General features: G+C 35.4%; 3 protein-coding genes across 7 annotated transcripts; 1 reads left to right on the top strand and 2 right to left on the bottom strand.

Annotated features, from left to right (window-relative positions):
- Nucleotides 1-5,534: 5,534 nt before the first annotated feature.
- ZPR3 (binding protein) lies at nt 5,535-5,769 on the top strand. The gene has a single exon (XM_090007570.1). The coding sequence runs from the start codon at nt 5,535-5,537 to the stop codon at nt 5,754-5,756; it is 222 nt and encodes a 73-aa protein (XP_089863696.1). The 3' UTR covers nt 5,757-5,769.
- Nucleotides 5,770-7,468: 1,699 nt separating this feature from the next.
- LOC149838035 (uncharacterized) lies at nt 7,469-24,558 on the bottom strand. 2 transcript variants are annotated; one of them, XM_090006328.1, is made up of 3 exons: nt 24,356-24,558; nt 23,352-23,436; nt 7,469-7,644 (listed from the first exon to the last, which is right to left on the bottom strand). In XM_090006328.1, the coding sequence occupies exons 1-3, from the start codon at nt 24,551-24,553 to the stop codon at nt 7,568-7,570; spliced, it is 360 nt and encodes a 119-aa protein (XP_089862454.1). In that variant the 5' UTR covers nt 24,554-24,558; the 3' UTR covers nt 7,469-7,567. The 2 variants fall into 2 exon arrangements, with proteins under 2 accessions (XP_089862454.1, XP_089862455.1); XM_090006329.1 differs by lacking the exon at nt 7,469-7,644 and adding an exon at nt 9,511-10,052.
- Nucleotides 24,559-26,757: 2,199 nt separating this feature from the next.
- LOC149838034 (coiled coil protein) lies at nt 26,758-35,855 on the bottom strand. Of its 4 annotated transcripts, XR_016431931.1 has the most exons (9): nt 35,521-35,855; nt 35,279-35,405; nt 34,682-35,063; nt 34,494-34,549; nt 34,234-34,330; nt 33,696-34,135; nt 32,354-32,459; nt 28,339-28,372; nt 28,151-28,262 (listed from the first exon to the last, which is right to left on the bottom strand). XR_016431931.1 is itself a non-coding variant. In XM_090006326.1 (8 exons), the coding sequence occupies exons 1-7, from the start codon at nt 35,784-35,786 to the stop codon at nt 32,391-32,393; spliced, it is 1,437 nt and encodes a 478-aa protein (XP_089862452.1). In that variant the 5' UTR covers nt 35,787-35,855; the 3' UTR covers nt 28,303-28,372; nt 32,354-32,390. The 4 variants fall into 4 exon arrangements, 3 of the variants coding, with proteins under 3 accessions (XP_089862453.1, XP_089862452.1, XP_089862451.1); XM_090006326.1 differs by lacking the exon at nt 28,151-28,262 and having other exon boundaries at nt 28,303-28,372; XM_090006327.1 differs by lacking the exons at nt 28,151-28,262; nt 28,339-28,372; nt 32,354-32,459 and adding an exon at nt 26,758-26,900.
- Nucleotides 35,856-60,948: the final 25,093 nt, after the last annotated feature.

Genomic DNA, 60,948 nt, shown 5'->3' with positions numbered 1-60,948 from the left:
TTTAAAAAAAAATTAACTGGGTCGGGAGGCAGGACTGGGCCAGTTCTGCCCCCCCCCCCCCCCCCTCCCCCTAGCTTCGCATATGCCCACAGCTGAATAGATGTATTCTTATATATATATAGTTGAATCGTAGGATGAATACGTGTACCACATGATCCTAGGCATACACATAAGGATAGCATTTACCTCTATTGACGAATCGAACTCCGAATAAAAACCGATAAGACTGGTCTTAAGGTATCATCTATCCTGGTGCTTCCTTCAATCCTGGTTGGAGCCTCTCCCAACGTGAGAGAGAAAAAAATGAAGAAAATGGAGGGTTTGAGAAGGATGAGTGAGATGACCCCAGTCGTGGCCTACCTTACCAATGGGGCAGTGTGTGAGCATCACCGTGAGTGGGGATGCTACACACTGGACCCAAGGGGTCTGCCTAACACCAACTAGTGTGTGTGTGTGTGTGTGTGTGTGTGTGTGTGTGTGATAAAATATTTTGAGGGACAAAAAGTTTGGTAGTGTCTTTTGCACGATGGATGCTTGAATTCACAAAAGCTCAATTGTATACATATTCTTGTTCTATTCAACCGTCCAAATAAAAATAGAAATTTGATGGTTTGACCATTATTTCATGAAAAATAGTGTACCTTTGCAAAAGTTGCACATTTTATTAGTCATCCCTGAAATGAATGTTTATCTCTTTCCTTAGTTTGTGAAATAAATGACAATGATACTTATTACTTTGCTTGCAGATGAAATATACTTTACATCGGGATGATATGACCATGTCTCGTTCTCATACCTCATTTCTACTAGATGCATGATTTTAATGTTTTGTACTACAATGAATATTCGCAGAGTCATGATAATTTCAAAGGCTAGAAAAAAAAAGATAGAGGAATGCATATTTTATTGTTTTGGCCACTGTGTAATTAGAATGAGTATGCATGTGTATGACTTCTCAAAAATGCAATTTCTATCACAAGCACATGAAAATAATTTTATGTTATTACCGAGCCTTGACAAAGAATGAGAAATGCATAATGCTAATTGGTTTACATGTAAATTGAATAGGTGGTTCGCATATGAATGTTATGATCATAGCCAATGTAGAGACTACTTACAGTTACAAGTATTGTCTTGATATTTGCACAATTATGAATATTTTAGGGTCATGAATTATGCGAAAGCTCAAAACTGAGCTTGTGGTTCTACCAAAGCTTTGTAGTGCCGTAGGAGCACTTAAAAAATGATGTACTTAAGACATGCCATGTGGTGGCATGATCAGTAGGGTATGATACGTACACCTTAATTCAATAATAAAATTTAAAATAAGATAAGTACAAGTACTCAGCTTGAAATTGAGCTGTAATTCTGAGAATTTTGTTGGTGCCTATTGTGCACTAGGTTGATTAGAAGTTACCAGGGTGCATCCTAGCTAGTCACACGGGATATTAATTAGAAAAGCATAACAGACCCCCATGTAGTCTCGGTCTGCTACAATGTCGAATGCATGTGTGTACCCATAGGATAATTAACAAGATAAAAATAAAGTCAATTTACTTGTAAATGTTTTTAAGTACATTCAATGCTTGAAATTGCAATTGTTATGATATAAATGTGATCCATTCATTTGATGCGTAGCTTCATTAATATTTTCCTTTATATTTCATTTGTCATAACGTAGTTGTGATTAGTTTATTGGATGCATAGCTTCACTAATGTTTTCCTTTACATAACAAATCATGAATTGCTTGGATTGGATGCATCTCATAAAACTTACGTAAATTTTATCATTTTAATATCATTATTTGAATGTGTGCACATATACATGTACACAAGACACTAAATACATTCATATGGATATAATGTTTTCTTACTCAGACGGAGAGTAGTCTGACCTCATCTGAATTATTATTTTTCAAGTAATGAATACAACTATTGGGATAATTGCAGATGTCATTACGAGTGGAGCCATGAGATTTAGCATTGTGATCCTCCACAAACTCTGATAGACCTTTTGGATAATTATTTATGAACTTATAATAAATTGTAGACATATTATTTATTAATGGTATTAATTGTTGAGAAAGGTATTATGATTCGTTATACCCTGTAATCTGCCCAACTGTTTGACTGGATAAGTTAATCGTTATTCCACTTTGAAGAAAAAAAAATCCAAAATTTTTGAGTCAAATTGTTAGGGCATTACAAAACCAGAGTTGGGATCAGAAGAAGGCTTGGATGAAAGATTCAGACTTGCGGTGAACAGGTATGTCAAACAAAGTTCGGCAAACTCAAGCAGATTGAATATGTTATTTTGGCATTGGGGCATGTGGGATGAGTGTCTTATGTTAGCACCTTGGTTGACACAGTGAGGTAGAGAGTGTAGGTTTCTCGTGATTGCGAAAAAGAAGATACATAAGAAAAATATGGTCAAACAACTAGCCGTTTGGGCTCGGTGAGTTGTTTGGATAGGGTTCAAGGCCAAGAACTTATATGACCTGGTCTAGGGGTTCTAAGAAGGTTTAAGTATGTGTGAAGAGGTCTGAGATAAGTGATAGACTGTAGGGAAGGTTGTTGTCAGTCTAGAGTTATCAAAATGGTTCAATTAGGTAGGTCGATCGGAACAGTGTGATGCAATTTTGGTTTTAGGGTTCTAAAAAATAAGTAAAGGCTTAGCTAAGGTTGAAATCAAAGGTTGGAGACCACTTACAAGTCTTTAGTAGGTTGGAAAAGTGTCTCACACATTTTGAGTCTCGAACACACAGTTTGCAATAAAGAAACATTGGTTGACTCATTGAAGAAGCAAGACCACACAGTCCGACCATTAAGAGCTTGGGCTCGAAAATTGCACAAATCATGATGGGGGACCATAAACCTCTATTTATAATATTTGGCATGAGTTTGGGTTTACTTTCAATCCAAAAATAAAAACTAACCCATTTAACCTATACACCCTCTAACGGTCAAAACAATGTTCTAACTGGTAGTCAAAACTACACTAAGAAGATAATCATTTAGATTGACAGGAGTCCCTCGTTAATCAAATCCTAGCTAGATCTTAATCTTACCAACAAATAATAATTATAAAAAGATAATAATACTTAGTTGGACCTTCTTTTCAATTTTCACAATTTGGAAAACTTGGAAAGTATAGGAAGTCTTTACCTTACTTTTATTTCTTCTTCCAAGTTGGCACCCCTTCTTCCAAGTTGGCACCCCAATGGACCCCACTTACTTTCTTTTTCCTTTTTTCGGTGTGGACATATGTCCACTAACTTTTCATCTTGAAAAGGAGCCCCATCAGCACTCACACTACTTTTTTAGGTTTCACTTTGACTTGAGAAGCTCTCTCAATTGGATGAGGTGACATCTGAATTTTGGAGCAATAGATTTAACGTTTTTGCTGGATTTGAGACCGCACCACAATCCTAGAAACCTTAACCCTAATATAAACTTAAAATAGAACAAATCTTAAACTATCACCCAAATATAACTCAAGAATCAATATGAATATAAAATAGATTCTATATGAAATAAGATCCAAAACGAAACTGAAAACTAAGATCCAAATTAAATAATTAAAAAAAACTAAATAATAAAAAAGAATACGAATGACTTTGTAGACCTGATAGTGAACCTTCTCATACTGCATTAAGCTAGGACAAGGTTATAAGAGGTACTCGACATGGGGCTTGCAGTTCCATACCAATGATGAATCAAAATGACAAGTCCATGGTCCCTAACACGACATCCTTAGCAAGTAAAGAAAAAAGTGCTAAAGAGGGCAGACTGAGTTAAGCGGAGAATAGCAAGAGGGATATCAAGGTGATTTGAGAGAGAAGTCATGGACATTATAGCCTTTAAAGGGTAAGAGAGAAAACACTGAGAAAAGATCCAAAAAGAGCATTGATGGGAGACGTTGAGGAAAGAAAATGAAGCAGATAGCGTCTTCGGGAAGCGCATGTGATGATGAAATTTTGTTTTCCCCTAGCCTCCCTCCCCCCATCATTGCGAATCTCTCTTTGTCATCATCACCATCTCTCTCACTCTCTCTAGAGAGAGAAGAAGAAGAGATACGTTAAGGGTCTCTCTCCAATTGTCCGTCTACAGGGCCCTCTCTGTCTCTCTCCATTGTGCGTATCTACAGGGAACTAGAGAGAGAATTGAGAGGGGATGATGATGACGAAGAAGATTTGAATTCAGAGGACAGGTAGGCATATATGATGATGGTTGATGAGCCAATGCTCGGCATCCCCCATCATCATCATCATCATCATACAACCGCCCAACACGCCGCCTATCGTGCTTTCCCTACCATGATTGTCGTTGCAGACCCATCCCTTTCCTGCTTTCTTCCCTATATATATCCCCTCTTCTCTTCATCCCTCTCATATGACTTTCTAAAAACTCCATCTCTAAGAAAATTCAGAGATTGGATTGGAGGAAGTAGGTGAAGTTCCCACTCTTCTTCTTGCTTTTTGGTTTTCTTTTGTCTGTTGTCCGCTGGCTCATCTTTAGTACTGCTCACTCTTGATACCTCATCGTCTTTCCACTTTGTTTTCTGAATGAGTTTGGGTGTCTCCATTTGAAGATAATGGTCTTGTATGTTTTTTTTTTTTAAATGAACTTTCTATAATTAAACGGCCAACATGGCGGTAGATTCATTTCATCTGCTGTGTGTTTTTTCATTCGTTTTATTCAAAAATTTGTGCCTTCATAAATTTTTCTCGTGACCCTTCTTTTTTATTTATTTATTTACTACAGTTCTGTAAGCAGCCAACTTGGCGATGAATTCATTTCATGTGCTGTGCGCTTTTTCATTTATTTTAATCAAAAACTTGTTCCTTCATAATTGTTTCTTGCGACTTTTTTTTGTATATTTATTTACTACAGTACCTTTGGTTGATAGTTAAGCGTTTTCTTAATCTTGTTAGTTTCGGACATGTGTCCAAGTGTAAAGGCATTTACAAACTCACAGCCACATCCTAGAATTAGTGGGGCCAATCTCGAGGGTTATTTGGTCACTTCAAATTAAGCACCTGTGAAGTGCCATGCTCCAAATAAGCAAGATCCTATTTGTTTCTTCTTTCTTTTATTGCATTTCTTTTTAGGCTGTATGGGAGACTGGGTCCCCCTCTGAATTTGGGAATACAAAAGGTAAGATTCATTAAATTCTATTGGCAGCAATGAGGGGTTTACATTAATGAAAGAACCGGCTAAGAAATCACATATAAAGGCGACCAAGATCATGAACTCTTTAGCTTTTGTTCATGAATTTGGATATCTTTTTCTGATAAGATAAAAAATAATTGGTCATCTTACATATATGATATCAAGAGTTTGAAGTTTTCTCCTAGTATAAGAATCGTTGTAGTTACTAAATTCGGACACATCTTGCAAACAGCCAATGTTTATCAAAACAAAATTCACTTGGTGTCCAAATGGTTCACTGTTCATTCAATACATATTATCTTCCTTTCACTTGGTGTTCTAGAAAAGTTTGATAAAAAGTGATAGCATATTGTTGTGCAGAGATGGAGAAGTTGAACGCTGAGCTCTTTCTGCAGAACTGCTACATACTACAAGAGAACGAGAGGCTAAAGTTGAAGGCTCAACTTCTCAACCAAGAGAACCAGGCCCTCTTGTCAGAGCTGAAGCAAAGGCTCTCCAAGGCAAACCCTAACCATAAGAATGGTGCAGGCAACACCAACAACGGCACCACCTCAGGCACCAAACATGACCCTCCAAAACACTAGAAGACTCCTTAGAATTGGTGGTGAAGATGCTTTGGTTTTCTGCAAGCGGTTTTTTGTGGTAACGCCTTACATGCAGTAGCCATAGGAAGATGTGATGTGTAGTGTACTGAAAACACTGTAGCAGAAGTTTCTTGTTGATATGAAGGAAAATGGTGTCTAACTTTTTGTTGCATTCTCTCTCTTTCTTCGTTTCTTTCCTGATGTTTCCTATGACACGAGGTCGTTCGACATCGTTCACAGCTTTACACAAAGGCTAGTATGTCCCTATATCTATTAGTTAACCTCCAATCCAGTAGGTCCCAAACAGTTGTACTAAGGTGATTTGATAAAGTTGATAACTCGTACTTTTATACTAAGGTTGCTGGTAAAAGTATAGCTTGTTAAAAGTTGTTTCTGGATTGATGCAAATATCCATCGGCTTAAACATATCTTACCTCATCATATGCACTTTGAAGTTTGAACTAGTTTAGACCGTACAGATGAGTTTAGCATTGTTTATTTGATACAAATTCATGTTTTTACGTAACAATTTGGATGTGTGAATCTTTCTTTCTCATTAATTATATTTTGATGCAAATTTGAACCCCCTTCATCTTTATCCTTACGATGGTTCAAATCTGTACGGTCAGAATTGCTTAATAATGCACGAGTAATGAGTTATTACTCGTTGGTACCAACTTTGTGGTGCAACTGCAAAAAGTTGAAGATCCATGTCCTAAGATCAATGATTTTTGTGGATCCTAAAAAGGAGTAAGCTAAATAGTAAAGAGGAGGGTTCATCTTTGTGGTGCACTGCAAAAAGTTAAGTACCAACTTTGTGGTGCAACTGCAAAAAGTTGAAGATCTATGTCCTAAGATCAATGATTTTTGGGGATTCTACTAAAGAGTAAGCGAATTAGTAAAGAGAAGGTCCATCTTTGTGGTGCACTGCAAAAAGTTTGAAGATCTAAAATCAATGATTTTTGTGGATCCTAAAAACGAGTAAAGCGAGTTGGTAAAGAGATGGTCCATTCTTTCTTCATTTTGTCAAAGTTGGTGTGTCCTGAATTGCTAACTAGCTCAAGCTGGTTTCTTGTGTCTAAGAGTAAGTCAATTCGTCTACAAGGCTTCGACTACTTTTTGTTTCCTCCCAAATACCACGTATTCCAGTTTTCAGGATGAATGTATCATTCCCTCCCAGCATCACAAAGTATAGCTTAAAACGGAGTAATTTGCACTAGATCCAGAGATACAGGTGAAATCCATGGACCCGTGTTCCACATTTGTCCCGTTAAACCACATTTTTAATGGACTAAATAAACAATTGAAATCACATAATTGGACCTAGATGATCTAGATCCAGTGTCATAAACAACTCATGTCCAAAGAAAATGCTAATCTGGTGCCAATAATATGGCCCAGATCCGATCCATTAGCACCTAGACAAGTTGACCCCCTGCCGCCAATATCAAAGACGAGAATGTCCTTTTAAATTCTCATATTCACGTTGCTATGGTTCAATGGTGTTTTCATACTAAAAGAAGCTGAGCCAAGTTGACGCGAACCAATGGAGTTTCTTTTACTGAAACAAGCTCAGAAAATTTGAAGTTTCGTTCACTAACCCTGGATATTCAACATCTCCAATGTGTTTCAAGCTGTGCAGATGTTGCAGTAATGAACACAAGAGCTTCATCAAATAAAATTACGATAACGACAGTAATTTTCAGAGCTTTGATATCGTAGAGCATTCAACAGGATCACATAAATATGTGTAATTACCGTTTACCAGTACCATTCATCATTAACCATCTACCTTCAGCTTCTTGTCAATGCTAGAGAACGTTTGGTAAAAATGCCTTGAAAATTTTGTAAGCGATGTCCACATCTTCCTTCCCACATCTCACGTATACTGCATGAGAGAAACAAGAACAATCAAGAAAAATGAATTACTTAAGCATTGTTAGTCGAGGACCTGAATGATAAAAACAGCGGAAGTCAGTAGGTTTGATCATACATTCCATGAAAGAACGAATTTCTAAAGAAGACCATCACGTTGCCTGTTGCCTTATGTTCCATCTGACTATCAACTGTAGATTTTTTTACTAAAGATAAGCCTTTAATATATATATTTGTACCTATATATAGGTATATAAACTGGAATACTCATCAAGGGTATTTCGATCATTTTACATTATAATAAGTGTCAGCCCCTAATGGACTGACTGTTTATTTTTAATTTTTATTTTCTGGTTTTTTTATAAATGTAAATGTTGTACTGAGATTGGGCAGCTCCAAGAGCTAGTTGGGCTGCTCCTCCCTATGTCCCTTGTGTATTATAAATAGGGCTTCAAGCCCTTGTATAATCTAATGCCTTCAGAGCATTCCATGTAATACAAGAACCTTTATTTTGACCCTTGTGTGGGTAGTGTGGCTTCAAGTGTTCTTGGTTGGTTGTGTTCTTGTAAGCCCCATAAATGACATTTATTTGCTTTTTTTTTATTTCATTACATTTTTTTCTTCTGCTTAAGAGGAGTCTCATCTTCCAGTTTTGTTGCTGAAAGAGGAACAAGATGAGCCTCAAGATTTGGTTTAAACCCCTCGGTATTGACTGTGCTGTGACAGTAAAAGAAAATATATTCAGCATTTCAATTTTTGACGTTCAAAATATAACTTCATACAGAACAAAATGACCACTACCCAACGTGATATTGGCAAAGTTCAGATTACAAAATATAAATCAGGAGAGAAAAAAAGCAGAAAAATGTTCAGTTAATCTTTTAGTGATTAGATACTGCAGGTGAGAGCAAAACTCAAGCACACATGGAACCACATCAATTGAATTCCACACACAGAGGCAACATCCACAGCCTAAAATGGCACTGAAAGGCCAAAATTTTTGGCATCTGACAAAAACTACTAGGATTTGATGGTCTCTTTCATTTAGTAAAGTTTGTTCATAAGGACAAGCAAGCAATATATATCATCTGATAAAAACAACACATCAATGTGCATGTAAGTGATGGGAAGTGAATATTCAAAATAAGCATGCCTGAATAGCAAAGAACATATTTCTTATTCATGCAGTAATGTTCAAAACAGGGGCGTAGCTAGGGGGGGGCAGGACTGGGCTGTAGCCCAGTCCTGCCTCCCCAAACAGTTAAATTTTTTTTTTTTTTTAAAAGCCCAGTCCTAGCCCTGCCCTGATTCCATATGAAATAGATTTTTATCCATTTTTTAGCCCAGCCCAGTCCTAGCCCAGCCCTGACTGCAGCAAATAGTTTGATTTGTCCATATGAAATAGATTTTTATTAATAATTGTAGCCATTTTTTATTTTATCTCAAAAAAAAAAAAATTCGGGGGCGCTGCCCCCAAACCCCCAACCATCACACAAATAATTTTTTTTTCTACAACCATGTTTGCCCCCTCCTCACATGAATCCTAGCTACGCCCCTGGTTCAAAATCAACATATATGGCCAAGCCATAGGCATCAAATAGCTTTTATATCATGCAGTACTATTCAAAGGTCTTTCATTCTTTTTTGATTAATAATTCTGCATAGCAGTCTTTTTTGATTAATAATTCTGCATAGCAGTCTTTTTTGATTAATAATTCTGCATAGCAGTCTTTTTTGATTAATAATTCTGCATAGCAGTAAGGGCATTTTAGTCATTTCATTACCTCATATACATACCCTTCATGGTGAACCAAAATTAGTCTTATTCAATTTCACTTCAGAAATTGAAGCATTCAACCACATCTCAACCATGAAAGCTATCAAGATACAAATCACATTTATATAGTTACTTGTATCATAGTTATCAGTTCAACAAAACAAAATTATGACTCTGCCTTCCAACCTAAACTCTGACCTTCAAATTTTCAGATTTATTCAAAATATTTTGCAGTTTATAATTATGGTATTGCCTTTAAATCTGGCACTACGTTATCTACAAAATAACATTCAGTGTTAGGAAATACATGTACAGCTAAGATAGAAATCCATCAAGTTTCAGCAAAAGAAAGACCGAACAAGTTAATCAGCAACCAGTCAAGATGGATTGCCAGCGTTGGCACACGCAGTATAGGCCTCTTCACTTTGACAAGCTTATGCACAAAAGACCCATCAGTTCTTAATATAGCTCTTCCTGCTACACTTAAGTCCCTGCCAAACCACATATGCCACAAACCACCTCCATATGTCTGTACATTCACCATCAGAAATCCAGACTTTGATGATGCAGATATTGGTTTCAGTTTAAGACAGGGACCATCTGTATGTGCAGCAATCACATGAAATCCACTACCCACATTGTACCTGCATAACAATAGAGAACCATTAGCAAAAAAGACTGCAACAATGGGCATCACTAAAAGAAAAAAAAACACATTAAGCAAACTCTCAGGATTCCACATGGGCAACATGATGGCAATGACTGAACCAAACTTTCAGCTTGTAAATGGACAAGCAGGGATAACTCATCTAGATGGCATAAGCATAAGCATAACCACAACACAAGGAATACAATGCACTAATTATGGATCCAAGTGGAACTAAAAGAACCATTTTAGAGCTTTATATTGAAGAACTACTGGCAAAAACAAAGGCAAATGATAACAGAGGAAGGACATTGCCTACCTTGGACCAGAAGGAAACAACATAAACTGTACATATTCAGCTGCAAAGATCAAATACCCAAAGAGATCTAATTTGAAATTCCACTAGAGGGGGGGTGAATAGTGAAATATGATTATGATCGATAAAATAAAATAACTAAGTAATAAGGCATAACACATAAAACACAGAAGTTATACTGGTTCGGTCAATATCCAGACCTACATCCAGTCCTCAAGCAAACCACTTGAGATTTCCACTATAACATCCGAGTCACCGGATAAATAGTACAACACCCTCTTCCCAAGAGGTCTTCTTCTCTCAACAGAGAAGGGGCACACCCTCTTCCCAAGAGGTCTTCTCTCAACAGAGAAGGGCAACACCCTCTTTCACAGAGGTCTACTTCTTTAAACAAAGAAGGAATACAGTGGATAAACAGAGTTACAATACTTCCTATAGAACCTTCAGAATGATATGAATGGACGAATGAAGGATTCTAAGAATGTTCTGTTTGTCACTCAGAGGATACTCTTTGTCAAAGAGCTGGACTTGACTTTTTCTCTTTTCTTTCTTTTTCTTTTTCTTTTTCTCTTTCTTTTTCAAGGCTCTCTTTTCAAATCACGAATAGAAAATTTTTCTCTTTGTAAGCTCACACGTCTATTTCATTCCTCTTCTTGGAATAGTTTATGTGTGTGTGTTTATATAGCTTATAAAAAGTAGTCGTTACATTTTGGAATTGTAACTTTTTGAAATGTCAAATGTTAGGTCATTTCAAAAACATATTTTAGAGAAGTTCGAGAATGCCTTTTTCCATAAAGGTGAAATAGAGGGTATACTAGTCGTTGTAATATTTTCAGGTAATACATATTTTATGTAAAAAGTCTATTTCTTACAATAGTACATTTGAACGTTGGGTTGTAGTTTTATCTTTATTCTAATTAATGATTTGAGGTACATTAGTACTTCTTTACTTTAAATGAGTGTAAGTACTAATGAGTGCTTTGAGATATTTATTTGTACATAGTCATGTCAAGTGTATTCTTTATGTAGTGTATTTCAAAGTCTCCAGAGAAAATGAGGACCAAAAGGAAGGTCGACATTCTTTGGGAAGGATATTTAGAAAGGATTTGTTACAGAAGGCATTTAATGCTTTGTAGAGAGAATGATGACTTCATGTAAGTCGACATTCTATGGTTATAAAAAAGGTAACTAGAGTCCTTTTAAAACCATATTTTATTTGTTTTTCTTATGTGTAGCCGATTTATGTTTTTGTCTTCTTCTTGTATTTAAGAAACATTTCATTAGAGAAGATAACTAAAGTCTTTTCAAAAACATATTTTATTTGTTTTTCTTATGTAGTCGATTTTATGTTTTTGTCTTCTTCTTATATTAAAAAAACATTTCATTAAAGAAGATAACTAAAGTCTTTTCAAAAATATATTTTATTTGTTTTTCATATGTAGCCGATTTTATGTTTTTGTCTTTTTCCTACATTCCTTTTTTCATATTGTCTTGTATATAGTGTAAGGTACAATGATAAAATGATTTTTTTATAAAAGGTTGTAAGAAGGTCCAATTATTATATGACAAAATGTCTTTTTCATAAAAGGTTGTAAGAAGGTACACCTATTGGTTTTCAAAAAAGAAGCTTTTTGAAACTATCGTATACTTTTATGATATAGTATGTATGAATGAGTATGTAATATGCAAAATGCAAGTTCCTGAAGGTTCTGTTACATATGACTCTAAAGAAAAAAAAAATCTTCATCTTGAGGTAGCCGATTTCTTCATTTGAGCTTTAGGAAAGCATGGCTCATCAAGCTTTTTTCTTCAAGGAGTATGATTGCACCATAGTTGTACTTGAACAGGAAGTCTCCATCCTTATTGGGTGAGATATCCTTGCATCAAATACTCGTTAGATTTAAGGCAAAACATATTCAGTCATAATATAACATTATTTCAAGAGAACATATTATCATATCATATAAAATCAAATAAGACAGTGTATCATATTATGTGACATCAAAACCGAGTTTCTCAACATTCTCCCCCTTTTTGATGATGACAAAATATGCTCCCCCTGTCAAAAAGACATTATGCATAGAAATAATAATATGATAAAAAAGTGAAATAATGTTTAAAGAGAGAATATTTCTCCAATAATGGAGACAGGTTTTCTCCCCCTTTGTCATGGAAAAAAAGGAAGGATCAGAGTAAGAAAGTTATTACAGACCAAATATAATAAAAAATGAGTCTATCTCGAAGGAGGAGAAGGTGAAGGTGTCCGGTTGGCACGATTCCGCTTGCGAGTTTGCTGCAACAGGGCTTGATTACGAAGGATTCGATCCTGAGTTTGCTCGATATCCATCATAGCAGAAAAGTAATTGAAGGAGGACATTGGATCTGCTTCATCAGAGCCGGGCATGTGCAGGGACCTTAGATTGAAGGTGGTACCATCGAGGACGTGAGAGGGACGGAGGATGACTTCGTTGTGAAGTGGTACTCGGAAGTATTTGAGAATGGGAGTTATAAAACACCCAAAAAGAAGAGGCTCAAATTTCTGATAACGAATAAAGAGGTCGAAAATAATGGATGACCAATTTATCGGAAGAGAAGAAAGGATTGCGTAGATAAGAAGAGAGATTTTTCGAGGAACTAATCCCTGGCGGGGATGCTTGGGATAGATGTTGTGGAGAATAATCTGGGCAAGTAGCTGAGCATGAGGTTGGAGATTCCTCATGTGCCACGGAAGTTGGTAGCAGTTGGTGCAGAGAAGTATTTTTCGAAGTACCGATCGGTCGATTGGTACTATGGTGTTAAGGTCGGTACCGGTGGAAGGTAGATTTAGAATTCTACCTAGGTCGGAAGCATCGAAAATCATCAGTTGTCCTCGGACTTTGCTGGTGATTGAGGTTTGTTCATGATCAGAAGAGAAGTTGGTGTAAAACAGTCGGACTAGTTCGGAATAGTAGGCAGCTGGAGATGAAGATCCTATGAGAGGTTTGAGTTCAGGGAGATAGGTGTCTAAGTCGAAGAACTTAAAGTCGTCAAAGTTGATCAATTTTCCTTCCTGAATGAGGCGAGAGCAGAGTGAGTTGTAGGTGTGAAACAAATCAGGATACCTTAGATCGGCGGAGGTGATCAGATTGGTAGAGGAGGAAGCCATTATCGAATGCCTTGAAAATAAATCACTAGGAGAGAAAGGAGCTAGAACCGAGAGAAAGTAATTGTATAAGGATAGAAAAGTTCGAATGGAATGGTAAGAGATGAACCAATTGATTAAATAGAAGGAAGAAAATAATTGTTGATATGAAATGAATGACATTGGAAGTGAGTAACTTTTAGATTTTAGTCACATAAGGACATCCGTGAGGAGTAAGTTAAGAGACTTGTGAATGACGAATCAAATCAATGTTTGAGGATAGTGTATTATATTAGATTGAGGAGGACATAGTTATTGAGATATATAGATTTTACTATGGATGAGTTTATCGACTAGTGAGGAAGCCATTAATAGAGTATGGGGTGTCATGTTTTTACAAAAATGATTGATCTTTTAAACATAATGGCCTAATAAGACAAACAACTTGTTACTTTATGTGAAGGGATTCTAAAATCGTGAATGGAGAGTTAAAGACATAAAAAAGATGATGTGGATATCTAGAGAGGAGAGAAAGAAAATAAAGGACAACATTTACTTGATTTAGATATGACATAAAGTAGAGATAGAATAAATAGAGGTTTGCTTGGAGGCAAGACTTTAAAGGTTCTCGATTTTAGAGAGATATACAATAAGAGAGAGACAAGGTCACGGAGGGAAAGAAAGGTCATAGGGTGATCATGTGATGTGTATTTTGAAAGATATGACATTTTAAAGAAAAGAGTACCCAAAAAAATTGTTTCATGATTAATATTTGTAATTTTTTAAGAGTATACGTGGATATGAGAAGGACATATTTTGACTTAGACTAGTGGTGAGAGAGATGATGAGACCAAAAGGAGAAAGAGTTAAAAATATATAAGAATTTAAATAAGAATAGACATGGAGGAGTCGGATTCAAAAATGTATAATAAAAAATGTATTCGAGAGATGAAATGAGGAGACAAAGAAATATTTATGAATGAAGAGTAATAAATGTGAGTTGTCATAGAGAGAAGTGAGATGACACAGAAGGATAAAGAAGTAATAAAAAAAAAGGTTGATGAAAGACATGAAGTTATGATTGATATGAATTATTATTTATATTCTTAAAGAAACTCGACAAGGTTAAGTTTTAAATAAGAGTAGACAAAAACGGAGGCTTAATTTGTATACAAAAGAGATGATAATAGATAGTTTGTTGGGCTATGATATAATAGATGATATAGTAAAAAAATTACGTGTGAATATATCAACTAGATCTTTTAAAGGAACTAAATAGTCATTCGATTTTAACTAATGAAGAGTATGAGTTCTCATAAACTAAGTAGGACCATTTATCGTAAGAAAAGTTTTTATAAAAGGACAAAAAATAATAAAGGAGTTGAGTGATGTGAACATTTTTATGATGGCTTTTAATATAATTAGTTTTTATGGATATGAGAGAAAGGAGATAGGACAAGGAGTTATAATGGATGTGTACTTGAAAGATGACAAGTTAAATGACATAAAGAATGAGTCTTATAAGAATACGTGAATATGGAAACTTAGTTTGACTAACTAAAATCGATAAGAAGGAAAGCAATTTAAAATAAGATTTAAACAAGACTTATAAGAAGTATTATAATAAGTGTGATTAATTTATAAGTCACTTAGTTTGCATATTCCTAGTTCTCTTCTAATTCGTGTGAAGTCTTCATGTTTTAATGGTTTAGTGAATATGTCTGCTAACTGTTGATTAGTGGGTATGAATTCTAATTTAATTATGTTGTTTAAGACTTGTTCTCTTAAGAAGTGGTGTCTTATTTGAATGTGCTTAGTTCGTGAGTGTAAAATAGGATTCTTAGATAGGTTTATAACACTCGTATTATCACAGAAAATAGTTGTATTTTCAAAATTTAAACCAAAATCTTTTAAAGTTTGTTTCATCCAGATGACTTGAGTACAAGCTAGGCTAGCAGCAATGTATTCGGCTTCAGTAGTTGATAATGATACACAGTTTTGTTTCTTACTGAACCATGATACTAGTGAGTGCCCTAGCATGTGACATGTTCCACTTGTGCTTTTTCTGTCAGATTTACTTCCAGCAAAGTCAGCATCGCTGTATGAGATTAGATCAAATGTAGAGGATTTTGAATAGAATAATCCAAAATCAACTGTGTCTTTTAAATATCTCATTATTCTTTTTACAGCTTTAAGATGTGATTCTTTTGGATTTGACTGAAATCTAGCACACAAGCAAACACTAAACATTATATCTGGACGGCTAGCAGTTAAATAAAGAAGTGATCCTATCATACCTCGGTGTACCTTTGTATCAACAGACTTACCATCTTCATCTTTGTCCAACACAGTAGTAGTGCTCATAGGAGTAGATTTTGAAGCAGTTGAGTTCATGTTGAACCTCTTCAGAAGTTCACGAGCATACTTAGATTGATTGATGAAAACTCCATCCTTGGTTTGCTTAATATGCAGTCCAAGAAAGTAGGTGAGTTCTCCCATCATACTCATTTCGAATTCATTCTGCATGGACTTAGAAAAATCTTCACGGAGAGTGCTGTTAGAAGATCCAAAGATGATGTCGTCGACATAAATTTGAACAATTAGGGTATGATTATTCACTACTTTGACAAATAGTGTAGAATCTGCTTTGCCAACAGAAAAACCAGTTTTTAATAAAAAGGTTTTAAGTCTTTCGTACCAAGCACGAGGTGCTTGTTTTAAACCATATAAAGCACGTTTGAGTTTAAAAACATGATCTGGGTATTGTTCATTTTCAAATCCTGGAGGTTGTTTTACATAGACTTCTTCATTTATAAAACCATTTAAGAAAGCACTTTTAACATCCATTTGAAATAATTTGAAATCCATATAGCTTGCATATGCTAAGAGCATTCTAATAGATTCAAGTCTAGCAACAGGAGCAAATGTTTCATCAAAGTCAATACCTTCCTCCTGGTTGTATCCTTGAGCTACTAGTCTGGCCTTGTTTCTTATAACATTACCTGTTTCGTCTAGCTTGTTTCTGAAGATCCATCTTGTCCCAATGATTGGATGATCCTTTGGTCTAGGTACAAGATCCCAAATGTCATTTCTTTGGAATTGATTCAGTTCTTCAGTCATAGCTAGCATCCAGAACTCATCAATGATGGCTTCATCAATCTTCTTTGGTTCAAGTTGATAAATGAATGTCATGTTTGCAATCCGTTCAAGCTGAGCTCTAGTTTGAACCCCCTTTGTTAGTTCTCCCAAAATCTGCTTTTGAGGATGATCTTTGATATCGACAAAGGTTCTTTGGTGATCATCTTCATTAGACTTAGCTGTGTTATCTAAAAATAAATCTGTACTTTCAACATCATCATCATTAGTTTGTATATGAACAGATTGATCAATAGATTCACAAAAACTAACATGTATAGATTCTTCAATAGTATTATGACTCTTATTGAAAACTCTGTATGCTTTACTATGACTTGAATATCCTAAGAATATGCCTTCAACAGATTTAGCATCAAACTTATTCAGGCTATCTTTTGTGTTTAGGATAAAGTATTTACATCCAAAGACTTTGAAATAGTCTATTCTTGGAGTTCTGTCATAGAATAGTTCATAGGGAGTTTTATTTAATAAGGGTCTAATGAGAACTCTATTTGTTATGTAGCATGCAGTATTAACAGCTTCTGCCCAAAAAGATTTTGCAAGATTATTGTGTTGGAGCATAGTCCTGGCAGATTCCTGAAGGGTTCTATTCTTTCTTTCTACTACACCATTTTGAGGTGCAGCTCTAGGAAAGGCAAAGTTATGAGAAATACCATGCAAGTTACAAAAATTTTCAAAGAGTTCATTTTCAAATTCTCCTCCATGGTCACTACGGATTTTAACAATAGAACATGATTTTTCGTTTTGTAATTTTTTACATAAGATTTCAAACTGACAAAACGTGTCACTTTTGTTTTTCAAAAATATTACCCAAGTAAATCTTGAGTAATCATCTACAATGACAAAAGCATATCTATTATGATTAAGGCTAGCTACCCTAGAAGGACCAAAAAGGTCCAGGTGGAGGAGCTCTAAAGGTCTTTTACTTGAAATGACATTCTTTGATTTGAAAGAAGATTTTGACAATTTTCCTAATTGACATGCATCACAAAAATAATCCTTTTTAAAAGATATGTTGGGTAACCCACGTACTAACTTATCTTTAGCTAGTTTAGACATGTATTTAGAATTGACATGGCCCATTCTCATGTGCCATAGATGTTGAGTGTCATTATTAGCTATGAGGCAATGTTCTGTGATGTTTTTTAGGTATAGTTCATATATATTATTCTTTCTTATACATTTTAAGATGATGTTTTCATTTGTGTCAGCTATGAGGCATGCATCATGATTAAAGCTAACATTATAACCTGTGTCACACATTTGACTGATACTTAGTAGGTTATGTTTTAAGCCTTTAACAAGGAGAACGTCTTTGATAAGAGGTTTGTCTATGTTACCAATATTTCCAATACCAATTATCAAACCTTTGTTGTTATCTCCAAAGGTGACGGTTCCTCCTTCTTTATGATGAAGAACAGCAAAAAAGTCTGGATGTCCTGTCATGTGCTTTGAACATCCACTATCTAATATCCATCTGCTCTTCTTCTTTGGAGCCTGTAAAACATTAAGTAAATCTCCTTTTTGGTACCCAATCGGGTCCTTTTTTGTTAGACTTTAGAACCCACATCCATTTGGATTTGGGTTTGTCTATCTCTTTAGAGGAGTTAAAAAGATTAACATTGTAATACTCCTTATTTAGTTCAGATGAACTTTTCACAAACGTGGTCTTTTGATTTATACAAGAAGGTTTTTTGAAATGAGAGTAGCCAATACCATTCTTGTAAAAAGAGACCTTCTGAGAGGATAAGAGTTTATCCAAGTTCTCTTTACCTTTAGTAAACTTGAAAACCGTTTTCGTGAGGTTCTCAGTTTTACTTTTTAGCTCTGAAATCTCTACTTGCATATTTTTAGTTTTGGAGCTAGTAGAAGAAATTTCAGACATAAGCAAAAGATTTTTCTTTTTCAACTCAGAATTTTCACTGCTGAGTTTTTCATTTTCTTGAGAAAGCTTTAAATTTTCAGATTTTAAAACTTTATTTTTGAAACTCAATTTTCTAGATTCTTCAAATAGATCTTGAAAAGCATCTAGAAGTTCTTCAAAGGAAAAATCAGAGATTTCACTTACCGAACTTTCGTTTGCCATGAAACACATATTTGCAGTTTCGGCTTCATCATCACTTGATTCTTCACTAGTGGATGGTTCTGAATCATCCCATTGAGCATGCAGAGCCTTTTTCTTGAAGAACCTCTTCTTTGGTTCCTCAGTTTTGGACTTTCTTTTGAGAAGTGGACAGTCACGTTTTAAGTGGCCTGGCTTATTACACTGAAAGCACATGGGATCTTCTTTAAGATCTTTTCTTTCCTTGTGCCTGTTTGGAAGCCGGTTTCTTCTCATGAAGCGCTGAAATTTTCTGGTAAGTAGCGCAATTTCTGATTCTTTATCTGAGTCTTCATTCTCAGATAGGGCTGGGAAAGCTAGAGTTTTCTTTACTGGTTGCTCTTCTTCCCTTCTTTCTTTCATGTGGACTTCATAGGCCATAAGATTGCCTATTAAGTCGTCCAATGTAAGTTTAGATAGATCTTGAGCTTCTTCAATAGCAGTAGTCTTTTTCTCCCAATCAGTTGTGAGAGATCTCAAGATTTTCTTCACCTTTTCAGTCTGAGAATATGTTACACCCAGAGATTTCAGATCATTGGTGATGTTGGTGAATCTGGTAAACATCTTTGTGATGGGTTCATCTTTGTTCATTTTGAACAACTCATATTTTCTAACAAGAGATGATATTTTGGCTTCTTTTACTTTGTTGGTTCCTTCATGAATAACCTCCAAAGAATGTCAAATGTCATATACAGATTCACATATAGATATTCTGTTGAATTCATTCTGATCAATGGCACAATATAAGGCATTCATAGCCTTTGCATTTAGGTTTGCCATTTTCTTTTCTTCATCAGACCATAAGTTATAGTCTGCGGATGGAGATGTGTATGGATGCTCAACAATTTTCCATACAGCAAAGTCTATGGATTTGAGAAAGATAGCCATTCTGCACTTCGAATATCCATAGTTGGAGCCATTGAAGAAGGGAGGACGAGATGCGTGTTGACCTTCAATATCACGAGCATAAGAGGTAGATGTCATTTGTGCTGGAAGACTTGTTATGTCGAAACCAGCAAACCTGCTCTGATACCAAATGAAATTCCACTAGAGGGTGGGTGAATAGTGAAATATGATTATGATCGATAAAATAAAATAACTAAGTAATAAGGCACAACACATAAAACACAGAAGTTATACTGGTTCGGTCAATATCCAGACCTACATCCAGTCCCCAAGCAAACCACTTGAGATTTCCACTATAACATCCGAGTCACCGGATAAATAGTACAACACCCTCTTCCCAAGAGGTCTTCTTCTCTCAACAGAGAAGGGCAACACCCTCTTTCACAGAGGTCTACTTCTTTAAACAAAGAAGGAATACAGTGGATAAACAGAGTTACAATACTTCCTATAGAACCTTCAGAATGATATGAATACACGAATGAAGGATTCTAAGAATGTTTTGTTTGTCACTCAGAGGATACTCTTTGTCAAAGAGCTGGACTTGACTTTTTCTCTTTTCTTTCTTTTTCTTTTTCTCTTTTTTTTTCAAGGCTCTCTTTTCAAATCACGAATAGAAAATTTTTCTCTTTGTAAGCTCACACGTCTATTTCATTCCTCTTCTTGGAATAGTTTATGTGTGTGTGTTTATATAGCTTATAAAAAGTAGTCGTTACATTTTGGAATTGTAACTTTTTGAAATGTGAAATGTTAGGTCATTTCAAAAACATCTTTTAGAGAAGTTCGAGAATGCCTTTTTCCATAAAGGTGAAATAGAGGGTATACTAGTCGTTGTAATATTTTCAGGTAATACATATTTTATGTAAAAAGTCTATTTCTTACAATAGTACATTTGAACGTTGGGTTGTAGTTTTGTCTTTATTCTAATTAATGATTTGAGGTACATTAGTACTTCTTTACTTTAAATGAGTGTAAGTACTATGAGTGCTTTGAGATATTTATTTGTACATAGTCATGTCAAGTGTATTCTTTATGTAGTGTATTTCAAAGTCTCCAGAGAGAATGAGGACCAAAAGGAAGGTCGACATTCTTTGGGAAGGATATTTAGAAAGGATTTGTTACAGAAGGCATTTAATGCTTTGTAGAGAGAATGATGACTTCAAGTAAGTCGACATTCTATGGTTATAAAAAAGGTAACTAGAGTCCTTTTAAAACCATATTTTATTTGTTTTTCTTATGTGTAGCCGATTTATGTTTTTGTCTTCTTCTTGTATTTAAGAAACATTTCATTAGAGAAGATAACTAAAGTCTTTTCAAAAACATATTTTATTTGTTTTTCTTATGTAGTCGATTTTATGTTTTTGTCTTCTTCTTATATTAAAAAAACATTTCATTAAAGAAGATAACTAAAGTCTTTTCAAAAACATATTTTATTTGTTTTTCATATGTAGCCGATTTTATGTTTTTGTCTTTTTCCTACATTCCTTTTTTCATGTTGTCTTGTATATAGTGTAAGGTACAATGATAAAATGTCTTTTTCATAAAAGGTTGTAAGAAGGTCCAATTATTATATGACAAAATGTCTTTTTCATAAAAGGTTGTAAGAAGGTACACCTATTGGTTTTCAAAAAAGAAGCTTTTTGAAACTATCGTATACTTTTATGATATAGTATGTATGAATGAGTATGTAATATGCAAAATGCAAGTTCCTGAAGGTTCTGTTACATATGACTCTAAAGAAGAAAAAAATATTCATCTTGAGGTAGCCGATTTCTTCATTTGAGCTTTAGAAAAGCATGGCTCATCAAGTTTTTTTCTTCAAGGAGTATGATTGCACCATAGTTGTACTTGAACAGGAAGTCTCCATCCTTATTGGGTGAGATATCCTTGCATCAAATACTCGTTAGATTTAAGGCAAAACATATTCAGTCATAATATAACATTATTTCAAGAGAACATATTATCATATCATATAAAATCAAATAAGACAGTGTATCATATTATGTGACATCAAAACCGAGTTTCTCAACATAATTCTAACCCCCAGAAAATGCTTCATAGGCCCAAGACTGATAGCAAAAAGATAAGTAGCTGATGCTGTAGTTCAGAACTCTGACCCTAAAAATCCAAGCCAAGAACAATATAGCAATGCGAAGATCCCACTTAACAAGTCATAACCAAGCAATTAGAAAATTTACATACTACATTTGACCATTTCTTTGTGTATGTCTGCCACTGTGTTTGTGTATGTTTGCTTTTTCTGTCTATTTTTTTTCCTTTTTTATGTTTAAGAGATGAATACAAGAATGTGGAAAGCAGTACCAAATGTCAACACAAGTACCCTGGCCATTTTGGAGTACCCATGATATACAAGCTATAGAACATGAAAAAATAAACTGCTTTCTGAACTACAACAGCTGTAATCATGTGGAGAGACACCGGGTAGAAAAGTTTAGGAGGGAGATGAGTTGTGATTTGAAGCTGTGGGAATATCATACTAAGTTTAGGACTTCATATTCTACCACCAAAGTTCAACTTACCTTTATGGAAAGGAAGGAAGCATCATCAAGGTATTAAAAGAAAGGCATCCTTATGTTATCAGGTGTAGCAATGCACAACATGAATTGCCCTCAAACACCTCAGAAGAGCAAAAGAATGATTTTGTAACTGATCTGGTTATATTCAAAATCTTCCTCGCAGAAAATATCATATACACACTGTTCTGAACCAACAGCAAAATAGATGCTCCTCATATTACAATTTGGATAACCTCTAGTCACCAACACTAGACAAACTCAAACCCATTTTTCAATGAGCAGCAAACCTTGAAGAGGAGAAAAAGAAAGGAAGACCATGGTTACCAATTTGAAAAAAATGCAGTCTTCTTTTTTGACAAAAATTCCTTTGATAGTCTTAAGAGGGTGTGGATACTCCATGCAACTGAATCAGTGAATGCTTGAAAATAAAGATAGAACTATCTTGGACCTAGTCTTCCCAATTGCTGTAGTAAGGCCACAGTATGGAAATGGCAGAAACAGAAAATTGACACGTGCAGCACTGAGTTGGAATAGACCTCTTGATGAATTAGCGACCCTTGCTTATCCCATGAATCGAGCATCACAAGGCAAAACATCCATGCACAACTCTATCCATGGAAGTTGAGAAAACTAACTGGAAACCAGTGACATCTACGGCCAACACCATTCGCTGATGCAAATTAAACATGGGAGATGAAATTGATTGGTAGTCCTTGAAGAAAGGTGAGCAATTCATCATATAATACAAATGGACTGGTAAATCTGAGCCTCAAAAACTAGAAGATTAGACCCACTTTTCTCCAACAGCAAAAGCAACCAAGCAGGACATGTTCCGCGTAAAAAAGTAGCGCCCACCAGGCTTTATGTCCCATTCATTATTCTCATTTAGCAAATGAAATCCAGCTGCTAGTAATTGCCTTTTTGCTTCAGTTGCAAACAGAGTGTACATAAGAGCCAATAGTGGAACCAAAGCAAGCAAAGTAAAGCATCAAAAGAGCGATAAGAACAAATTCAAGCAAATGAATTCGAAAAAATGAACAGGCAGAAATGATAAACAAAAACTAAAGTTGGATATCTTAATAAAAAACCACACAATTAGAACATTCTCTCCACAGATACTAAACTCAAATTTTCACCGACTGCTCATCTATACAAATTCTTACCAGTAGCATCAAACCGAGTCCAAGATTCGTTCAGAAAATCCAGCAGACCGCTTACTACCGATGGACTTTCTTCACTTGCAAAAGTCTATCATCAATACAAAGAGTAGGATATAACTAAAAGGATAGCGATCATACGAAGATTCCTATTTTACTGCAGAAGTTTCAGAACAATATAGCGTGAGGAAATTACAAGTAGGAGCTAAGTTTTAATTAAACAGGAAATATGTTCCCAAATGCCTTCCCAGAAAGAACATCTTGCCGTTTATCTTCCAACCCTAAAAGCAATCTCACAAATATCGTTCCCAGGAAAATCCTGTCGACGAAAATCTCGTGATAAATTAAATGTTTTGACTTTATGGGAAAATATCGTGCAAATATGGGTATACACAAAATATATATAAAAGGATGTCAAATCATAAAGAAATATAATTATCAAAAAATACTAAAAAACTGCTTTTATCATGTTGCCGTTGCAATAAAAACATGGTATTTTCAAAATAGGAAACATTTTGAAAGATCATGTTTTTTCAGCAATCACAATCAGAAATATACGTCATTATTTCCTGTTCTGAGAGAGAGAGAGAGACTACACGTTTCTACGACGTAATAAAAAAATCAAACTAAATCCTTCCCTTATCTTCATTAACAAGCTTTATCCCAATTACATGGGTCGGCTTTACGAGTCCTGTCTATCTAACTCCGCTATTTCTCCATTCCTGTCTAACTGCGCCATTAGGAGGGTTGCGACCCGACTAGTGCCAGTCCCAAGCCTGTACAAAGGTGAAGGGTTGGCGTCAGTGGCAAACGGCTTAGAAACTCCAGCCACATCCTATGAAAATGAGTCCTAAGAGAAATTAAATCCTTCTCTCTATCTAAAAAAAAAACGCAAAGCCCGCAACAATCACAATCTACGTCATTATTTCTTCCAGTAATCGAACCAAAGAAAGGAAGATATATTTCAAATCTAGAAATCAAGAATTCAACGAGAGAGAGAGAGAGCATACGTCTGAAGCAGGACTCTGAGAGAAACGTAGAGACGAGTGCAGAAACCGAGCAGACAGAGACGAAGAGATCGGTCGGAGAAGAAGAAATTTAGGGTTTCCGGATCCGAAGAAGGGAAAGGAACATCTCCGACGACGGGAATCCGACGACGACGCGAGGAAGAGAGAGGGCTTCAGCAGTTGCAGGCGACTCGTCGCCATCGTCCTTTTCCCGGGAAGCTCAAATCCGGACGTCGATCCGGTGAACGTTTAGGATTTTGTTGCGGGAAACTTTCATTTAGGCCCCAAGCTGTTCCCCGAATTTCAAGAAATTGACTTTTTTTTTCTGAATTTTCTGATACTAGACAGTTTTTTCTATAAAAATGCCAAATCGGGACTTCAGGTTAATCTTCAACGTTTTGGGAAATGTGACGCTTCAGTTTTCTATGTTGCCCATTGTAGTTGAGACTTGAGAAATATTTATAAAGGTAGGCATTTTAGTGATTTGAGGACCACCGAGGTGGTATTCCATGTAGTAAAAGGGGTCCTTTGTCAATCTGAAGGCCCAGGATCGAATCCCGCTGTCACATGAGGCTGCTGTTGCTTTTACATGGTTGGGGGGAAGTAAGGCTGAGTGGTCGTATCTCCAACCTGGAAGTTTTCCCTTGCAGGGAGGCGGGCCCGCTAGTGAGACGCGGTGAGGGCTCCTTCGTCATAAAAAAAATAGTGATTTGATGGTATTATTATCATTTGACTTATTTTTACTGAGATTTTAACTTGGAGTGGGATCGAATCCCACCTTTTCAGAACCCTTTACCAATAGGGGCTCCGCTTGTCTGGCAGGAGCAGTTAATACACGTCACCTTGTAGGGGGGATGTTGAGAGTTCGAATCCCAATGGTCTATGGTTGTATAACTGGTAGGGATTTGCCTAACCCCAGCATTTTCTGTGAAAAAAAAAGAGATTTAACTTGGAGTGAATGGTCAGTTACCCGATTGTAAGATTATGAAAGTTTCTAAAAAAATAGAAGCGCATATCAGGAAATTTAGAAAGGTGGGGCATTTCTCGAGATTAGGGTAAAATGTTGGCATACAAGTGAAATTTCCCTATTTGTTGTTTTCGTGTAACGGGTCGGATATGTATTAAATCAGGCTTAACCCAATACCGTATCATTTGAAGAGTGGGACCGATCTCATAGTGGTGGTTACAATGGATCAGTTTCAAACTGGATCGTATTAGATTTGAATCTGAATCCTACTGTCGTGCGAAAGGTATGAATCCGAGAATCTAAATAAGATCAGATGATGTACATATGAATCTGGATCTGAAATATGTATGGCAATACTGGATCCAATAAAACCAAGGCCACGAGTATTACATGTAAAAACTGCAAATGGATCCAATTAAATCCAAAACTAAAACTAAACATATCTCTGATTGAAAATATCGATCCGAATCCAACAATAATCCGAACATATATATCTGAATCCAGTCCAAATACATTTTAGATCTAATTTCAAGAATCCATATCCCGGAATCAAATGTCAGCTTCAGACATGATTGATTCTGACAGAACATATTTGTTCCCTGACGCGATTTGGACCTGACAATATGCATTGGATCCAGGGTTGGGCCTCAGTTGGAGATCCAGCCCCCTACTCTTTCAAGAGATTGCCTTACAATTCACTTGCTTGACCGTATTTCTGAAAAATACCATAAAACCATAATATTTTCATGAAAATTAAAAATGGAGGTTAGATTATGGTACACTGAAGTATCACGATTTTATCATTAAAAACTCACACAAAAGCAACATTTTCATTTTTATTAGCATTTTCTTAGGAAAGCATTTGGTTTCATTATTTGATGTACATTTAAGAAAAAGAAAGAAAATTTTATATAGAAGCAGCGAACTAAAGAAGATGAAAACAAAATATTCTTCTACATTTTTTTTCCAAAGGCAATATTCTTCTACATTATGACAGAAATATTTGAAATGTAAATTCAAGCAACAGAAACACATTAAAAATCAAACCTTTCAATGGTCATGCAATAAATTAACAATTTAGGCATGAAAATTCTTATTAACAAAGGGGGTCACCTCAAATACCTGAACATCCTCTTGTACAATCAATAGACAGAGGACAAGCTTAAGCATATCACTCACCATTTTTCACATTGGAATGAAACATCTTATACTTTGTTGCAAAAGATCCTCTTTCTTGGAGCATAAGGCTGCTGTCCTATGCCTTCAATGTACAAAATTTGACATCAAGAGAAACCAAACTTTAGTAGCATAATCTTCCTTTCCCAGCCAATGACATTGCCAGTCCCAATGTAATTTTTCAGGGGCCACCCTCTTGACAATATCCATAAAACTCCCCAGGTTACAACAGTACTTGGGCATGCCTAAACCAACCACCATTTTAAGAACTCTTGCTCCAACTGCAGTAGCCATGCCAACATCTGCAATGCTCCGTCTTGCTGTTATACAGATCTGGAGATGTTGCTGGAAACAATAGAATGAAAAAAGTTGTGCAGCCAAACGCAAAAGAAATCATGACCAGTGCTGCAGAAAATAATAGAAATAATAAATATCTGCAAATGACAGCTAATAAGGACATGTTTCTTGACGAAAAAAAAGGTAGAAGACAAGCTCAAATATAGAAATCTCAGTAATATGCAAAATGTATCAAAATCATGATCCTTCATCTAAACAACTTTCACAAGGATTCGGAACATTCAGAGACGAATGAGATGCTATCCGTGCTTCCCTTCTTTGCAGGCTAGGGCAGTCAACTAGGGTTTACTATCTAGGAGGGGTCCATAAGTGGACCCCATTCCTAAGCAGGTTCCTCGTCGTCAAAAAAAAAATGGCGTGATTCTCTTAAAGGCAGGTTGAATGTGACAGCCAGCAGTGTACATGAGCAAACCCAAGATTGGGTTCTTTGAGATTGGCTTCGTGTTGCATGTAGCAAGCTTGGCTGTTTGTGTGTGTGTGTGCATTGTGTGATGTTTGTTACTTTGTTTTCACAAGGAACAGGACTTGAACCTGTCACCCCCTGTATGTAAAGATGACATTGTATAATTGAAACAAAGCTTATCTTATAAAAAAATGTATAAATATTCTGCTTTTTAGCTTTTTAACTTTTTAATAAAATTACAAGCAAGCTCATCAAGCTTTTAGTGGGCCCAAGCCAGGCTTAAGGCGCTGCTTGTTTATTAAAGGATTAGGATGGAGCTGAGCTCAAGCCCCTCATGAGAGCAGATCTTAGTCTGGTCTAGATTTATCTGAATAACTTTTGCATTCAAACCATCCACATATGGTGGTATGTTTGTAACACACACAGAGTCGCTTCCAGGAATCAGAAATTTGTTGAAGTGGCTAAGGGGGCATAAGAAAACTTTATAGAAGGATGAGGACAGAGGACAAAATTAATGGGCTAACAAGACCATATTAAACTTAAACGAATATGTATCACAAGAATTATAGCTCCAAATCAATAATCCTTTTATAGATTTAAAACCAAAAAGAAAACAGTAACTCATAATGTTTCATAGTGAGAACTAATTTCATTAACTAAACTTTAACAGGACAAGACCAATTATGCAAGCACAAGATTGTCAAGATATCAACTTTCTAAAGTACATCACTAAAATGTATAAACATTGCCACAAGTAAAGTTGTGCGATGATTGGCTTCATAAGTAACAATTCAAGAGAGATCGGTTTGCTGCACCTTAAACACCAAACTTATGAACAAGGATACAAAATGTTTCTTGCTCCAGCAGATCAGCAATTCAGCATAAATGCTCCAGTTTTATAGTAACAAAGGGGTCCAGCAGATAACCACTAGATAACCCAATTTATCCACTTTTGAGATGCAAACCAAGAGATACTTAGCATCAGAATGTGCAACCATAGAACATTTCTGGAACACGTGAAGTTAATCATGACCAAGAGAAAGGGATCACAAACATGTTCGAAGAAATAAAAAAGATGCGTACCACTCAAACATCACTGTGCAACCAAGCTGCACACCTGCCATACACTAGAAATTAGTCTATTGATATTAATCGGATCAAATAAGATGCAAGCAGATAATTGATACATTTGCAAACACAGAAATAAAAAGCAGAATTTTACATTTTAATGACTTTAGTATTGATACCAAACTTAGTTGTCAAGATAAATGAAAATACTACCTAATGTTTCTAACAATAAGCGTATGGCAATATCACAAATTTCAAAAGCCCTAATTTATTAAGAACAAGAACTGACACTGCACTGGCACTTCAACTTTACCACCTAAACCTCCATAACATGACCACACCATCAGTCAGGTGCACATTTTCTAGGTCCCAATAGCTGGTTATATAAAAATTATATTTATACTAATCCCTGAAAGAACAACTCATTGATTACATGGAAGTGTAAGGAAACGGCTTTGAATATATTAGGTTCAATAATGAACCAATACACATGCACATGAAGTGCGAATATACCCACTAAAGGGGAAAACACAAGCACATAATGTGCTAACACATAAACCCACAAAGGGGCAAAAATGCCTATAAGGCATAAGTTGATATTATTGAAAAGAGGAAGGGTGTAACACCCATTACATGGAGCAAAAGCTCCTCCAAAGGAGTGAATAAATTACAAGGGGGAGACCCCTATTTATAACACAAGAGAGGAGCCACATAGGGGGCTCCCAAAGGAGTCGTTGGGAGCCCCCAACGGTCACAAAATGTGACCGTTGGGGGCTCCCCAACGACTCTTTGGGGAGCCTCCCTAGGTGGCGCAAACCACAAAAATGAAAAAATAAAAAAGAAAAAGAAAAAAATAAAATTACAAACATATTCCAAATGGAATATGCATAAAAAAGGGGAAATGACTAAACTACCCCTATGCCTAATAATAGAGAAATATATATTTTATATATATATATATATATATATATATATAATTAGGAAGATACATATGCATATATACCATATATGTATATGTATCATCCTTTATATATATAAGATTACAAAGATTGAATGATACATTTTAACAGGAAGCACCCTTTAGAAACTTGAATACTACGTTGGCCTTATTGTTCGATGATGGAAAACCCAGTTCACTAAGCATGCAATGAGACATTGAATACAGTTTGTACTTTCCTAAACCCCGTCCATGTCTTCAATAATCTCTAGCACTGTATCCATGTAGAATTTTCAACAGGGAAAATCAAAAGCAATTATAATACAAGCCAATTTGGACATTCTTAAACATGGGGGACAAGAGGAAAAGCATAGGAATAGACGTATCTGATACAGATGCTTTAACTTTTACTGTGTGTGTCTACTATAGTATTGTTTGTCCTTGTGTCTCTCTCCTACATGGGCATACAACATGGAGAAGAAAACTGTAGTTCTAGAAACAGTAACTAATATCGGTCCTGCTAACATCTTCACAAGCATCTTTTCCTATAAATCTCACAAAATATTGGGAAAAAGAAAATCTTAGAAATATGAAAATTCAAGAAAAGTTTTTTTTTTACAAAAATCATAAAAAGTGGAAAAGAATCGATATGATACCAAGAATAGAAATTTTCTTGAATATCTTTAAAAAAAATGAAATCTTTCAGGATGTTTTCAAATTCTCTGCCAAGTTTAAAAAACGGAGTTTTTTTTCTCAAAATCGCCGAAAATAGATATTTTACATAATCTTGCAAAAGTATCTGAAATTTTTCAAAACATCAGCAGTATTTGTAACTGAATCTAACAGATTATTAATTAGGGTAATCATCATGACATACAGAATGAAGGTATTGTGAATAAACCGATGATGCAGTGACTCCACAGGAAGCATCAAAAAATAGGAAGTGAGATAAATATGCCCTCAGCATTCTCATCCAGATTTGTCAAATTCAATGTGCATGTGTGACTGTGTGTGGCATGTCAGGATACATGCATGTGTAAATGAACATGCATGTGCTCCTAAGCAGTGGCCTCATCCAAACTTATAAAATTCAATGTACATGTGAGGGTAGGTGGGGGTGCACATATGTGCGAGTGTGAGCATGTGCCTGAGGAGTGGAAGAAGGTTTGGGCACAAACATTTGCATGCAAAAAGTAAATGAAATGTTTCTTAACCATTTAGGTGACAAATATGGATACAAGAATTGATTTCACTCTATGTCACAGGGATTCGGCTAGCAGGGTGCCGCACCCGCGTCGACGCGACTCGACGCGGGTGCGGGTGCGGTTGCGGCACCGGGTGCGGTCAACCCGATCCTGGGTGCGTTGACCGCACCCAGGATCATTTCGGTCCATTTTTTTTTTTGGATTTTTTTTTTAAAAAATTTGCCCTATGCTGCGAAATTTTTTTTTTAAAAAAAAATCTGTTGAGAAGCAGCTGTCAGCTGCTCGATTTTTTTTTTAAAAAGCAGCTCTGTCAGCTGGCTGACAGCAACAGCTGTCAGCTGCTCCATTTTTTTTTTAAAAAAGCAGCTCTGTCAGCTGGCTGACAGCAGCTGCTGATAGCAGCAGCTGTTAGCTGCTAGATTTTTTTTTTAAAAGCAGCTGTCTGTCAGCCAGCTGACAGAGCTGCTTTTTAAAAAAAAAATCGAGCCGCACCCTATATATATATATATATATATATATATATATATATATATATATATATATATATATATATATATATATATATATATATATTGACATTTTTGCCCCTGCTGCACCCCCGCACCCGGGTTTTTTGGAAGTCCCGAATCCCCGCGCCCGCACCCGCACCCATGTGACATAGTACAAATATCCATCATGTATTGAAAACTTTGAGTCATGAGAATATCTATTTATAATGCAATTCTTCTAGATGTTCTTAAAATTAGGATAAGACAGGTATAGCTCCTGACAATTCCCAAATCCTATAATCTGAACAGACATAGTAGTAAGGAGGCTATTCTTTCGATTAAGTGCATCAACTACCTTGTTAAGAGTTCTAGATTGATGCCTAATTGTGAAGGTAAACACTTGGAAGTAGCTAACTCACTTAGCATAACGAGTACTTAGCTTTCGTTGACTATTAGGGTATTTTAAAGCTTCATGGTAAATGTACAAGACAAATTTCTTGTAAATAAGGTAATGCCTCCAATAGCAAAGGGTTTGTACCACTATATAAAACTCTAAATCATATATGGGGTATTGGCATTTAACTTATGTCAGTTTTTTACTAGAGAAAGGTTAAGGGCAACGATTTTTTCTCAAAATCACACCAATTTTCACATGAGAGGCATCACACTCAACCTCAAATACTTTTGAAAAGTTTGAAAGAGCTAGGATGACAGCATGGGTCATCTTTTGTTGAATAAGCTGAATAAGCTAAAAAGCCTTATCAGTTGCAAGCGTCCATCGAAATACAGTACCCTTAAGACATTTCGTAATAGGAGCCATAATGATACTAAATTTTTAAATGAACCTACAATAGAAGGTTGTCCACCAATGAAAATTATGAAGATCCCCTAGGTGGGGGGTCTTAGGGGGGCAGCGCCCCCCAGAAGAAATTTTTTCTTGGGCTTATGTTTGAGACCCGGTTTCTTTTGGATCAGACCCGATTTGTTTAGGTTTAGGGTTGTCGCCCTTGCCTTTGTATAAATTATTTCTTTTCTTTCTCTCTTGTAACAGTCAAAAAAAGAGCAACAAAGTTTTTCTTTTGGGCGGTCGTGGTTTTAGACTCCCTCTCGGATTTGAGGGGGAGGTTTTTCCACGTAAATCTGTGTGTTCTTGTTGTGTTTTGTTTGATCGTTCTTGTTAATTGTTACCTTCGGTTGTTTCTTGCTCGCGGTTTTCCTAACACCTATATCCACTCTTTATCATCTTTTTGGATGGGATAGTTTGAATATCATGGTAATTTTACAAATTATTAGAATATTAGTGAAAAGACATCAACCCAAAAAAACTGCTACCATAATGATTGTAATAATCAACTTGAAGATCACATCCTTTCACATTACAAAGAGAAGGAAAAACATACACTTTGAGGAGCTCCAGAAGTTTCACCATAATGAACTTCATTGAATCCCCTTTAAATTTCCATCATTTCCATTTGATGCTCCATCACAACCCCCTGCATCTTGCCGCTGTAGGACAGAAGACCAAAACTTGCACTATGACAAACTGAAAATGGTGGACATGATCCACAGGTAATGCAGATATAACCCAAAATTGAAAGGAGAGAAAAAGGAAGCAGTTGATCAACAACACATTCCAGGACATTATGGGAGCTCAAAGAGAGAGCTTGTATTTGGCAGCAGTATTAGAATCTTCCATCTCAAAATTTCATGAGTTAATGAAATTTGCAGCCAATAATGTTAGCATGTTCATAGAGAATCATCTCTAGATACTGAATCTCCATATATTCAATGGATGCAAAATGGACTTTTACAAATTTGAGGTTGAATAATGTGAGACTATCTGAACTATAGTGTATGAGATACAAGAAAATCTTTGTTCAAGTCACAATCCACAATCATCAGCAATTTCAGCAACTGACACTGAAGGATGTATCATAGCAACAACCATATCAGGACATCCTTGTCTATGACTAAGCTATTATTGCAAACAGCTCTACTAAGGTCTTCCATACAAATAATTCACACATCTATTGATCAATTATGCAGATGAACCTGTTACATTGACTAATCATCCTCAGATTCTTCTCACATCAGGTCCAGAAGGCCCCAGAACCCTTCAGACAGGATTCTTTAAAATTAGTTAGCTACACAAACGACTCTTCTAGCAGGAGAGTGAAGAAAGTCAGCTACTCATGCCAATGTTACAAGACACATCTTCTAATTAAAGTCTGAGTTGACAAATGCTATTGACGACATGTTGATTTTCAATATTTACATCCTCGTTGCAATGATTATATAGCTAAAGAGAGAGACTCTAACTCAAATATATGACCATCTGCCAAACAAAGAAATGCATAACAAATTAACAAGAGTTTTGATATATATGTATATATCAAACCATCAAGAACTGAAGCAACTAATGAACTTCGAATACACACAATAAATGACAGCAATATGGCTCATCTTTTTGTTCTCTTCAAGATGTACTTGTTCTAACTTTGTTGTAGAACACCAATGAGTTCCCACTTGAATGAAACAGGTTTCATGCCATCAGAATTCTACTTATATATTGCATTCAAACAAATAATACATTAACATTGTCGTTGGGAACATTCTCTTGAGCTCTAGACATGAGAGAAATATCATCAACAGCAAACAGGCAATCAAAGCTAAGTATGATTATATCATACACTAAAAGTTTGAATTAGTGAACCCATAAGAAAACATGTTCATAGACTTTACCATTCTTTTGCTTATGTATGGTTGTAACTTAAAGCACGGCTCAGGAGCATCTGCCGAAGCATCTCCAGTCTTGAACTTTCTTCTTTCAACCTCAAACTCCCTTCGAGATTCCTTCCTTGAACCTGATTGCCAAACCCTTCCAAAGTTTGGGAGCCAGTCAGTATTCGAATGATTCACGGCCTCCCCTCTTCTTTCTTTGTCAAGTTCAGCCTTTCTCTTCTCTGCCCATGCTGCTCCAACCCGCTCAGGCTTCCTCCGCTTATGGGACCTTGATGACTTATGTGATTGAGAAGCGCTGCTACCTGTAGAATTTTCTGCTCTGACAATGTAAGTTGTTTCAAGATCTCCACTCACCTCTAGCCAAGGAGGAAGGACTCCTGAGTGCACGTTTGAAGTCTGATCTCCAGGGAGGGGATGAAGCCGGGTCAAATTCTCCAATGCTAAGTGCCCAAAAAGAAAATGAATGAGAAACAAGATACCTCCACTGTAAAGTAAATGTGTGAAAAGGATCTCATTTTAATATGCATTAACGAGTTACCCATGAAATCATTATTTCCACCAACAAGTCCTTGTGTTGTACCATAAGAGGAATACAATCCCAAAGCACCACCACTTCCACCGTTTATTTTATTAACCTGGATAAGCAACTTAGGTAAATAACAAGAAAAACGCATGCCCATAAGACGACGGGAAAAGAGAATGCAACTCAAATTTTACAGGCATGTTAGACATTACAACCAATCATGTTAAATCATATATATATATATATATATATATAATTGATCAAAGCAAGTTCACCATTTCTGGAGATGCAAAACCCAGGCCTCCTCGAGTATGCTGACCATTCATATAAGCTGCACATTCATCAAGCTGGTTAAACAAATAGAACAACCACTTCATGGAAAAGACTAAAAATCATAAACATGCAAGAAAGAACAACATCTTAGCCATATGAGAAAAAAGGAAAAAACAGGAAAGGCTCTAACCGATCATTTGTTGGTTGGTGCTGCCAAAACCGCTCGTAGCATCTCCACCCATTCGGTAAGGTACCTGATAGCTCTCATGCGTGAAGCATTGTAAAGGTAGAACACCATCACAAACATTACTAGTTTCGAAAGAGTGGGTCATAGTTTTTTGAAAATTAAGCATATCTAAACCATGAACGCCGTTGAGGATATTGTTTGGAGGACCAACATTGCCACTATTGGGCGACGACAAAACACCAATTTCAAAGCAACGCTTTGAATCCTTCTCAGAACTATTCCTATCAGAACTACTAATTCGATTGTGGATATTGTTAGAAGGCCCGACACTGCTGGCGTTTGATGACGATTTCCCGCTCTTCATCGACTGACACCGATCCGTCCACTGCATCAGCAAGCAAATTAACATCAACTACGTTTAGCATCCATCGAACCAACACCTCCCAAAGAAAAAGAAAAGCAAAAAGATATTAAATTTCATGAATTCAATACGCTACTGGTAAGTGGTAACCCATCAATGGCACCAAAAATGCTAAAAACAGAAGCAAACTTTTGTCAGAAGAATCAAATAAGCAAAACCCCAAAGGAGATCGCTCTCACCTTTGCAAGTTCCTCCTCCGAAATCCTAAACTTATCCGCCCGATCGAGTCCCGCCCCGTGTTTCCACAAGAAGGACTTCAACGCAACCAAATGCTCCGATCCAGCGAGATGATTGATTGCGCTGCTACTGAAAACCACCGTTGTTCCAAAAAACGCATCCGGAATTCAAATCAAACATAGAAGACGAGCAAACAGACGGGACAGTAGAACATAGAAACGGAGGGAAAGAGAGAAGGGAATACCAGGCGAACTCGCTGTCGAGCTCGTCGACATCGGCCTCGCAGACGGAGCACCAGAATCGGTTCCTTCCGGTGTCATCGCGGCGGAGGAAGCTAGGTTTTTTGAGGAAGAAGCGGACGTCGGCAATCTTGGAGAGGAATCGGGAGAGGAGGAGGGAGAGGGCACGCTTGTGCCTCGGGAAGTAGACGTGCTGGCGGGCGTCGTTGTGGTTGATCCTGCAGACTGTGCAGAACTCGAATTCCTGCCCTCCTTTCCCCTTCTTCCCCATTTTCCCACTTTCCCTTTCCTTCTTCTTCTCGTTCCCAAACAGAGGAATTCTTTCCTTTACGCTCTTCTCTCTCTCTTCTTCTTCCCGCGGTAAAAGTATTTATAGGATTGGAGATTCTGAAGAGAACTTCGGATTTTCCTCAAAAAGCTCTTCCTTCAGATCTCCGTTTGAAGGATTTTGAAAATCCTTCGCTATTCCGACCCTTCTTTTCTTCTTGGACTCGCGATTCCGCGTTTGGAGAAGCGACGGGAAAACGGAAACTTTCCTGGGTTTTCATGGGAGAAGAGCGAGGACGCGACGCGGCCTTTCAGTATCTGCCTTTGCTGCTAGAAAGCGTCGGTTTGGATTCTTTGGAATTTGGGAAAAGGCAAAAACACAAATTACTGGAGGGATAGTGACACAGATACGACTCGATTCGAGACACGAACCGAGTTCTTTTTCTTGGAAAAAGTTGATGGATTCGATTGGATTTTTAGGTTTTGTTTTTTTAAGAAACCGATTTCCACGACATTGCTAAGGGCCTCTGGCGAATGCCGGGGATTTTGGTTGGTGTGTCACTTACGGATGCCAACAGACCGGATCTAGTATTCTAGTATGGACATAATATGATTTTTGGTTGTTCCAACCTGATCCAGATCTAACTTTCCTATATGTTTTAGCTGATCCACATCTGATCTGTTTGCATCCCTAGTGTCACCTTGAACAGTCATCACCACCAACAAGTTTTTTATTTTATTTTATTTATAACCCAAAGAAACTGGGTCAGCACAAAGACCTGGCCACGCTACCTACAATCATCATGCCGGTGGCATAAAACTTTGAGGCTCAAACCCTCACCCCCAGGGATGGGCACCGGCTTGGGCAGAGGAGTGACGCCCATGGGAATAGAACCTTGACTACTACGTAGTGGCCATGACCCCAGCCCACAATGCCACCCCCTTGATCAGCATTTTTTGGCAAGTTTATAAATTATATAGATTGAATCACGTGTTAAAATTTTATTCTAAGGCCAATTTTAAAAAACGCAAAGTTTAGGCATTAATAAAAAACAAACTTTCATCCAATTAACTCAAGATGAGTTAAGAGAGTTAATTTACTAATTAACCTTTAAAAGACTCCTTGCCTCTTTTTTTAGGTGTATTTTTTGAAAATATGATGTTGAGAGTAAAATGATAATTTTTACATCACATTTAACAGCAAACTTGACAATAGTAAACTCTTGGACCTTTTTAATTAAACACAAATATTTTTTAATTTCATTTTAAAAAAAAATCAAAACTTAAGTGCTTTTTTAACTAATGCTCAAACTTTATGTGCCTTTTGAAAAAAATTCTTATTGAGCAAAAAAATATATTTAATAAGGATAAAACTAGGGTTCGTAAATGAGCCGACTGAATCGAGCCATCTTGTTCAAGCTCGGATGGTATCATATACCTCAGCTTGGGCTCAGCTCATGTTGATAACTAGATTAGCCAAGCTCAAGTTAGCTTAGTCGAGTTACGAGCTGGCTCATTAAAAACAAAAGAGTATTTCAACAATGGAATTTGAACTGCAACTAGGGCTGGGAAACTAAACGAGCAGCTCGCTGTTCTGCTCAGCTCAAAAATTGAGCTCGGCAAGCTGAGCTATGAGCCAGCTCGTTTAAGTTAAATTGAGTCGAGCACCCTTTGTTCATGCTCACCCCTTTTTTGGGTTAATGAGTTGCTCGTGGCTCACCACCTACATGAACGAGTTCAGGGTTTGCTCGGCTTGTTTCCCAGCCCTTGATAAAATTGGCATATTTATGAATTTATTAACTATTAGCTATGGTTAAAGAAATAGCAGTTACTAGATGTATGAATTTGATTAACTGGAGATAAAACTATATTTGATTTTTTAGTGAAAAAGATATGTAAGATGTTTAGTTACAAGTTTATCTATGTATGAGCGCGGCAAGGGGGGTCAGCGTAGTTGGGTAGGGGTCTGACTGTTAGATAGACAGTCAAGGTTCGATTCTCATGAGCATATCTCCTATGCACATGCCAACACCCAACATAAGTAGGTATTGCAAGTCGAGCCAACGCCTCTAAATCTTTGTGTCGGTGCGGTTTCTTTGAGTTATAAATCAAAATGTTTATCTAGGTATGGAATTGAATTATAGTAAAAAAAACATGCTTTTATTAATAACCCAAACTTAATGTTCACGCCCATTAAATGTAATTCTAACACAAAGGAGGTTTTAGATATATGAATCAAGACCAACGAACAAGGCTATGTTTGAGAGCATATATTTTGCACTAAAATATCACATCATAAATATACCAAATTCAGAATTTGGAGCCTTGAGATTTGTCAATACCTACTGTTATTTGAGAGCTAGCATTTGGCAACTGGCTACAAATTAGGGTTGTCATCTCCTTGCCAAATACCAATTCCCAAATATTGTCATCTCCTTGCCAAATACCAATTCCCAAATAGCCAATGCAAACTAAGGGGGTGTTTGATCCCGCCCCGCTTAATTACCGATGTCGCAGCTAACAAACGGTGGGTGTGCATCCACCGCATCTCTTAAATAATGACTGACCGTTCCACCTCCTATTGTGTTGGAGCGATGATATTAAAAAAAATGTTGGGAGAGGGGTATACCCCTAGCGCACGCTTCCCCCCCCCCCCCCCCCTCTCTCTTCTTTCTTCTTTTTCTCTCTCTCTGAATAGGGCTTTGATTAGGGATTTGAATAAAAAAATCTTTGATTGGGGTTTTGAATCAAGTTTTTTAATTAGAGATTTTTATATTGAATTTGATTAAGGTTTTTTCTTGATTTTTTTATTAGGGCTTTGAATCAAATATCTTTAATTAGGGTTTTTGATATTTAATTTGGTTAAAGCTTTCCTTTTATTTGATTAGGGTTTTCTCTTTGATTTTCTTTGATTATGGCTTTGTATCAAATTTATTAAATTAGGAATTTTTATAGTTAATTTGATTAGGGTTTTTTTATTTGATTAGAGTTTTTTTTATTAGGTCTTTGAATCAAATTTCTTTAATTAGAGCTTTTTATATTAAATTTGATTAAGACTTTTCTTGTATTTGATTCGGGTTGTTTTCCTTTGATTTTTTATTAGAGTTTTTTTATATTTTTATTATTATTTTTTTATTTTATTGCTTATTTATGGTTTTTTTGTTGTAGTTTAAGTTTTTTTATTTATTTATGATTTTTTTCTTGCATATTAGGGTTTTATATTTATTTATGGTTTTTGCATTAATATATAAAAAATATGGATTTTTATTTTTCTTAAATTACCTAAATTTTAAACATTTTTTTGTATTTGAATCTAGTTTGATATCCATATTCGAGGCTAAAAACCACAATTTTTTGATAAACTTTCTTAATTAGATCCAATAAGACATGAAAAGTATTTATATATCAAAAAAATATAAATGCATTTTTTTCTCAAATTACTCAAATTTTATACATATTTTTTGGTATTTAGATCTAATCCTAGATCCATATATATATATATATATATATATATATATATATATATATATGGGACTAAAATCCATAATAAATATGTTAGATCACTCATAATAGAGTGGATCGAGTCATATAATTTGAAACAAAGTTATCCAACCCATTATCTATATGTGTCCAAGTTGTCTGCACTGCATAAAAATCAAATGCCGAATATAAAGAATACAACTCCATGCCCAGTCCAAACAAACGTTGAACATAGTATAATTGTTACGTAACATACATTATATCTGTTATGTTATGTTGTTCCGACCAATCATGGGCAAGCGATCAAACACCCCCTAAGGGAAGGGAATTGAGAAAGGCAGTGACTAGAAATTTGGATTCAGGGATTGAATAAGTGCCTGCTTATGTGACACAACCCAATCATGTAGCAGCCTTTATGATTGGGGCTTGCATTTTGTTGCCGTGGGGCCCATGCAATGCTGTCAAGTGATTGGGGGTGTCAAATAAGCGGGCATTTATACGATTCTTGTATCCCAACTGAATGACTAGGGCGACCATTCTTAGAGATAGCGATTAAACCAATAGAAGTTGTACGCTAGGGCTGGCAAAAGAGCTGAATTAGCAGAGAGAAACTCAAACTGGCTTGTTTTCAAAACAAATAATCATATTTCAAATTGGTGCATTGATTGGGAGCTGCTAGCAATAAGATTTTATCTCTAAACCTATTGATTACAAACTAGATACTTCAATCATTTGTTTTACACATATTATATGGTATATAGTGTAGCACAATCTAAAATATAGTTGTGCTGACTCTTAACACCTATTGTTCATGTTCAGTTGAGGCTATTTTATGAGTTTCAACAAAGCTTCTTATGAACTGAGCATCAAGTAGTTTTTGGATTTGAAAGATGAGGGAGACTTGGGGTTGCCAAATCTCATCCCATCTCTTAAGATTTATCACATCTATGCTCCCAAATGATAGTGGGCATTGGAGATTCTGTGAATCTTCACCATAATCCACCAACTAGACTGGAGCCTATGTGTAAGTTCATTTTTCATCATTGGACTTAGGCACCTAAGTGTGCACTAGCTAGAACAAGAAGCATGCAAATAATTAAGTGCCAAGAAATATTATGTTAATTTAATTTACTTTTAATTCCCAAAAAAACAAATTGATATATCATGTTCTACACTTTGTGTGGATCCACAATGCGGTGCAGTTGGTTCAACTAGATGGTGGCTAAGGACTACTTATTAAATAAAAGAATTTGGTTTAATATTTTTTTTAGTAGGGGAAGTAGGAGACATTGGTTTTTGAAATTTTGACTTTGGTTTTGCTTTCATCATAGAAATAGTCCAAGTTGATAAGATTATGCATGATTTTAATTCATTTTATGAATGAAATTACATTTAAATATTTAATTGCCCATCAAACATTTAATTTGCGGCATTTCCAACCACATTCCCATCAATCATAATCATAATTTTCATTATCGGGACTGTCTTGGCAAAGAAAAATCTTGCAATAAATAATTTTTTTTTCTCAGGAAAATTTCAGAAAAAAAATATCAGTATATTTAACTTCTAAAATATACAAAAAATGCATAAAATATAAGAACGATAAAAATATAAATATCACGTTCATAACATGAGTGTCATGATAAAAACACAACATTTTCATAATAGATGATATTTGAAATCATCGCATTTGCTTCATGATTATATCTATCACAATAATTAAAATTCATTTCATTCTAATTAACTTTTGCATTCAAGCAGATCTTCGCCCTTTTAATAATTACTTACGATTGTTTGCAATCATAATCGTCAATTAGGCACATTTTTGGTGGGCCATAAGCATGCATATTTAATGCCCTCCTTGAGTATGAAATCCAAGGATTAAAGGTTTTCTGTTTACGTAAACATGGGACCCCACCAACTCTATTTCTCTAAAAAACCTCCAAGCTGGATAAAGATTAGGGCTGGTAAATCTCTATTATATAAGAAGCACTATAAATAACTGATTCGGACAAAACATTATCAAAATAAGGACTACCTCATCTCTCCCCAAGTGACCACCTAGACCACTGTACTCCCTTCAAAGCCCACATCTTTCTCTCTTATCACGGAGGAAGCAAAGTGTTTAACATGATTTATTTATTTACTATATTAGAAGGTTTTATCATGTTTAATACACCATAATATTTTATTTTTGATATAGTGAAAATCAACTGCTCACAATTCTATGAAAATAAAGGTGTTCTAAAAATGATATAAAACAAATTTTTTTTTTAAAAGGCAAGCTAGAGTTAGGCAGACCCCCACCAGCTATATATTATTCAACCTGCATTGGGGGGGGGGGGACCTGCAATGTCCCACCACAAAGAGACATGCACTGACAACTCCTACATGGATACCATGATTGAATATATCCACTGCACAAGCTTTTCAAAACTCTTGACTTGTTGATCTGTCAATAATTGGATAGCCTTCTGAAGTTTACTGATATGTTGGTCTCTCGATGCAAATCTTGCTTCTAGTTGTTAGGAGCCACCACAATTGCTTCAATACCACCTTTAGATATTTAGGGATTTATTAAAATCAAAAATATTGTTTTGCTCTCAATATCCTTTTAAAAAAGTGGCCAACAATTGTGGTTATATGCAATTTGTTTATATGTGTGTGTGTGTGTGTGTGGCAGTACCGTTACACACTACGTTTACATGGATCTAATCTCCAAAAACAAAACCTAACCATTAGATCATGTTTAACATATTCTATTTATTATTTTTCCGTGTTAAAGCTAACTCGAATATGATGTTGTTTAGAAGGATTGTAAGAAGAATGACTTGTTGAAAATCCCCAATAGGTAAAATGCAGCTCTCATCATTTAAATGAAGTGCATAAAGAGAAATCAATGAATAAAAGGACCACCAACAAAAGCATTACAACCAAGAGCCTAACACTTCATGATTGAACCGTGCATGGTTTTTGTTGGCATTGTGATGAAATATGACATAAACACCATAAATATAAAGAAAAAAATATTTTGGATAGAGTTCATGATAGTTGAAGGTGAAGAGGGTAGAGGTAATTTAGGGTTAACTTTGAGAACGATGCTGGGAATAAAAGGGGGAAAACACCTGAATTGATAGAAGGATCTCTTCTTAACCTCACAACAATCGATACCTTAGCATAAGGAAACTAAGAAACTAAAAAAATATGGAAAATAATAGAAAGTTAACAAAAAACACTCATAATTCATTCATCCCTCCTTTATTTTGTATCTCTACAATGAATATTTATAATGAAGAGAGGAAAACCTTAATCCTAATATGTATCTAAGATAAATTCAAAACTCAATTAAGATCCAAAACATAACCCAAAAATTCACTGATCACTTAAATAATTAAAAAAACTCAAATAACCAAAATAGATCCAAATGGACCCTATAGACCTGGTAGTATTTCTCCCCCGCTCCTGCATCATTCTCTTAGGATTGAAAAAGACTTGACTCAAGTCTGATCTCACTTTCACTTTTTCAATTTCATCACCTTGTGAGTTATGGTCTCATAATTTGAAACTAGATCAAGATGTTGCTTTATCAACTGAATGATCCAATTAAGATATACCCCAACATGCATACTAAAACCAAAAAATTCTTTCCAAACCAAGTAAAGGCACGTAAAATACCTTCAAAGTAAAATGGGATAAATGGATCTGAAGTGGATGGTTGAGACAAAATATGGATTCACTCTTAAAGAACCTCATCCATAACTATTTGTGGAAACCCATACTAATCTGATCCAGACAATAGGAAAGTTTGAAGTAAGCTTGGGTTAGGCAAGATGACTATAAGTTGATTTTGGATTTCGTTATTACAGATTGGATCCTGACTAGTTTTAAATAGAGATAAGTTTTGGAGAGGTTCAATTTGGATGGGGTTAATGGATTATAGATTGGCTTTTGAGCGATCTAATAAAATGGATTTGGATTCATTAAGAGACTTTAGATCCAAACCTTATTTGGATATGGGTTTTTAGAAAGATTTTGGGTAAGTTCTATTAGATGCTTAGCTAGATTGAATTCTAAATTGGTTTTACCTATTTAGGTTTGGGTAAAAGTTTTAGGAATGGGTAGGCTTTCTTGGATATATTGATTTAAGGCTTTTTAGGCATGATCAGAATGAACGAACCTGGTGTGTATCAAACGCATCTCTTCCCATATTTGAACCGGTCCAAAACCTTGGTTCTCTCGATCTTTCAACAACACATCCCACCACACTTGGGCTAGACCTCGAAGTCATGTTGTTGCCAATGGAACCTTGTGATGCTTTGGAATATAATGGTACTCGAATTAGAACCATATTGCATAGGACCAATAAAAATATATCTTTACATCTAATAAGCCATGAACCTATGAAAACTTCACTTGTAGGTGTTGGCCTGCTGGCATTGGATCTCGATAGAGATGGATTCTATAACCTGGTTTAGGTGGTTGGAAGGAGTTTGGGTTTGGCTTATGTCCAAATTTTGGGTTTGGTCTTGTTGTGGATATTGAATTGGGTTAGGGTACAGATATATATGATAAGAGATTTGGGTATGATTTAAGTATTTGGGTTACGGTTTAGGTGATCTGGATAACGAGTTTCGTTAAGATTCGATTATATCACGACTAAATGAGGTAAATTATGAGTCCTCAAACACAGAATAGGGTAAGAGGAAGCCTAAATCTTGTTTAAAGAATAAAGAGTTTGCTCTAAACCCGATTTAGGTTCATAAAGTGGTTGGGTCTGGTTTTGATCCGGTTCAAAACCAAGTTGGAGCTTTGTCCAGGCATGATTAGGCCAAGTTTGAGTTGGTTTATCATTATTTAGACTAAATTATTGGGTTTGAGCATGATCTAGTTGAAAAAATGAACCAAATCTGACCTTAAATGGTGGAAATTGGGCCTAAACCAAACTTGGTTTCCATAAGAACCAACCTCATTGAGTACATCAGTGTTTCACAATCTGATTTTGCCCTATAACTCATTGGCTCGACTGTGGCCACCCATGTTAGGGAACACCGATATTCCACCCACCCCCACTGCCTACATCACCTGGTGACAAGGAGCTAGCCATCGACACGAAAGGGTCCCGCCAGCAAGCCCTGTTTGACAGAAGGTCACCAGACTGGGACCAATTGGCTGCCAACCCACTCACAACCTGGTGGGTCATTGACATAAGCAACACCCACGCCTCCCTTGCCGACTCGGGTGGTGTGTGTTCTCCCCAAAACACAAATTTACGTGTTCCTGTGTGTACAGAGGAATATCTTGGGACCCGCGATAATTCATATGCCAATGCTGCCCACGATGACTTTATAATAAAATAACATATAAAAAGGTAGATATGGTTTTAACATAAATGTCCTCTGATAAGATAGATATGCGTTGGAATAAAATGTCTTCCTGCTCCCCATAAATAGATTTGCACATTTTGCCTTTGTTTTTAGCTTGTGTTACAACACATGGCCACCTTCTTGTTCCTGCCTGATGACTTGTGGAGCCTGATTCAAAGTTTTTGCCCTTGCAGGAAGGGGGGTCTGGGGGCTCCCCCCGATGCGGGTTTCGCTGCATGGTCAACGAGTGGGGGTTCAGAGGGGGCGCCCTTGGTGGGGGGTTAGGGTTGTCGCCTTGCTTTGTATAAATTTTTTCTTTTCTTTCTCTCTTACAATAAAATTTCTCTCTGAGCGGTCGTGGTTTTTTTTATTCTCTTTGTTGAAAAAAGTGATTTACAGTAGAAATCAAATCAGAGAGTAACGATTTATAGTAGAAATCAAATAAGAGAGTATCGATTTACAGTAAAAATCAGATATAAGAGTAGTGATTTACAATAAAAATCAGATAAGAGAGTAGCGATTTACAGTAGAAATCAGACCAGAGAGTAGCGATTTACAATAGAAATCAAATAAGAGAGTAACGATTTACAATAGAAATCAGATCAAAGAGTAGCGATTTACAGTAGAAATCAAATCATAGAATAGCGATTTACAGTAAAAATCTGATTTATACTATAAATCGCTATTCTCTGATCTAATTTCTCTGATTTGATTTCTACTGTAAATCGCTACTCTTTGATTTGATTTCTACTGTAAATCGCTACTCTCTGATCTAATTTCTATTGTAAATCGCTACTCTCTTATCTAATTTTTATTGTAAATCGCTACTCTCTGATTTGATTTCTATTATAAATCGCTACTCTCTGATTTGATTTATACTGTAAATCGCTACTCTTTTATCTGATTTTTATTATAAATCGCTACTCTCTGATTTGATTTCTACTGTAAATCGCTACTCTTTTATCTGATTTTTACTATAAATCGCTACTCTCTGGTTTGATTTCTACTGTAAATCGCTACTCTCTTATTTGATTTTTACTGTAAATCGCTACTCTTTGATTTGATTTCTACTGTAAATCGCTACTCTTTGATCTGATTTTTACTATAAATCGCTACTCTCTGATTTGATTTCTACTGTAAATCGCTACTCTCTTATTTGATTTCTACTGTGAATCACTACTATCTTATCTGATTTCTATTATAAATTGCTACTCTCTGATTTGATTTCTACTGTAAATCGCTACTTTTTTTTTTATTTCTACTATGAATCGCTACTCTCTTATCTGATTTCTTTTATAAATTGCTACTCTCTGATTTGATTTCTTCTGTAAATCGCTACTCTCTTATATGATTTTTACTGTAAATCGCTACTCCCTTATCTGATTTCTATTATAAATCGTTATTCTTTTATCTGATTTCTATTATAAACCGCTACTCTACTCAGTTTGATGTTGCCATCATTATCTATGTGGTAAATCATTATTCTCTGTCTACTCAGTTTGACGTTTACATCCTCGTATCATGATGAACAATAGACATAATACTGATTTTCCTGGTAGTTCAACTATTTTTAATGAACAGACGATGACAAAGGGTGCTCCAGTAATAATAGACGATGGCGACGATAAAGGCTACTCTGGCGGCAACAAACGATGACAAAGGGTGCTTCAACGACAGCAGACAGTAACAAAGGGTGCTCTGGCGGCAGCAGACGATAGCAGATGGTGCATCACCAAAGGGTGATCCAGAACGTTTAGGGTGACATATTGCGAGGAGCTCCTGTTAAACCAGAGGAGTTTACTCCTTAGGACAAAAATGATGATGATTTTAACCCTTTTTGGCGGAAGGACATTTTTGTCTTTTACTCAAAACATCATTTTATGGCGCTAATGGCGGGAAAGGATACTTAAGTTATTGCAAACGCACCAGACTCTGATGCTAAGTGATGCTTACACACACGGGGAAATGAGCCCCACGTGCTTACATACGTGGTGCTCATTCAGACCCTAATTAATGCTTTGAAGTTTCAATAAATAGGGGCACCTAAAGGGGTGTCAACAAATGCTTTTCTCACTCTCTCTCTCTCCCAAATTTCATGGTAATCTCCTCTCCTCCAACCTTCCTCTTTTCTCTATTGTTGCAACCCCAAGGTAAGTTCATCTTCCTCTTCTTTTACTTGTTTTATTTTTTATTTATTTATTTTGCATCTTCACCATTGCTGCCCCTATGCATGACCCCTTTTCATTTTTTTATTCAAGATTCATGCTCCATGATTTGATATCATGATCCATTGATCATCCATGTTTGTTTTCATCTTTTTTATTCATTAGAATCATTGACATCATGCTTATTATATTAAACGCCAGAAAAAGATCAAAATTCGACCATTCGATGGTCGAGTCCCTCTTTTAATGGCTATATCAAATTTTAACCATGCTTTCCTTGATTTTTTATCTTATTTTATCATATTAATGTTTGTTTTATGTGTTGAAACATCAAAACTTGATTTATTGCATTATTTATATTTTTTTAATAGTTTTTGCATGCTTAAATTAGGTTTATTCATGTGCTTTTAAGATAATATACATTTTTTATCCTGGGCACGTAGAAACAATGTTATTTTATGTTTGATTTTTTGTCAAAAAAATATGATTTTTTTTAGGATTGATTCAGTAGTTTGTCAGCAAGTTCCTATAAAAAAAATCAGATTATTTTAGGTTCTTTAACTTTGTCAAAAAAATTAGACACCGAACTATGCTTTTTGAACTGTGAAAACGCTATGTGGATTTGAGAATGGCTTGTCGAGGCAATATATCCCTCATCAAAGATTCAATCGATGATCCGTAAGTTGAAGTATGTTCGTTATCATGTCTACTATATTTTGTAAAAAATTTAGATTTTTATATAGTTGTTTGTTGTTTTTTCTTTGTCAAAAATCAGAATCTGTTTTACAGAGCCCGTTATGCATTGTTTAAACTCTAGATCAACTTGTGCTGATTGTATCTCCCTAACCAAAGATCTGATCAATGATATGTAAAAAAGAGTATCTTTATCTGTGTATTTACTATCATCTGCTAAAATTTTATAATTTTTTAATACAGTTTGCTATATTGCTCTACACCCGAAACCAGATTTGTTTATTTTTGCTCGTTACGTATAAGCCAAAATCAAGAGCATATTGCCGGAGCAATATCTCTCTAACCGAAGATGATTTTTCTAATATGTAAAAAGAATTTTTTTTGTTTATCTGTCTAGTATCTCTTTGTAAATTTTTATAAATTTTTATGGTAGTTTGATACCTGATTCGGGTCTGACACTCTGATAGGTATGTGCCCACGAGCAAAATTATGTATTTTAGGGTTTTATTTAATTTTTATATCAAAATAATATCAAAATTTCTATTTTTCAATTCTATTTTAATTTTAGGGTTATTATAAGTACCCATGTTAATTTTTATAGATTTTGGAATTTATTTGGTGGCTTATTTAGTTAAATCACAAAAATAGGACGCTCGTAGAGTCCCGACTCAACTAAAACACGGGCAAAAATTACTATTTTTATGATATTTTGATTTTTTATAAAATATTTTTTATTTTTAGGGTTTGATCATGTTTATAATCATGCTAGGGTGCTCCACACCCGATTTGATGTTGATTTGAATCTGTTTGATCTTTAAATCAAAAGTTTTACAAAAATCTTTTCCAAAAACCTTGATTTCAAGGCCATAGTCTTATTTTCAGGGGCATTTTGGTTACTTTTCTCAAAATTCTGAATTTTAAAGTTATTTATTTTTAGTATTTATTTAATTTTATATCATCTTTTATTATGTTTATTTCAGAAAAACATAGAAAAAGGCTTATATCTGGATACATCCAGCAATTTCCAGATATTATTAGATAAATCCAGAAAAGTCGATATATCTTTAGTAATAAGTTTGCTAGTTTTGCAGAGACATTCAAGACTGTATTTCCTTTATTTTCTATTTTCTTTATTTTAATTTATTAATGATGTAAATTATAAAAAAATAAAATAAGAATTTAATTTCCTGCTTAGCTTAGGTTGCATTGCATATAGTTTATTTTTATATAAATGTCAATGTGCGATAAATGGTAATTCATATGCATATTTAAACTCACCATGCTCTACACAAATGGCATGTGCACTAGCTTCTAAGGAGTTGATAAACTCGATGAGTTTCGTATTTGTGGCTATAGTTAGGATACGAACGAAACCCAGATTTATCATCTTTTTCTAAGCCACAATCGACCTACACTCTTAGGCCATCTTCAAAAATCATTGCATATTTCAAGATTTCCTAAATATTTTTCTCCTTTTAGAATCAAATGGGTTAAATTCAATCCATATTTGTGGCCATAGTCAGGGATATGAGGCGAATTTGTTCCATTGAAATTCTATAAGGCAAAAAAATCTCTTTTTTAATGATTTTCCTCAAATTCTTTAGAAAATACTTTTGTAAATTGCATTCATTCATATAGGTTTAGATTGCATCATAAAAAGATTTCACAGGGCCACACGCCCATCTTTTTTGACCTATTTCATAAATTCAATTCAGAAAAATCGATTTTCTCAAAGTCATTCTGGTTTTTCCTCAAAATCGATTTTCTTAAAATTTACTCTGAATTTCTTCAGAAATTGATTTTCCTTTTGTTCAAAAGCATTTTTTTAATGTGATCCATGATTTTCAAAGTGTTCCTTTTCCAAGAATTTTCCAATATTTGAAGCATGCATCATATTTTCAATCTGCATTTTTCAAAAGTTCATAGCATATGCCTGATTATTTGTGTATTTAGGAATAGAACATCGATTTAGACAAGTTGAACAAAGCAAAGCACATGATTGATCCTTGGTTTGATTACTTCTGGTTATGACACCAGGAACGGTTGAACCTCGTACCGATAGGCGAGTCTCATTCTACAGAATTTTCCTGCATTTTAAAATGGAGGCGAGTTATTTTTAAAATCTTTTTCAAAAGGTCAGTTTGGCTTGCAAAAGTAAAATTTTGCAATGATAACAGGTTTGGAGACCATGATGGGACCTGTATTCGCCTGATCAATCGTGTGCCTTGCTCTATTCAACTTGTCAAAAACATATTCTATAATGTCAACTCTATTTCATGTGAACCTAGGAGCCTAGAATCAAACCCAGCTGACATGAATTGCATGTAGACTTAGGCATGGTTTGGTAGGACAGATTGAGGAGACATTATTTATGCTCACATAGACTTAAGTCTCATACAATCCTCCTCAATCTAGGAATTGATTGAAAACAATGTTTGCTTCTCATAAATTTTTCAAAATTCTACTTCTTTAGGTCATTAGAGCCTTATGTTTTCTTGCATATTGATCATATTTAAAAAACAACTTCACCTACTTTTACCTGATCACCACGTTGCTGAGCTTTTTTCCAGAACCATAATTCATGACAAAGCCTCACAACTGGGCCACCTCTTTGGGTTGACCTCTCTGCCACGTACTAAGGGCCATAGTCCAAAGTATATCGACAGGCGTTCAAGGATGTTGGAAAACACGAGCCTAGAATTGGAGAATTCTTATATGCCATGTACATCGAACCTCGACTCGAGTATATCAGCATAGCATGATTAGACACAAATGATCTAAGCTTTAGAGTTAGGGTTAGTGTTCTACAGCTATTTTAAAACTTGTGCATCTAGAGTCAACTTTTAAGGATTGTTGTATGTGCATACTTGACTGTGCAGGATGTGATTGAATGCATTTTTAGTTGTTTTCCTTTATTCCTTTTGTTTTTCTGTATTTTTTCTAAAAATACTGGACGATTTTCAAAATCCTCTATTTTCCATTTATTTTCATGTATTACCAAACATTCATTTTTATTTTCTCAAACCCTGGACGATTTTTCCAAATCCTCTATTTTTTTCAAAACTCCAGGCGATTTCCCTATCCTTCCATTCCTCTGGATCTTGAATTTTTAGCTTTGTTTTTATCCTGCCTACAACTTTTTTAAAAATCATGTATACTCTTCAAGTCTTGTTCTTACTTCTTCTTTATTTTTCAGCCTATCCTGATGGCATCTAGTCAACTTGATTCAGTCTTTCATGAGGGTCATATCTCTTATGAAATGCGACAAGGTCTCCCTGATCATCAGATTCTGAACATCAAATATTTTATTCCCCGATGGTACTATTCTTGGCTTAAGAACTTTTCCCGTATGTTCTCGGACCATCTGAATAACTACGGATTAAAACTGACATCATAAGTGGGAGAGCATATTATCAATGATAATTTGATTCAAACATTAACAGAGCAGTGGAATCCACGCACTTGTACCTTCTGGTTCTCATGGGGAGAGATGACTCTACTATTAGATGAATTTTCAGAGATTATGGGTTTACCTGAGTCAGCTGGTCAACCTGAGGATCCACTGGAGCAACAATTTTTTATCAATGTCAAGGGACTCGACCCCCAAGACGCTTTAGCCCGTATGACTAGACGCAAATTCTGGCCACTGATATAAGTCTATGAGACTCAATGTGTTGACTTGTTTGAGCTATACTGACAGTATGGAACTTTTGAAGAAGTTGACTCATTATCCCTAGCAGCACGAGAGAGGATTCAACATGCGATGGTTTTGTGCACAGTAGGACTAGCCTTCTTTCAGGACAGACAGAACTACGTTGATATCAGAATAGTACAGCTTTTGCAAAGATGAGAAAGTCGATAGACCAACCGTCTCTTTATTGCCATGGCCGCACTTGCCTTCTTATATCATGAATTGACCCGCTTCACCCTCAAAGATTCAATCTTAGTAGAAGGATGTATCTACGCATTTCAGTCTTGGTTCTTCCAGCACGTGCGAACTCGAGCCAGCTCATTAAGATATAATAGCAAGAAGACACTACCTATTTCTCGATACAGATTCTTGATCAAGAACCTCCATGAAGAAGAAATCTTGTGGGACTACTTCAACCGTCAGGAGTGACCACCTCAATATACTTATGCATATGGCAAGAGATTTAAGTTACTTAGACCTTTCTTCTTCATTTATTACCAGCTTGATTGATGTGTCAGACAGTTCTCACAGAGGCAGAAGCGTATTGAAGCTCGATTATTGTTCGGTGTTGTGCCAAAGATCGATCTAAAGTCTGCCTAGTGGTCTGAAACATATTATTCTGCCAAGCGTAGTTAGAATTTTTTTGTCATTCGTACTATTTTTCCTGATCCTCGAGTCTCTTCTGACTATCATGAGTGGTGGCAAATTGTTTGTCCACCCTCTTTTTGTCAAGTCTATTATTAATAAAATCATCTACCTTCAACAGTTCTTATTTTATCATGGTTTGACGATCTCGCCTAAATAACAAGGCATATTTTAGTTATTGTCGTGATTTCAGCGATGACCCAATCCCTGGTAATGAAATATTCTTTAAATTATCAACCTGATCCTCAACAAATACTTACCTTTATTTTCTTTTATTCCAAATTGTTTTTCAGAACCTGATAATTCCTCCTATTTTGCAGAGAGCACTTGTGACTCTATATGGTTCAGACAAGGTCCAGCAAGAAAACCGCACCCGTTTAGTAAATCAGTTATTTTTCTGCATCTGAACAAGAAATGACCTCTCCACGATCTGCCAAGGACCAGAGCCAGCAGTCCAATGATGACATTGATCCTTACATGTACTCATTGTTTCAGAAGATGATGATTAAAATGATGTCTGAGCAAGCTAAAGTCAGTCCCAAAAAGGCTCCCGCCAAGAAGAAGACTCACCTCACTCTTTCTGTCAACAATAATAAAGGCAACAAGAATAATCGTGATAATAATTCAGAAAGATTCAACGACCAAAAAGGAAAGTTCTTCACCAATGATAAGTCTCTCCAATCTAGTCCCCAACATAAAGAGAAAGATCAGGAAAAACCAAAGCGCAAAAACTGAAGTACTGATCAAAAGTTCACCCATTTAGACCAAACACTCGAGAATATTCTTAAATACATACTCGCGAGAGATATAATTTGTTTGCCTAAAGCCACTGGTCCCCCAACGATTATAGGCAGACTCAAAGAACAGTTCTGCAAATTTCATCAGGCAACGGGACATGACACCGAGCATTGCTTCATCTTGAAGAACATCATCCAAAATTGCATCGACAAGAATCTCTTTATTGAGGATGAAGAAGAGGACCAGTCCGTCGTCCTGACCAAGCCTTTTCAATCCAAGTCTCAGCAGAAATCAAGCGCTCAACAAAAGATACAACACGACAGTTGGAACCATAACTGCAAGTTTACCTCGTTAGATCACACACTCGAGAGTATTCTCGCATACATGCTCACAAAAGATATGGTTAGACTTTCGAAGGCCGTCGTTCCTTTTGTCACTATGAGGAAATGGAAAGATCGATTTTGCAAATATCACCGAGCATTCGGGCATGACGTAGAACATTGCTCTGATTTTAAAAACATCGTGCAAGATTGCATCAATAGATGACTTCTAGAGGCAGTTAGAGAATCAATCAGCTATCCTGCCAACATCATTTCGGGATACAAAGAAGATGGATGATGCCAAAGCCATATCATTTCTTTCAATTTTCTTTTGTCATTTTGAAGGAGCAATATAGTCTATGTTCTCTTACCCATTTGTTATTCCTATTCTTCAATGCGTCAATAAATTTATCAATTTTGTCATAGTTGGCACCATCTTTTGTACCTCTTCTTCCTTGCAAAATGTTTATTTGCAGGGAGTGACCTCTTTCAGAGCGCCTCCCAAATCAATCAGGAAGCTCATCGTCAATTCTTCCCTTGTTACCTTTAGAGAGCGTTATTCAAATATCAATTATTTATCCTTTTTCCAATGTCTTACTCCCTAATTATACTAGGGCATATTTTGTTATGAAAACTTGTCTTTATTTTTTAAGCGTCCTGTATGCAGGCAAGATCAAACAAAATCTTTCATCATTCATTTGCATCTATTTGTATTCATTTGCATTTATTTGCATTCATTTACATCAATTTGCATCAAATTTATTACTCATTCAGGATAAGGGATAATTCTGAGACCCCAACAAGTTGTATAAGTCATCGTGAGGGTGAAGATTGAAAATCTTCCATCACAATCATCACGCGCTTTCAAAACATCAGTCTTTTCCAAGTTTGACCTTCAGATTGAGCCTTTTATCAAAACCATTTTTGTCAGTCTTTTCGAAATCAACCTTCGAGTTGAGCCTTTTTCTAAACCCAGTCCTTTTTGGTCAAACTCTTCAAATCCGGTTTTTACTGGTCGAACTATTCTAAAATTCAGTCTTCGCACTGATCCAGCTTTCAAAATTCAGCTTTCAAGACAATTTCCAAATCCAACTTTCGAGTTGGTCTAGGTTTTTTTCAACGATCTGAGTCCCGTCTCGAGTTTCCCAACTACCTAATTTAGTTTAATTTTCCTTTGAAAGATTTGAGTCCTCACTCGAATTTCCTTCTTTTAAATTTAAGAATTGGTCTAGAAAATCCGAGTTCTGACTCGAACTTTCTTCCAAATCCAATTCGCCTAGTTTTCCTTTGAAAATTCGAGTCTCTACTCGAACCTTCTTTCAAATTCAGAATTGGTCTAGAAAATTTGGGTTCCGACTCAAATTTTCTTCCAAATCCAATTCATCTGATTTTCTTTTCTTTAAATTCAAGAATTGGTCTAGAAAATTCGAGTTCCGACTCGAATTTTCTTTTAAATCCAATTTGGCTAGTTTTCATTTGAAGATTTGAGTTTCAACTCGAATTTTCTTTCCTTCAAATTGGTTTAGAAAATTCGAGTTCCGACTCAAATTTTCTTCCAAATCTAATTCATCTATAGCTTTCCTTTGAAAATTTGAGTCTCCACTCTAACCTTCTTTTAAATTCAAGAATTGGTCTAGAAAATTCATGTTTCGACTCGAATTTTCTTCCAAATCCAATTCATCTAGCTTTCCTTTGAAAATTCGAGTCTCCACTCGAACCTTCTTTTAAATTCAAAAATTGGTCTAGAAAATCTGAGTTCCGACTTGAACTTTCTTCCTTCAAATCCAATTCATCTAATATTCTTTCCTTCAAATTTAAGAATTGGTCTAAAAAATTTGAGTTCCGACTCGAACTTTCTTTCAAATCCAACTCGTCTAGTTTTCTTTGAAAATTCGAGTTTCTACTCGAACCTTCTTTTAAATTCAAGAATTGGTACAGAAGATTCGAGTTTCGACTGGAATCTTCTTTCAAATCTAACTTGTCTAGTTTTCTTTTGAAGACTCAAGTTTCGACTCAAACTTTCCTTCCAAACCCAGCTTTGCATTGGTACTTTTTCAAAATTCAGTGTCTGTGCTGGTACTTTTTCAAAATCCAGTGTTCGTGCTCGTAATTTTCCAAAATCTAGTGTTCGTGCTTGTAATTTTCCAAAATCCAATGTTCGTGGAGGTAATTTTTCAAAATCCAGTATTCGTATTGGTACATTTTCAAAACCCAGTGTTCATACTGGTACTTTTTTAAAACCCAGTGTTCGTGCTGGTACCTTTTCAAAATCTAGTGTTCGTGTTGGTACTTTTTCAAAATCCAGTCTTCATGCTGATACTTTTTCAAAATCCAGTGTTTGTGCTGATACTTTTTCAAAACCCAGTGTTCGTACTGGTACTTTTTCAAAACCCAGTGTTCGTGCTGGTACTTTTTCAAAACTAGTGTTTATGATGGTACTCTTTCAAAACCCAATGTTCATGCTGGTACTTCTTCAAAATTCGGTTTTCATACTGGTCGCTCCTCTAAAATTTAGTCTAAACACTAGTCTCGTATTAAGGTTCAGATTCAATGCCAATCTTCAGGCCTGTGAGCCAAACAATCCTTATCAGACCTTCGGGTCACTCCAGTTTGTCAATCAGACCTCTAGACACCAATTTTTTCAAAATCAATCATTTTCTGACCTTCAGGTCAATCAATTTTTTTATCAATCAATTTTTATCAATCAGACTTTCGGGTCACCCATTTTTTCAAATTTATAATCCCACCATTGGGTCATCAATTTTTATCAAGAAAACCTTGAGGTTATCAATTCTATCAAAATCGTTATTTTCCAACCTTCGGGTTGTATCTACCAATCATGGTCGTCTAAGATTTGACCTTTGTGTCGAACTCATCTGCCAATTGGCTCAAAATCAATTATCAATCATTTCTCTTGCGATGGACCCTTTCTTATAGGGAGAGTTCGAGAGAGCTCGTTCTTTTCGCATACAAATTTTGTTGGTTCGTTGAACCCCTTTTTAGGGAGAGTTTGAAGGGACTCATGTTTCACGAACAGTTTGCAAAGCAATTTTTTTATTATCACACAAGGAACTCCTTTTCTAGGGAGAGCTTCGATGGAAGCTCATTCTGCTTGTGACCCCCCAATATTTTTTGTTAGGCCATCCCGTCATCGAGGACTCTTTTCCAAGGAGAGTGTGATGAACTCGCTCCTCTATGATATTTTTCTCAACCTTTATTATCTGTCACCTTTTCATAAGAGAAGCTTAGAGTTAGAGAGTTTTGACGAAAACTTAATTTCTCTTCGAAAGTTCATTTTGCAAATAGGAGAAGTCTTCAAAATTCTTTTTAAACCTATTCAAAATTTTATTTCGATTTTAAACCAGGAGAAGTCTTATCCTTGTTCCATTTCCATCATTTTGGCCAAAATCTCAGAATTCCAGTCGGACTAGGACTCTATCGCAGAGTTTCAGTCGGATTAGGACTCTATCCCGATTTCATCATTTACTCATATTTTTCACTTGTTTTCAAAAACCTTCTCATATGATTTTCAAAAAGATAAAAATCTTAGAGTTTCAGTCGAACTAGGACTCTATCATAGAGTTTCAGCCGGGCCAGGGCTCTGTCTTTCATCTCTATTTTTACTTATTTTTAACAAAATCTGTCAAAATATTCCATTTTGGTCAAAATTCCAGAGTTTCAGTTGGACTAAAACTCTATTCCAGAGTTTCAGTCTAATTAGGACTCTATCTTTTACCCTTATTTTTACCTGTTTTTATGAAAATCTTTTAAAATCTTTTAAAATAAGTTAAAATTTTAGAGTTTTAGTCAGATCAGGACTCTATTCCAGAGTTTCAGTTGAATTAGGACTCTAACTCTGACTTCATTTTTTTAGAAAAATTTTCAAAAACTTCTTTATCTATCTTTCGAATAATCAAATTTCAAATTTCAGGACTTCATTATAGAGTTTTAAAATTTTAGGACTTTATCCCAGAGTTTCAATCGGTCCAGAACTCTACTCTAATTTCATCCTTTTACTTTTATTTTACTTATTTTTTGAAAACAGATTCAGTTCCAAGAGTTTCAAATTTTTGGGACTCTATCCTAGAGTCCCAGTTGATTAAGACTCTGACCCTGGTCTCGTATTTTGCTCATTTTCATTAATCTCTGAGAAGATCTTTCAAAATCTCTTTGTTTGTCTTTCAAAAACCCAAATTTAAGAGTTTTAAAATTTTAGGGCTCTGTTCCAGAGTTTCAGTTACTTTAGGACTCTATTTTCAAAACTTTTGATTCTCATCTGGTGATTCCAACCCTGTTTCAAAACCCTCTTCAGTCTTTTTTTCCACTTTTTCAAAACTCTGGAGTGGGGCCCACATAGTTGGCGCCACATCTGGAAGAGTTTTAATCCATTTAAGACTCTAGTTCATTTAAAACTTCAATTTTATTTTTAAACTTTCTTTCAAAAAACTTTCCTTCTTAAAACCCTTTATTTTCAAATCAGTTTTCAACTTTTTTCAAGCATGGCCCACTCTGCAGGGGTACAAAACCCTAATTTTCAATTTCGTTTCATTTTACATCCTTTATATTTCAAAAATACAAAAAAATATTAGTCCGTTTAGGTGCCATTTTGAAGTTTCTAAAAAAAAATTAATTTCAATCCCTTTATTTTCAAAGTTCTGAAATCATTTTCTGAAAAACAAGTGGGGTCCATAGTTGATGGCGCCACATTTGAAAAAGGTTTGGTTAGCTTGGGATCAGTCAATGTCTTAATTAGGTTATAAGTTTGAAAAGTCTAATTGATTTTAAAACTCCATTTGATTTTAAAACTTTAAATTTGTTTTAACTCTTTTTTAGGGTTTGAAAAACCAAATGTGGGCCACACTAGGTGGCACCACATTTGCGATAATTTAAAAGGTTAATTACATCAATTAGGTTAGCTAATTAGTGTTGGATTAGGGTAGGATTCTTCAAGAAAATCGTCCCCCCCCCCCCTCATTTGACTCATCCAAACCAATTAAAAAGAGTCCAAAATAATCAAAATTCTTCCTAATTAATGCTTTGAAGTTTCTATAAATAGGGGCACCTAAAGGGGGGTCAACGAATGCTTGTCTCACTCTCTCTCTCCCAAATTTCATGGTGCTCTTCTCTCCTCCAGCCCTCCTCCTTCCTCCATTGTTGCAGCCCCAAGGTAAGTTCATCTTCCTCTTCTTTTACTTGTTTTATTTTTTATTTATTTTCTTTGCGTCTTCACCATTGCCGCCCTTATGCATGACCCCTTTTCATTTTTTTTATTCAAGATTCATGCTCCATGATTTGATATCATGATCCATTGATCATCCATGTCTATTTTCATCTTTTTGATTCATCAAAATCGTTGGCATCATGCTCATTATATTAAACGCCCAAAAAAGATCGAGATTCGATCGTTCGATGGTCGAATCCCTCTTTTAATGGCTATATCAAATTTTAACCATGTTTTCCATGATTTTTTTATCTTATTTCATCGTATTAATGTTTATTTTATGTGTTCAAGCATCAAAACTTGATTCATTGCATTATTTATATATTTTTTAATATTTTTGCATGCTTAAATTAGGTTTATTCATGTGCTTTTTAGATAATATACATTTTTTATCGTGGGCACGCAGGAACGATGTTATTTTATGTTTAATTTTCTCTCAAGAAAATACATCTTTTTTAGGGTTGATCCAAGTATTTGTCAGCGAGTTTCTATAAAAAAATCAGATTATTTTTTATTCTTTAATTTTGTCAAAAAAATTAGAAACCGAACTATGCTTTTTGAATCATGAAAATGCTGTGTGGATTCGAGAACGAATTATCGATGCAATATCCCCATTATCAAAGATTCGATCGATGATCCGTAAGTTGAAGTATTTTCGTTATCATGTCTACTATATTCCATAATTTTTTTAGATTTTTATATATCTTTTTGCTATTTTTCTTCTGTCAGAAATTAAAATCGGTTTTACAGAGCCTGTTATACATTGTCTAAACCCTAAATCAACTTGTGCAGATTGTATCTCCCTAACCAAAGATTCGATTGATGATACGTAAAAAGGAGTATCTTAATCTATATATTTACTGTCATCTACTAAAATTTTATAATTTTTTAATATAGCTTGCTATATTTCCCTATACCCAAAACCAGATTTGTTTATTTTCACTAGTTACGTATAAGCCAAAATCAAGAGCATATTGTCGGAGCAATATCTCTCTAACCGAATATGATTTTTCCAATCTGTAAAAAGATAAATTTTTGTTTATCTAACTAATATCTCTCTGTAAATTTTTATAAATTTTATGGTGGTTTGATACCCTGTTCGGGTCTGACACTGTGACAGGTATGTGCCCGCATGCAAAATTATGTATTTTAGGGTTTTATTTAATTTTTATATCAAAATAATTTCAAAATTTCTATTTTTCAATTCTATTTTAATTTTATGGTTATTAAAAGTACCCATGTTAATTTTTATAGATTTTAGAATTTATTTGGTGGTTTATTTAGTTAAATTATAAAAATAAGATGCCCGCAGAGTCCCGATTCAACTAAAACACAAGCAATAACTGCTATTTTCATGATATTTCAATTTTTTGTAAAATATTTTATATTTTTAGGGTTTGATCATGTTTATAATCATGCTAGGGTGCTCCACATCCGATTTGAGGTTGATTTGAATCCGTTTGATCTTTAAATCAAAAGTTTTATAAAAATCTTTTCTAAAAACTGTGATTTTAAGGCCATAGTCTTGTTTTCAGGGGTATTTTGGTTACTTTTCTAAAATTTTGAATTTTAAAGTTATTTATTTTTATTATTTATTTAATTTTATATCATATTTTATTATGTTTATCTCAAGAAAACATGGAAAAATGCTTATACCTAGAGAAATCCAGTAATTTTCAGATATTGTTGGATAAATCTAGAAAAACCGACATATCCTCACTAACAAGTTTGCTAGTTTTGTAGGGACATTCAATACTGTATTTATTTTATTTTCTTTTTTTTTATTTTAATTTATTAATGATGTAAATTATAAAAAAATGGAATAAGAATTTAATTTTCTGCTTAGCTTAGGTTGCATTGCATATAATTTATTTTTATATAAATGTCAATGTATGATAAATGGTGATTCATATGCATATTCAAACTCACCATGGTCTACACGAATTACATGTGCATTAGCTTCTAAGGAGTTGATAAACTAGGTGGGTTTCGTATTTGTGGCCATAGTCAGAATACGAATGAAACCCAGATTTATCATCTTTTTCTATGCCACAATCGACCTACACTCTAAGGCTATCTTAAAAAACCATTGCATATTTCAAGAATTTCTAAATATTTTTCTCCTTTTAGAATCAAATGGGTTAAATTCAATCCATATCTGTAGCCATAGTTAGGGATATGAGGCGAATTTGTTCCATTGAAATTCTATAAGGCACAAAAAACTCTTTTTTAATGATTTTTCTCAAATTCTTTAGAAAATACTTTTGCAAATTACATTCATTCATATAGTTTTAGATTGCATCATAAAAAGATTTCACAGGGCCACATGCCCATCCTTTTTGACCTATTTCATAAATCCAATTCAGAAAAATCAATTTTCTCAAAGTCATTCTGTTTTTTTCTCAAAATCGATTTTCTCAAAATTTACTCAGGATTTCTTCAGAAATTGATTTTCCTTTTGTTCAAAAGCATTTTTTCAATGTGATTCATGTTTTTCAAAGTGTTCCTTTTCCAAGAATTTTTCAATATCTGAAGCATACATCATATTTTTCCAAAGTTCATAGCACATGTCTGATTATTTGTGCATTTAGGAATAGAACATCGATTTAGATAAGTTGAACAAAGCAAAACACATGATTGATCCTTGGTTTGATTACTCTTGGTTATGGCACCAGGAACGGTTGAACCTCGTACCGACAGGCGAGTCACATTCTACAGAATTTTCCTGCATTTTAAAATGGAGGTGAGTTATTTTTAAAATCTTTTTTAAAATATCAGTTTGACTTGCAAAAGTAAAATTTTGCAATGATAACATCTAGTAAGTATGTATATATGTAGAGAGATATAAAG

This window comes from Nuphar pumila, chromosome 5 (genome assembly GCF_984573655.1).
Source record: "Nuphar pumila chromosome 5, dmNupPumi1.hap1.1, whole genome shotgun sequence".
Taxonomy (NCBI): domain Eukaryota; kingdom Viridiplantae; phylum Streptophyta; class Magnoliopsida; order Nymphaeales; family Nymphaeaceae; genus Nuphar; species Nuphar pumila.
Note: the sequence above shows the minus strand (reverse complement) of the source record. Positions and strands in the feature narration are given on the sequence as shown.

Excerpts from the sequence above, each read along its gene's own strand:
- LOC149838035 (XM_090006328.1), bottom strand. The coding sequence starts at position 24,553 with ATGGCGACGAGTCGCCTGCAACTGCTGAAGCCCTCTCTCTTCCTCGCG. Across the intron at positions 23,437-24,355 it reads CTCAGAGTCCTGCTTCAGAC|ACTTTTGCAAGTGAAGAAAG; the intron begins GTATGCTCTCTC and ends TATTGATGATAG. Across the intron at positions 7,645-23,351 it reads GACTCGGTTTGATGCTACTG|TATACGTGAGATGTGGGAAG; the intron begins GTAAGAATTTGT and ends TCTCTCATGCAG.
- ZPR3 (XM_090007570.1), top strand. The coding sequence starts at position 5,535 with ATGGAGAAGTTGAACGCTGAGCTCTTTCTGCAGAACTGCTACATACTA.
- LOC149838034 (XM_090006326.1), bottom strand. The coding sequence starts at position 35,786 with ATGGGGAAGAAGGGGAAAGGAGGGCAGGAATTCGAGTTCTGCACAGTC. Across the intron at positions 35,064-35,278 it reads CGGAGGAGGAACTTGCAAAG|TGGACGGATCGGTGTCAGTC; the intron begins GTGAGAGCGATC and ends TTGCTGATGCAG. Across the intron at positions 34,136-34,233 it reads TGGAAATAATGATTTCATGG|CATTGGAGAATTTGACCCGG; the intron begins GTAACTCGTTAA and ends TTGGGCACTTAG.